Raw genomic sequence first — 72,089 nt, forward strand, 5'->3', positions numbered from 1 at the left:
TCAAGATGGTGAAGAAGGCCAAGAAAGGAGTAGAAATGATTGAAAAGGGTCAGCTAAAAAGTCCAAAGGCTATGTTTCCAGAACTTCTGCTACAGGATGGAGCCTTACCTGCTGTTGATAATGCTTATGCCGCCGTCACTACAGAAGAGTGCGTATTGATGAAAGACACGACCCAGAAGATGAAGAAAGTAGAAATGGACAGTGAAAGATGTAAAGCACCCAGTCTGACAGTTGAAACCGTCCAGGCGGAGAACGCTCTTGTCGCCGAGAAAGAGAAGAAGTTGTCCATTTCTTCTTATAAACAAGCTCTGGAGGTGGTGAAGAACAAAGAGGCCCAAGGCTGGGGAAGGATCATTGACATCGTGGCAAAAGCAGACATGTTTGGAGTCGGTTATCATCCGGATTTAGAGTCGTCTAGACCAGACAGAGGATGTCATCCACTGTACGCCTTCGTCAGTGCAGGAATGTTGGATCCTGGTCATGCCCGTTCAGTGGTTGAAGATGTTGACAGCAACCGCGAACTCGAGTTGTGGATAGAGTCGTGCGTGCCAGGCGATTGGAAGGCCTCCAAAAGCGTCACTGTCACTCATTCTGAAGAGTAGTATTTCTGTGTTTTAATTTTGTTTGCATGAAAGCCATACGTGTTGCCCGACACGTAATGGTCCATTGTAAGGGCCATCTCATGTGTTTCATTATGCAACATTTTGCATCAGTAATGAATGGATGTTTTGTAGTTAAAAGCGGTGTTCCCTGTTTTTCATTTAATTTTGCAAACAAAAAAAAAAGCAAATAAAAATGGCAACGTTTTTTATCCTCTTTCCTTTTGATTTTGTCTCGTTCCAAAGTGATTACTCTCCTGATCTCACCAATAACGATTTGGTTACACCTCTGTATGACTTCGACAATTCGACCTGTCATGCCAGAGAAAAAGGCGAAGAAGATTGTGATTTGTTGGAATTAGCCAGATCATTGAAACAAGAGGAGAAGGTGATTCAACCGCACGAGGAGCGATTCAAGATTGTTACTCCAAGCTCCGCCGAGGTTAGAAAGCAAAAGCTGAGGCCGACAAAGGATGAGAAGGAGAGAAGGTGTGAATAGACTATCAAATGCGAGCAGAGCTAATCAGAAAGATGGATTCCCGGTACATCACAATGAGGTACTGGTTGATTATATGGCTCAGGTCCCAGTGTTTATCTTCATGGATGGCTTCTTGGCCAAGACCAGATTAAATTGTTGCCAGAAGATATGAAGTAAACCAGGTCCATCACGCAAGGGGCACCTTCTTGTTCTAAGTTAATGTCGTTCCGTCACATGAGGCCGGTGCCACGCGTCAGGGGTCTACGGTGACTTTGTTTCATGAGATGATTCATCGTGAAGGCAAATGCCATGTTGATGACATGATGGCAAAGTCCCAAGCAGAACAGGGGCATCCGGTGGACTTGGGGCAAGTTGGTTGATTGGTTGAGATAACTCACACTATTGAGCCCGAGTCAATACACTTAGAGGGTGTTGTTCATCAAGCTACTGAGGCTTGTTGTGAGCGAATCAGAGGAATCAAGGTCGATCCAAAAAAAAAAAAAAAAAAAAAAAAAAAAAAAGAAAGAAGAAATGAAATGCAGGAACTTCTGATTTCGATGCTTCCCAGGGGGATGATTGTTAATCTGGTACTCAGCAGCCCTCGAGGGGTCTACGAGGTGCGTATTGAGTCAGCATGACTAGTCTTGTCGAAAAGAGTATGCAATTTACCTAAGCAAAAAGTTTATCGACTGTGAAACAATACGCTCACTGTTCGAAAAGACTTGATGTACTTTGGCATAGGCTGCTCGCCGACTGAGACAGTATATGCTGATTCATACCACTTTGTGAATGTCCATAATGGATCTGATCAGATATGTGTTTGAGAAGCTAGTAGCAACCCATGGAAGGTTATCAACCAAGGAAGTTTGAGGTCCCTAATGAGGACATCTCGAGGTACTCAAATCGAAAGATTGAGAGTGACCGATCCCGGAGGAGGGGCCTGGCCCTGAATCCGAACGGATTCCGATGTCTGATGGGGAAGTAAAGTGAATGAGGTAGTGCTTCCCGGATCATAGTTGGTCGCACCAACAATGGTGGGTGAACGTAAAGTCTGTATCCTGGATATTGAACCTAGGGATGTGCATCCACCTGGGGCAGTGTCTTCCTCACAGAAATATGAGAAATCAGAGAAGACTAATTGGATAAGGACTCAGAATGACACGTTGAATCCAACTAAGGAAAGAGGGCTGACAGTTACTTGTCATGGGGGCAGTTGTGCTCAGTGAGCGAAGCTTATTGTTGACCGAGAAGTGTGACCTTGGGCGTATCACCTGGAAAAGTTGGTTGAAAAGGATCTTTCCTCCTCAAGACATTTATGGGGCAAAAGGATAAACAATTATGAGTGTCTCATCCGTGGTCAAGAAGGTTTTCTCAGACCAGAACCTTGTTGTCTACGACCACGGATGACGACGATTTTCCATCCACTGTGAGTGCGGACGCAGTTAGAAAATACTTCGTAAAAGAGACCCGCTGGATAAAAAAGAATAAAGGGTCCAGGCAAAAATGGGCATCCCGGCGAACCAAGAAAAAAAAGAGAAAGGTTCGGGCAAAAGTTAGGGATAATAAAAGAAAAGAGCTGTACACCCGGCAAGTTGAAAACCCGCAAGGGCGACTTGGGCAAAAAAGGGTATCCCGGTGGACTGAAACCCGAAAGGGCGGTCCAGGCAAAAGAGGGATTGAAACGAACAACTGCGTCTAGCATGATCATTTGTGCACATGATGACTTGGATAATCTCCGACGGAGACCGATCGGAAGCGTCTTGTTCAGAAGACAGAAGGTGCGGAAAGTCCTGAGGACATATGAGGTGTAACTGAGTTGGAACCCGATGAGATCACAGTTTCACGTTGCCATTAGGATAGATTTTTTCTTTTATGTGCAATCACCTCTTTCCAGGGTTTGCTTCCCGTGTGTTGCTCAATTGTGAGCCATCTTTTATTCCAATCAGATAAAGCGTGTGTTCGGTCAAATAAGTTTTGTTTTTGTGTCATTACTGTTTTGATTACGAAAACATCTGTTCATTTTGATAAGAATATTTGCCTTTTGAAACATAGAGGTCCCTTCTGATGCATGCTTGTGAGATTGAAATCTGGAAATCTTACTTGGAAGTCTGAGTGACCTAAGTGTTGAAATGTCAGGACGCCTGGGGCATACCTGGGGCACGTTTTTATCTGACGATCTCTTGTGCAGGTGATGTTAGACATCTTCATTCACTTGCCAGTTGTAACATGAACCCTTTTGACAAAGAGATCCCCTCAGAGTCCAACCAGGGGCAAGGGATAGTTGAACGGTGAAAAGACAGTGAAGGATTACTACGACGGTCCTGGAAAATTAATCAAGAAGACTCTTCAAAGTCTGATGATTGGAAAGTTTGTATGAGTACCAGGAGTTCGATCCCCGTGGAGTAAGGACGTGATTTGGAATACAAGATGATGGAGCAGAAAAGTCCAGAAGAGTCTGAGAGTTCTTAAAAGTGGAAAGTCGACACTATGGGTGGATGATGGATACTAGTGTTCGACGAGGCGACCGACATCCCTGTCGAACAGGCTGTATCTCCCCAGAGGATTAAGAGTGTGATCTCCCTGGCAGATTCGAGATCGTTGTCTCCTCAGCAAGCCTGAAGGTTGTCACGTCCCCAGCAGGGGCAGGGGCAGGATATTTCTCAGGGTGGAGGACGTCCCCAGCCCAAGTCAGTATTGAAGCTATCAGAATTATTTTCCCCTGCAGAGATGCCTGTGGACAGTGCCTTCTTTCCCCAGCAGATCTAAGGATTGCTTCTCCCCAGCAGGCCTGTGCTTGCAGATTTCCCCAGTTGAGAATCCTCGTTGAGCGCCTGGCAGTTATTTTCCCCGGGAGTCCCCTAGTGGAGTTTATCAGTAGACTGTTTGTGTGTTCCTCAACAATTGGGTTTATGATGCTGTTATCTCCAGTAAGGCCGTGAGTGTTCATCCCAAGCAGGTTTGTGGGAATTCGTCTCCAGTATGATATGACGTGCTATCACCCTCGACAGAGTTGTTACTCTCGCCACTATGGTTGTTCTCTCCACTAGGATTGTTCTCCTCAGCAGAATGGTGTGGTTTTCCTCAGCAAGTTCCCCGAGTGGAGCGGGTCTCATGAAATACATCTCCAGCAGTGATTCTCCTACATATGGATTGGTTGGGTCGTCCCTAGTGAAGTAGCATTTATTTCTCCAGCAGGGTTCATCCTACCAGTGGATTGGACAGGTTTCTGTAGTAGACTGATATCTGTATCCCCAGCGGAGTTGTGACTGTTTTCCAAGTCTGAAGCTGTCTTCCCAGCAGAGGTTGTGTTGATGGTTCTTCCCCAGCAAAAGTTTGTCTTTCCCCAGCAGAATGGAAGCTGACATGGTTATAGGATCCCCAGCACAGTTCCTGGAGTTCCCCGGTGTCGTCTCTGAAGGAGACGTGTGTTTATGCATTCATCATTTAGATAAGCATAGCATATTGCATCATTAGTGCATAGCATTTCTACAATCATGGGGCATTGTGTAAAGCAAGAAAAAACTCATGCATCAGCATTGCAAGCATATCCATTAGTCCTAGGCCGTGGCGACCAGCCGAGATTGGGTTGTTGGAAAGAGTTTAGCATCGCGCCATTGGATCGGCTTCAGAATTGGGTTCATCAACATGGTCGAGAGGTTGGTGTTTTCCGAACAAGTGATTCCTCAGTCGAGTGGGTATCCCCAGCAGTGTTACTCCCCAATTGTTAGTGTCTTGTCAGCTTGGGTCTTTTTTTTTCTTAAGCAAATATGGGTGTGTCTGATCTCTCCATGTAGAGTCTACCCCTTAAGCAGAAAGTGTCAATCTTTTCCTGCCATTTCCCCACTGAGATACATCCTCGTGGATGACGGTTGCTTCCGTTCCCTCCCTAATGGGATGGGTTTTCCCTATTGAGTTCTTTCCTCATTAGGATGAGTCTTGATTCAGTCTGCCTTTTTGGATCGATCCTAAATTGGCTTCTTGTTGACTATCTCTTGTGCTGCCCTGGGCATAAATGAATAGTCGATCACTAACCGGCACTCATTCATTTCATCCTCAGCGGAATTTGTTGGCCTCTACCTACAACCCGGTAGCTGTAAGTCCTACCTTTGTGGTTTTCTGCCCACTAGCTGGTGGTTGTAAAATCCCACTCTCATCCCCTTGATTGAAGTTAACCCTTTGTGCTCATCCTATTGATGACTAGTTACTTTTCCGTGGTTTTCTGCCTACAAACCGGTAGATGTAATCCCCTCTTTGTGGTATTAATGGTCTTATCCCCTTTGGATACTTGCTTTGATCAAGCAGTATTGTCCCCATTGGGTCTTCCCCTTCCTTTTGGATACTTGCTCCGAGTTAGCAGCTTTATCCCCTGTTGATTGGTCATCTTTTGCATACCTAGTCTGGTACCCAGATGCCTTTCTTTTTGGTCGATTATTCATTTAACAACCTACAACCCGGTTATGGATAATCTTCCATGCGAGTGTATTATCTGTGTTTTGACGGCTATAGATAATATGTACTTGTGATTTCCCGGTATTCAGACCGAAGGAGTTTCCGACGATCAGGTCGATGTACTCATGGCACAAGGCCAATTTTCCGGTATTCAGACCGAAGGAGTTTCCGACGATCAGGTCGATGTACTCATGGCACAAGGCCAATTTTCCGGTATTCAGACCGAAGGAGTTTCCGACGATCAGGTCGATGTACTCATGGCACAAGGCCAATTTTCCGGTATTCAGACCGAAGGAGTTTCCGACGATCAGGTCGATGTACTCATGGCACAAGGCCAATTTACCGGTATTCAGACCGAAGAAGTATCCTCCTCTCCGTTGGTTTCGATAAACGTCGAGTTTTTCCCGATCATCCGTTGATGATTCGGTTGTGTCTTCTCTCCCCAGTAGAGTTTCCTCCTCTCCGTTGGTGTCGATAAACGTCGAGTTTTTCCTATTCGTCCTATGACGTCTAGTTGTACCTACCCCCATGTGGATTTACCTCTCCGTTGGTCCTGGTAAACGATGAGTTTTTCCCATTCGTCCGTTGACGTCTGGTTGTGTTTCTCTTATCCCCATTCATCAGTAAATGTCTGGTCGATCTTTTTGGTGTCTGTAAACATCATCTTTCGATGTCTGTAAACGTCGAGTTTTCCCATTCATCTGTAAATGTCTGGTCGATCTTTTTGGTGTCTGTAAACATCATCTTCCGATGTCTGTAAACGTCGAGTTTTCTCCCATTCATCCGTTGATGTCTGGTCGAGTCCCCCCAGTCATTCATTAATGTCTGGTTACCTCTCCGTTGGTTTCGATAAACGTCGAGTTTTTCCTGGTCGTCCCCAGTTGGTTACCTCTCCGTTGGTTTCGATAAACGTCGAGTTTTTCCTGGTCGTCCCCAGTTGGTTCTCCTCTCCGTTGGTGTCGATAAACGTCGAGTTTTTCCTATTCGTCCTATGACGTCTAGTTGTACCTATCCCCATGTGGATTTACCTCTCCGTTGGTCTTGGTAAACGTTGAGTTTTTCCCATTTCGTCCGTTGACGTATGGTTGTATCCCTCCCAGTCTTTCATTAATGTCTGGTTACCTCTCTGTTGGTCTTGATGAACGTCGAGTTTTTCCCAGTCATCCGATGATGTCTAGTTGTACCCCTCTCCATGCAGAGTTACCTCTCCGTTGGTTTCGATAAACGTCGAGTTTTTCCTAGTTATCCGATGATGTCTAGTTGTACCTGTCCCCACGTGGATTTACCTCTCCGTTGGTCTTGGTAAACGTTGAGTTTTTCCCATTTCGTCCGTTGACGTATGGTTGTATCCCTTCCGGTCATTCATTAATGTCTGGTTACCTCTCCGTTGGTCTTGGTAAACGTCGAGTTTTTCCTAGTTGTCCGTTGGCATCTAGTTGTGATTTCTATTCCCATTCGTCATCGTTGTGATGTCTGGGTGTGGCCATACCCTTTGAAAACAAAAACCAAAAATATATACCTAAGCAATAAATATCAAATCCCAGTGGACTTTTCCATTGGTGGATCCCCGTATTGTGCAAATTCTACGGTTCTTGGTATTCAATCCCTGTTCACCCTGAAAGTCTGACAGCCATTGCTCTCATCCATTCGGGTTCCCAGCTGATTGAATAGGGGCAGCTGTAGCACCTCAAATTTGCACCTATCATTATGCATACATTTTCATATTAGGTCATAGCATATCATGGTCCATTGCATAGCATTGCATTGCCTCTTTTGCCTCAAGTGCAAGCCAATCAAGAATTAGGTCAAACTAATCTCCTGATCAGTCAACCAAGCAAGCAAAGGAATTTCTCATTGAACCAAGGCCTTGGGGTTTGTCCAACAAGTTCACTTGGCTTGGAGGTCTATTTGAAGTATGTTGGTCAGAGGTTGAAGGCTTGGAGATCATCAGTTTACACACAGACAGTCAAAAACCCTAAAAAAGTCAACTGTCAGTCAAAGCAATGGATGGTGGTCATTCTTGTGGAATTTGGGCACCATGATCAATAATCAAGAGTTCATACAACTTGGGACATCATTTGAAGTCAAGTCCTCAAGGAATTAGGGTTTGGAAGTCATCAGTCAATGCATAATCAGTCAGAAACCCTAAAAGTCAACTGTTGGTCAACTGTCCATTTAATCAGTGATTGGATGATTGGAATTGGTTTGTGAGAGTTCATTCATGTCCAAATAGTCATCATACATCATGCCAAACACCATCATGGAAGAATTTGAAGCCAGATCAGAAATTTCCCAAAACGGAAACTGGGCCTGTAACTGAAACTTACCAGAAATGGAAAGTCTTGATCCTCAAACCTACATCATGATACAAGCCTCAAATGAATTTTTGCCCAACATGAAAGTTGAAGATCTTGTTCTCCCATTTCCAAAAAGTCCAAGAACTCTCAATTCCCATGTGTGGTTGGCAATTTATGATCGAATCGATTTCAGAAAATCTTGAACTTCAAAGGGCCATATCTCTCAAACCGTTTGGCCAATTTTGGTGGGGTTTTTTTCTACAAGTCACATTTGATCCCCTCTTTCCAAAAATATAAATTTCATGATCCAAAACTTCACCAATCAAAATGGCATATTTTGACCTTTTTCATTTAAATGTAAGTTTGACCAAGAGTTGACTTTTTGATTTAAACATTTTTTCAGCATTTGGCCAATTGGGACAGCTCATAAATGTCATTTAGAGTGTGTTTGCAAAGTCAAAATATGCAGTACATGAAGCCATTGCTTGGTTGCTTGAATTGTAAGAAAAGTACAAGTTTCACTATACCACTCCATGCTTGCATTTGAACCATGCCTTGGTACTTTCAAACAGAGTTTTTAGAGGCTATTGGCTGTCATTTTGAACACATCTTGCAGCCTAAAACTTCAGAAAAGAAGCCATGCCTCATATGCTTGAATTTTGGAATGAAAGGACAAAACCCCATATCCTCCATGCTTCCACATCTTACCTTGTACTGTCCAGCAGACAGTGTGCATCATTTGGGCTGTCATGTTGAAATAGATTGCAGCCACAACACAGCAGAGGCAGCTTCTAAAAAACATAACAGATTGCATACTGCATTCAAAAAAACTCACCTTGTTATTTGCATTGAAGATTTTCTGTCAAAAGAACCAAAAAGCCCCTCTCTTTGCATTTTACCAAATCATTCCAAAACTCACAAAATGAGCTAAGCCTGGCTTTGATACCATCCAAAATGCATTTCCTGCCATCAAAATAAGCCAGTAGCAGCAGCCTCTAATCAACTTCACATTTCTCCAGCTTCACTTTTGATGCAATTACCAAACCAGTCCAAACTTCAAAGAACAAAAACCCTGGCATTTGTTTTTCACTATCCTTTCCTCATTCTGAACTAACTTGCAGCCATCAAACATAACATAGCAACATAACCAATTGCAACTGCACAAGGGCACTCTCTGACTTGGCCATTTTGTTTTGCATTTGAAAAATCCTGTCACCACATCCTGCAAAAGAGGACACTGCTATTGGCATTTGGCTTTGGCTGGCAAAAACACAATAGAACCAAAACATTGCAAAAACTAAAAGCAACTGCTGCAGCAGCCTTGTTCACCATTTCACCCTTTGGAACCTGCATTCCTCACAACATCCTGCAGCAAGAAAACCCTTGCTCTCCCACCACAAAGCAACACCAAGAAACCTGCACAATACCACAGTAAAAAAGGGATTGCCTTGCCATAGAACAGCAGTTTTGGAGGATGAATTTGCTGTCATTAAAGGACAGCAACAGCAGCCAACAGCAGCAAAACCAGCAAAAAAACCCTTGGTCCTCTCATTTTCTCTCAAGCCTCACTTTGGCTATTTTTCTAAAACCAACAAAAAGCCTCACTCACCTTTTGGCATTTTTTCAAAACCCTGTCCAAAATACCACAAAACCTAGCCTGGCCCTGCTTGACACCAGATCTTCCATCATTTCCCTGTCATCACAAAACCAACAAAAACACCCTAAAGACCATACCTTGTACTGTCACATGAAGCAGTCATACAAGCCAAGCCATGGAAACCAACAGAAAATGAATTCCTGCTCACATTCTAAAGATGACTCTGCTGTTGCATTTTGCTAAAGAGGCTGTCAAAGGATTTCTAATACCATCCATCCTGCCTTGCCAACCATAGCATTTTGTTCATCCCAATTTCTCATCATTGCCAAACAGCAGCCAAAGGCCATTGGTCACACCCTCCAAAACCTGATCCTGGCTTTGCACTTCTGGTTTTCCTGTCACAAAAACACAATAGAACCAAACACTACAAAAACAAAAAGCAACTGCAAACAGCAGCCTTGCTCACCATTTCCACCCTCCATTTGCCACTTTGAAACCTAACCAACTTCATACAATCTCTTTACACACACTTCACTTGTTGGCCAAGGCCATTTTGCTGTCCAAACACATAGCTTCAAAATGACCAAAACCCTGCCATGCCACCAACAGTACAAAAACAAAAAATGAAAAGGCCTCACTATCTGTCATGAAGCTAACAGCCACAGCCAAAACACACAGTGGAAAACCATTCTTCACTCATTCCCTCAAACTTCTCCTTTGTGCATTTTCTAAAAAATTGTCCAAACTTCAAAAGAAGACCAAACCTTGCATTGCCTCTCCACCATCCAAGCAGCCTTTTGAACCACTAGGGGCAGCCACAAGCCAGCATAAACCAGGGTGTTCCCAATCTCATTTTCACATTTCATCCAAAAAACCACCAAATAGCCAAAACATGACAGCTCTTGTTCTAAGCACTTGTTGATCAAAAGAGCATTGCAAACACATCTCAAATATCATATAGCAAGTGTCCAAAGCCTCAAAACCTGCAGAAAACATCAAGAACTCAAAATCACTTTTCAACTTGTCACATTGTATCAAATTTGCATTTTCAAAGCCACTTTCACTCTCAGGCCATTCCGAGCTTAGCAAATTAGTTTGTCATGATCCATAGGGTATATTGAAGCTGTCTCAAACCTCCATTGCTCACTGTTTGAAAATCAAAAACATCACCTTTCTCAAAATCAAACAAAAACCAGTTCAGTGGCCATCTTCATTTCCAGCTCGATTCAAGATCAAGTAAAGTGTCAAACAGCTTGCCTTGGACCCTTTGAAGCTATTTGGATACCTGTCAAGCATTGAAAGCATCTCCAGCATCACATTCAACATTGCCCTGTTCAGTTTGGTAAATTTTCGAGCTCCATTATTCTTCAAATTATTACATGTTTTGAATAGGTCTTTCAATGCTGAGTACCATGATGCTTTCCTTTTTGAAAATGATTGCTTGTCCATGAAGATATGATGAGATAAAGTTTGATGTTTGAAAATGTTTCCTGTGATTTCTTGTTGTGTAGTTCAAATTAATGAAAATAGGGTTTGGATTGTTGTTGTATGATGTTTGATGATTACAATGGTATGTTCAATTGACATTTTTGGGGAGAAATTAAGAAATTCGAATTTGGAGATGATGCTGCTACAGTAAACCCCAAAGCCATTTTCCAGTTTTTCTTCTTTCCTCACGTGTACTGTGCCATTCCCCTCCAGCCAATCAAAACATTCCATTTACTGCCCAAAACGACTGTGTTTTGTTAAGTGGATTCAAATATTACAAAAATGCCATTCTTGCTTCATTTATTTCACATTTTTATAACCAACCTTCCAAAATTCATAACTTGCTCATTTTTGATCCAAATTCAATGGGATTTTTTGTGTTGTGTTCATCATGATCTCTACTTTTTTATCATTATTTTTCCAGAATTTTTGGGTGAGTGGTTTTTTAAATGGTGCTAGGGTTTGTGACATGTGACCAAATTTTATACATCTTGCCAAAACATTTGTGAAATGATGATACTTTATCCAATGGCTCCCAAATTTTTTGTGCTTAAACTAGACACATTCATGGTGATTTTGGTATAAAGTTTGTGGATTTATCATTTGTGGTTTGTGAGATATGATTTTTTGAATTAGGGTGTGACAACTTGTGTCACACCATTGATGTCCAACTTCATGATTTTCATTACCATGCTTCCTTACATCCAAATGACCCCAAATTTTGCATGAACTTACTCTTGTATGTCTAGTTGACTTGTGAATTTTCTTGGATTTAATTGAACTATTTTTCCATTTGTTTGAGATTTTCCTTCCCTGCCTAGTCAAATGTTGACTTTGTGTGACACATGTTCCCATTTCATTTGTGAAATTCTCATACTTTATTAGATGGACCTGAAATTTTACATGAGATAACTAGGCATCCTCATCTTTGCCTTGGCTTTAGTCCCATTCATTTATCACACACCATTCTTGACTTATGATTTTTCTAAGTTGATGCATGTTTGGTTGACTTCATTGAGCATGTTCAAAATTGCTTTGACTTTCTGATTTTCATTGACTGCCTTCCACTTGTCCAAATGGGATGAAATTTGACATGCTTACCATGCTTTGTGTTAGGTTTGATCATGATTTATTTGGTGATTTTTGAAAATGTCTAAGTTTGCTTTTGATGCAAGTCTTGCTGTTGACTTCTATGAGCTCCTGTTTGCCATGTTTTGACCTAAATGGTTCATGAAATGATGATAGTGATTGATATGAATGTGAACCCAATTGGCTTTGTTTCCTAATTGTTTGGACATGATTTTGGATACTTACCCCTTGCTGTTTTGACTTTCTCATTCACTTTTGACCCTAGGCTTGCCCTAGTGGTCCTGTTACTCACCTTTGAGCTTGTGTTTTCAGGTTGACCATCAAATGGCCATTGAGACCAATTCTTTTGATTGAGCTTACTTGATTATCATTGACTAACTTGTGTGTTTTGTAGGTGGCTTGGCTCACATGCCTTAAGCCTTGTGCCTTGCACATCCATGTGCCTCTAATTGACTACTGGTGTCTGTTTCTGTTTGTTTTGTTTGAAGTTGCATACTAACATCTGCTTGACTGTTTCAGGTGCTTTTTAGTTGCTTAGTTCCTTGTGAACTTTTTGCTTTGCTTTGCTTGTATAAGCAATTTGCATTGAGGTATGATCTCTCAACTCCATGTAGTCTGGAAGACCTGGCCTGTTACTTGGCCAGGCAACTGTCTGAAGTCCTCCTTAAGAGGCAATGTTTGTGGATGTTTAATTTTGTCCTTGCATAGAGTCAAAGTCCTCCTGAGTGAAGAGGCAATTGGTGGAAGGTAGGGATATGCAATCTATCCCCCACTATTCAGTGTGTCATCTGCTTTGCTCACACCACTGTGTTGATGCATTGCAGATACAAACCCAAGATCTTGTACAATTGTACAGTTGAGTCAGTTTTAAATGTGTAGAAGGGTTCCCACTTTCTGAACCCACACATTCTTGTCAAATGCTCTCCCAGGTCAGGGATAGAAGCAATGAGGCACACCCCTCATCTCCTTTCATCTGCTTCACCTTAGCCCCTCAATGGCAAGGTTAAGAGCAATACTCACCCCATTCCAGAGGTTTGTTTGTTGAGGTTGATATGACCCCTCGACTAAAACCTAACCCTTGTTTGAGCCACTTGCTTGTGTATAGTGTGTGCTATCTGTGCTTGTAGGATTGTTTGACTTGCTTCCTGTGCAAGTTAGGATTGCTTGGCTTGCTTCCTGTGCAAGTTAAGTGTGTGTGTGGCTTGCTTCCTGTGTGAGCCATGCTTAGGATAGGTTGGCCCTTGTGCCATTTAGCTAGAAACCTTAACTTAGGGATGATTTGCATGATAACATCTAGGCTCGAGTTGTAGTCTCCCTAGTTGTGTCTCCCTCTGTTATCTGGTTAGGCTAGTCCTTTATCCCTGCGTAGGGGAACTACATCGCCCTGATCTTCATACCAGATGAAGTATGTAGGCAGGAGATTGAGCTGATCTCTCCGGGCGCCCTTTTTCTTTTTGTGTGTGTTGTTTGACAGTTGCTAGGCTCGAGTGCCTGACTCCCTAGCAACTTGTTGTCTGTTTGTTCGAGTGTGTGCTTGACAGTTATAGGCTCGAGTCCCCGACTCCCTATTAACTTGTTGTGTTGTTGTGTGCTTGGAAGCTGATGTAAGTCCATCGAGTGGCATTTGGGTTCCAGCGTGCGTGTGTTTGGTTCGGATGCTGATGTAAGCCCAGTGATTGGCATTCAGGCTCCATGTTTGCCTTCTTGTGTGTGTTTTGGTTCGGATGCTGATGTAAGTCCAGTGATTGGCATTCAGGCTCCATGTTTGCCTTTGCCTGCGTTTGTTTGTATGCGTGTCAGCCGAGCTACGAATGCTCTGATTCTTCTCTCGTCCGAGAAGATACGTATGCATAGGATGCGATATCCTAGCGAGCATGTGTCGTTTCCCCCAGTCCGAACTACTTCGACTCTGATGTCTATGCCTGATAGACTAAGTAGGCCCAGGATGCGATATCCTGCCGAGTCAGTTTCAGTCAGTTTCTTGTGTCTCTTTTAGCCAGTGTGTGTGTGTTTTTGAGCAGTGTTTAGCAACCAATTTTCCTTTCTAGTGTGCGTGGATCCCGTAGAGTACTACGGATGCGTAGGGGTGCTAATACCTTCCCTTCGCATAACCGACTCCCGAACCCATTCTCTTTGGTCGCGAGACCATGTTCTTTCCCAGGTTTACTCTGAGCGTTTCCTTTCCCTCTTTCGGGATAAATAACGCACGGTGGCGGCTCTGTTGTTCTTGTTTTCCCGCCGGTTTTTCGCGCGATGCGACAAGTGGGATTGAAAAAATATTGAATATGATAAATAATTCTTCTTTACTGACAAGTCCAATATTTCCAGCTTTTCCAAAAAAAAAGGTTCGGGCCGCAACCATATGGAAATACCTGATGGCAGGGTTATGGATTAGAGGGGGTGGGGGGGGGGGGTTTATTCTTTCATAATCAGGCGGATAATCTTCAGTAATGATGCCCCAGAAGAAATCGAGTTCCCATTGCATATCATTATCTACTAGTACTTCAGTGTAGGCTTGGGGTTCATAATGAAAAGCTAAAAGTCTAGATAACTCATCATGTGTGAGTCGGTATTCCTTCCCAAAGAGTCGGAATGTAGAAAAGCCCTGGACTCGGTCTATTCCTATGTTAGGGTTGTATCGATAGGAGCTTAGGAATTCCAATGTTAGGTTCTTATATATTGGGTGTTTGTGCACAGATAAACAGTCCCAACTGAGCTGGTTAAACATGTACTTCACACTATCACATATACCTAAAGCTATTAAGCTAGGGAAGTCGGGGTATCGGGTTGGTGAAATAGTTCTTGTAGCCAAGACTTCATAGCGTCTTCTTTGAGCTTCGTTTCTGAAAATAACTCGCATGTTATCAGTACCTTCCATCTCTAAATGATTAGTAGGAAAAATTAGTCTGAGTTAGGCATGTACGTAATCAATCAAAAGTTAGTCTTGTTAGTAGGAGTAAAATAAATCACCGTTATTCAAAGAAAATAAAAATGCAAAAATATAAAAATAAATGATAATGAAACCGTGGATTGCCTCCCACACATCACTTTGTTTAATGTCGGTAGCTCGACATTTGTGTAAATCAGGCTGTTTGTGTAGCAAATGGTGGTTTGATTAAGTCATGGCGATAATAATAGGTAGGTATATCATTGTTGGTGTAATGTTTCAGTCTTTGTTCGTTAACCATGATCAGGTTAGTTGATTGACTTTTAATCTTAACTGCACCAGATGGCATGACTTTTGTGACTTCGAACGGTCTGGTCCATCTGGAACGTAATTTACCAGGAAATAGGCGTAATCTAGAGTTGAATAAAAGTACTATGTCACCTACACGAAATTATTTCCTTGCGATACGCTTGTCATGCCATGCTTTGGTTCGCTCTTTGTAGATTATAACATTTTCATAGGTATCGCGTCAGAGTTCCTCTAATTCCTGGATATCTAACAGTCGTTTGTTTCCAACTTCTAAATAGTCCATGTTTAGAGCTTTAATGACCCATAGGTTTTATGTTCTAGTTCGAAGGGTAAGTGACATGATTTCCTATAAACTAAATTGAAGGGTGTTGTTCCTATAACGGTTTTATAGGCATTCCTATAAGCCCCCAGTGTGTCTTGAAGTCTAGAGTACCTATCTTTCCTGGAAAGTGAGACATTTTTTTCTAGAATTTGTTTTATTTCTCGGTTTGATACTTCTAATTCTTCATTCGTTTGTGGATGATAGGGTGTAACTCCTCTATGTCTCATGCCATATTTGTTCAAGAGTTTTTCAAAAATTCTTGAAATAAAATGAGATCCACCGTCGCTTATAACTAGGCGAGGTGTTCCAAACCTAGGGAATATGTAGTTTTTAAACATCCTAATTACCACTAATGTGTCATTGGTAGGTGAGGCGATGGCCTTAATCCATTTTGACACGTAGTCGACAACAACAAGTATGTAGTTGTTTCCTATAGATGAAGGGAATGTACCCATAAAATTGGTACCCCAGACGTCAAAGATTTCTACTTCCTGAATATTCTTTAGGGGAATCTCGTCGCACCTTGATATGTTTCCAGTGTGTTGGCATTGGTTGCATTTAATTATGAAGGTATTCACATCACGCCATAAAGTTGGCCAGTAAAGGCCTGCTTGGAGGATTTTAGCGCAGATTTTGGATGTACTGGCATGTCTGTCATAAGGAGCAAAGTGGCAATGAGTTATGATAGTTGGTGCCTCCTCTTCAGGAACACAACGATAAAAAATATCATCTGCTCCTTTCTTGAAGAGAAGGGATTTGTCCTAGTAGAAATGTTTCACGTAATGGAAACACATTTTCCTCTGTTGGTTCGTCATCCCCTGAGGTAGTATATTAGCCGCGAGGAAATTTACGAAGTTAGCATACCAAGGTACACTGGTTACTACACGGGCAGATTCAATGTTTAACACTACCTTATCTAAGGCTACATCGTGACTTATCCAATTATCGACTGATGTGATCAACCTATCATATGTAAAGTCATCATTGATAGGGATATGACCGGGTTTCAGGTACTCTAATCTGGAGAGATGGTCAGCTACCATGTTCTCGGTCCCTTTCTTATTGTGAATCTCTAAATTAAATTCTTGTAATAAAAGGATCCAGCGAAGAAAACTAGGTTTTACGTCCTTTTTGCTCAATAAGTATCATATGGCAGCATGATCTGTATATATGATGATTTTAGCTCTAACTAAGTAGGATAGAAATTTGTCTATTGCAAATACCAAAGCTAGGAGTTCCTTCTCTATTGTTGCGTAATTTAGTTGGGTTGCATCTAAGGTTCTTCTAGCATATTAGATCACATGTAATCTCTTATCCTTTCGTTGTTCTAAGACAGCGCCTACAGCGAAATCGCAAGCATCGCACATAGTCTCGAAAGGTTGGTTCCAATCGGGGGGTTGCATAATAGGTGCAATGATTAGTGCTTTTTTTTAAGAATATTAAACTCTTCTAGACATTTTTTGTCAAAGGTGAATTCGACGTCTTTCATTAGGAGGCCGATTAAAGGTTTAGTTATCTTGAAGAAATCTTTAATGGAGCGCTGGTAAAAACCGACAGGTCCAAGAAACTTTGAATTTCTTTAATTGTTTTGTGTGGTTGGAGGTTATCTATTATCTCTACCGACCTCAATTCCCCTTTTTGATACTATGTGTCCTATGACTATTTCTTTTGTCACCATGAAATGACATTTCTCCCAGTTTAGCACTAGATTAACTTGTACGCATGTTTCTAGGATTCTCTCTAAGTTATCCAGGTAGTTTTCAAACTGGATCCGCATACCGAGAAGTCATCCAAGAAAAATTCCATGATTTCATCTAGGAAGTCTGTGAATATGGACATCATGCATCGTTGGAAGGTTGCAGGAGCGTTACAGAGTCCGATTGGCATTCACCGATAAGCGAAAGAGCCATATGGGCATGTGAAGGTTGTTTTTTCTTGGTCATTTGGGTGGATGGGGATTTGGAAAAATCTGGAATATCTGTCTAAGTAACATAAGTAAGAGTGCCTAGCTGAACGTTATAGCATTTGGTCAATAAACGAAAGGGGAAAATGATCCTTTCGAGTTACTTTGTTTAGCCTTCTATAATCTATGCACATGCGTCATCCGCTTTCTACGCGTTTTGCTATCGATTCTCCTTTCTCATTTTGTACGACTGTGACACCTACTTTCTTTGGTACTACATGCATAAGACTAACCAATGTACTATCGGAGATTTGGTAGATAATTCCAGCATCTAGAAGTTTTAATACTTCTCTCTTGACTACATCACTCATTATAGGATTTATCCTTCTTTGGTGTTCCCTAGAAGGTTTAGAATCTTCCTCTAGCATAATCTAGTGCACGCACACAGAGGGACTTATTCCTTTTAAGTCAGAGATGCTATAACCTACATTTGCAGGGTATCTTCTTAAGACCTCTAAGAGTTGATCGATTTCGCCTCTATTAAGGTTGACATTTACTATAACTGGTCTATTGAGTTCTTCATCAAGATACTCGTATCTCAAGTTCTTAGGCAATTGGTTAAGCTCTATTGTGGGTTTCTTAATGCTTGGCATATGATCAGGGGTAAGTGCTAAGAATTCGTTAAGGCTATCGTCTATGTAAGATGTAACTGACCTAAATCCATCATCTTCCATTATGGGCGTCAAAGGTAGTTTTATTGTTTCGATATGGTCCTCCTTATCTAATTCTCTTATGCATTCACCAATGATATCAACTTCACAACAAGAGTCGTCCATGGCGGGTGCTTTTAGAAATTTGGATAGGATAAACTCTACCTTCTCATCACCTACTTCGAAATTCATTTTTCCTCTTTTTACATCTATCATGGCTCCAACAGTTGATAAGAATGGTCTGTCTAGAAGGATATGGATTTCTTCGTCCTCCTTAATATCCATTACGACAAAGTCAGTAGGGATATAGAGTTATCCGATTATAACTGGGATATCTTCTAATATACCTATTGGGTATTTAACCAATCGATCAGCCAGTTGAAGGGACATCCTAGTTGGTTGCATGTCTCCTAGGTCTAGTCTTTCATAAACTACTAAAGGCATCAAACTTACGCTTGATCCTAAATCCAATAATGCTTTGTCTATAACATGTCTTCCTAAAACACACGGTATCTAAAACCTTCCAGGATCTTTCTGTTTCTTGGCTAATTTGTTTTTGGCAATTGCATTGCATTCTAAGGGTTTGAGATCTTCGAGCTTGCACTTGTTTGTTAAGATGTCTCTTAGGAATTTGGCATATGATGGTATTTGGGTGGTTGCTTCGGTGAAGGGTATCTCGATGTGAAGTTTCTTGATTAGTTTTACGAATTTCTTGTATTGGGTGTCTTGTTTACTCTGTTTAAGTGTTTGCGAATATGGAATCGGTGGTATGTAGGGTGGCGGTGGTACATATGTTTGATTTTCTTGGTTATCATCCAATGCCTCCTTATCATTAATATCGTTCTTTCTTTGTTTTTCTGGTTCTATGGGTTCCTCTTTTCGTTTTTCCGATGTAGTCACAACATTTTCTTTTGGTGGTTATGAAATTTTAGGCCCATCTTATAGAGTTCCGCTTTGCAGCGAAATGGCGTTAGCATGGCCTTTAGGGTTAGGTTGAGGTTGTCAAGGGAATAATCCTCTTGGTGTAGCCTGAGTAGATTATTGTTGTGCTACTTGAGAGATTTGGGTTTCCATCATCTTGTTGTGGGTTACCACATAATCAACCTTGGTTCCTAATTGAAAAATTAGTTCATTAATATGGATGTTTTGATTCATGAATTCTTTATTCTGCCGAGTTTGAGTCGTGATAAAATCTTCCATGATCTTCTCATGGTTTGACTTCTGAGGTGTAGTTTGTATTGATTGTATGGGTCTTTGGACTTGGAAACTTGCTGGTCTTTAAGGAGTAGAATTTTGGAGAGAAGGAGAGTTATTGTTCTTGTAAGAGAAGTTTGGGTGATTCCTCCATCTAGGGTTATAAGTGTTCGAATAGGGGTTTCCTTGGGCATAATTGGTCTGGTCTGGGTTTGTTTCAGCTAGTAGACTGCACTCGGCAGTCACATGTCCTGGTGTTCCACAAATTTCACATCCGGGTTGCACTACAGTTACGGTATCTGTAGGATTTATGACTAAGCTTTCAACTTTCTGGGTTAGGGCATCCATTTTGGCCTTCATATGGTCAAGGATGCTAACCTCATATATACCTCATTTAGTCTCTTTCTTCTCTAATTGTGCATGCTCTGTACCCTATTGGTAATGGTTTTGATCCATGTCCTCAATGAGTGTGAATGCCTCGGGATATGGTTTGTTCATTAGTGTACCACCAACGACAATGTCGATAGTCATCTTGGTGTTGTAGAGAAGTCCATTGTAGAAGGTATGGATGATTATCCATTGTTCTAATCCATGATGTGGACAAGATCTTAATAGCTCCTTGTAACTTTCCCAGGCGTCAAAGAGGGACTCACCATCCTGTTGAGTAAATATGGTAATTTGGTCACGTAGGACGGTGGTCTTACTAGGTGGAAAGTATCTAGCAAGGAATACTTTCTTTAGGTCATTCCAAGTAGTGTGGAATTCGCTGGAAGGGAATCTAGCCATGATCGTGCTCTGTCTCTGAGGGAGAAAGGGAGTAAACATAGACGTATCGCCTCAGGAGCATCGTTATTGCATTTTAGTTTGTCGACTAGTTGAATGAAGACATTTAGGTGTTGGTCTGGGTTCTCTGTTGGGAGAACATCAAACTGGTAATGTTGCACGATTTGCAACAAAGCAAGCTTCAATTCAAAATTGTTAGATGTAATAGTTAGGTTGACAATACTTGAATAAGGCTTTTCGTTAGAGGGTAGGGTAAACTCTTTGAGTGTCCTACGGTTTTGGTCTTTCTCCATTGCTCTTTTTATTCGTTGAAGAAAAAGTCGAGCTCTTACGTACTTTTCTGGTTCAGCTATTGGATCTTCTAAAGTTATGGTATTGTGAGTTCTTCGCATTGACCGACGAGGGTTGCCTTAATCTAGACGATGTAATAACAGGTTGAGAAATTTGACGGTATTGGTCCCCGACAATGGCGTCAAAAACTTGTTCGCGAGATTATGAGTCTATCGGATTAACTAACTACAAGTGTACAGTCTATCACGTATTTTTAAAAGATATTTATACCATAGAGACCTAACTGTCAATCTATAATTTCTAGTTGCTACAGTGTTTATCTAAGGTGAATCAATTAAGAAAAGGAGAGATGAAATAAATAACTTTAATAAATTCAGACAAATAATACTGGGATGTGGCTCTCATTAAACAACAATACTTTAAATTTCTTCTAAATAGGATCGTTGTACGGGGCAAAATTGTTTAGTTTGAAAATAATGTAATTGAACAGGAATTGTCTCTTTCGCGTATTCAGAACCAGATTTTACTCTCTAATTTATATCGTCCACTATCACGTGTGACCGACGCTTTTTGCGTTAAAGTAGTAAATCCTATTTTAAGAAATCAGACTCTTTACACAGTTGAAAACTAATTTTGATTGGAAAATATAACTTAAAAGGGTTCCAAGCTTTCGCTCTGGTAACTGGATCCTAAACCTATAAACGCATCCGCAAATAGTTTCAAAACTTCCTTCTAGAAATATTAGACTTTCCTAGTTAATTAACAAAATGCTTTGGCGATATTCATTAATAAAAAACAAACCAATCTTATCCTTTAATGTCAGACGACTTTCGATCTTACTTGATGTTTTCACGGCTCTACTTTCGTAGTGACCAATTAAATTGAGTTCATAAAAATTGTATTAAAACCAAAATAGCCCACAATTGAAATCCTAAAGAAACAACAATTAGAGTACCGTCAAGTGACGGTCCTCACATCTCAACATCACTAAATTAGCTGGACATGCTTATGAAAAACATGAAAACATAAGTTTGAAACTTAGAAGTAGACATTGCGGAAAGGTAATTTAAAAGAATACGGTGCGATAAATAAGACTTGGAAATAAATGAAGTAGTGCGAGGTGAGGAAAATAAATTGCTGAAGACTTGTAAAGAAATATAAATAGCGACAATATTAAAATGTAGGAAAATAAAATGCTCCAAACTTCGTACAAACTCAATGCTCTGTGGTGCTATAATCCCTCGATGTGACGTGTTATAACTTTGATCGGTAATTCTAGTGCTCAAGATTGTGCTAAGATTTGATACCTTGGAAAATGAAGCTTATCGCCTATTTATAAAGTTCCAAAGTCCAAAGTATCAAGTGGGAAGCTTCTTCATTTATGGGAGAAAATTTAGGAGTGCATGGGGTGAGTGGGAGACCAAGCAAATCCATTTTCTAACCGTCGGGCCTTCACAAAGGATGGCGAATGCCATATCAAGGTGGTGAACGCCACCTTCGCAATGTGTGGAAGAGTGGGTCAATCTACTAGTTGGTGAGTGGAACACGTCATTTGTCATACGGCATTCTCCATGGCGAACGCCATGTAGGCCGCCTTGTGTGCAATTTCCCATTTTTTCTTTGTTTTGCATCTGAATTGCTTCGTTTCTTTGCACATGGCTCCTATATGGTCAAATACCTGAAATGCAGATAAAATATCCATATAACACTGGAAATCGAGGTAAAACGATAATAAAACAAGTACAAAACGAGTCAAAATAACAGTGTAATTTGGTGTTATCAATCTTCTGGAGCATCCTGCACCATGTATGAATGTGACACCCTGAAGAACCATTTGATGTACCCTTCGATATAGCTCCGATCGCTCTCAGCTATGGTATCCCGTGCCTCCTCCGGTACTAGATGACTCTCATAATCATCAAACATGTCCTTTATCTATCTACGTGTCAAGGCATGAGGAGCAGAGACAACAAAGTGTATGAGAATGGTCTGAGTGTAGCCGAAGTGTCGTATGACGCGCTCGAGAAGATGAGGAGAAATGAGACGTGATCCGCATGCCAACCATCCAGAGTATAGCATTATCCCGTCAAATGGTCGTGTCCCACAGTAATCAACATAGTTGTTGAATTGCATGTCCTTAATAACCAAATGGTCAAGATAAACTTTGTAAGGCTCGGTTGCCTAGTTCCCTCGAAGTGGGATAAAAGCAGTAGAATTCAGCATATCCTCAGTGTAATCAAGCACACTCGCTCAACCAGAGATGCATGAAGTGTTGGAGGATCTAACCCTGAAATGAAACGTTTGGAACATACGAATCACCAGTAATGGCTTTGCAAAGACGAAATGAAAATGACAAAGAAACATTCAAAGATCAATAATTATTATCGTCAGTTGTGAGACACTATCTGTGACCTGCTTCGTCATCCATATACAGCCCTCTCTCAACTTCGAATAATGGTAGACCGAACAAGCCGCCCCCAGTTGTACTCATGGATCTGCTAGAAGTCCACAAAGTAAGGTAGGTAGACGACGTCCATATAGGTGGAACTCTTGTCCATAAAAATCACGATGCCAACCAAATAAATCATGTATGCTCTCAATGCATGCGATATGTGGAACACCACCTACTCATCATCACCATCATCCTATTATTCACTCAAGAGCGCATCCTCATATACCTTCTTCAGGTATACAAATCTAGCATGAGCACCCCTGGTCTTATCCAACTCATCCATTGCCTCCCCTAAATCAGACCCCAAATACTCTACCATAATCTCAAGTGCCTCGTCTTTGGTCATCCTCCCATGATATAGGAATCTCCCCTGATCGGAATATGTAGCAAACATGATACATTGTTAAGTGTGATAGACATCTCACCATGCAGGAGATGAAAGAACGAGGTCTCCGAGTGCCATATCTCCACGAACGCATTAAGCATCCCTTGGATGACTGTAGTATAATAGGTAATGCATAAGTCCTTCAGACAAGATAAGGACAAAACTGACTAAAACCATTCCTCATTCGACTGAGGCAATACAACAATCTTCCTCATGTGGTTAAGAAACTTTTGCGGACCACACTCCTAAAATTTGTCAAAAATAATCAATGTCAGAAATTTGTCAATTAAAATTAACTTAAAAAAATAATGAATCCAACTAATGTTACCTCTTTGTCCCAAATATGTCTGGTAGTATGGTCTGGATAGAGAGGCAGTAATGACAAATCAACTGGGTCTCCTCCAAATTCCTCTAGCTTAGCATGCACATCAGCCTCACCCTCTGGAGGTGGTACTAGATCAGTAGCATCAACAGTAGGATATGGGAGTGGATCAATAGTATCTATAGTAATAGATGGCACTGGTGAAACTTGACGCCTGCGGGAGGATGAATGGAGTGATGCGTCAGATGGTGAATCTCGTCTCCTACGAGAAGAAGAAGATGGAGTGGCATGAGGAGAAACATGAGCCTCAGAAGTAGATGGCTCTTCTTGACTGGAGGGATCATGAGCCTCCGGAACTTGCTGGCTCTTCTTCCGCCGCACGGATGCGTGCTGAGCAACCCTCACATACCTTAATCTATCTTGTATATCAGCCATTATGCCTGTAAGTTAATGTAAGGCAGACCATTGGTGCAGGAAAATAACACAAGTAAGAAAATCAAAAAATAAAAAGACTGAGAAAATTCTAGAGATGCATCTCCGGTTACTGGGAAATTAAAATGCTGAAAAATCCAGAGATGCATCTCCGAAATTTTCTGCAACTCAGAAGTTGCGTCAATGATGTCAATGTACCCCGTGCAATGTCAAAAAAACTTGTTTTGATCATCATTTTCAGCCAACAAGCATCTAATGCAATGTGTCTAAACCATCTTAAATGCCATTTCTACTAATTTCTAACTCTAATAATTGATTTTTACTCATTTACACTAAAACTAAAAAAATTATCAAAATTTCAAAAAAAATTATAAGAAATTGATGTTTCAGATGTTGTTTCCGATGTTAGAGATGATGATTGAAGCTCCTTTAAGCCTTAATGGTTGAGTTTTGAGTTGGTGCAAAGAAATATTTGAGAGAGTTTGAAGAATGGTTTTGAAGAAAATGAGAAATGAGAAAGGAGAAGGGTCTGATACGATTTAACGTCCAAAATATTCCGGAGATGTATTTCTAGAATTTGTTAACGTTAACTGACCTTTGGATGCATCTCGAGATGCATATCTAAAATCTAGTGACATTTATGTATTTTGCATGATACGGTGCGTAAGAAGCATATAAAATGAATTAAGAGATCCCCTATTAAAAGACCCATAAACTATTAAAAGCTCATCTCAATAATGTTAAAATAAAATAAAAAATTATATAAGTTTTACTTCTAACTTAATAACTAAACTATTTATTTAACTATAAATTTACTCTGTCATAATACCCAAAGGATACTAGTTGAGATATTTGGGTTAGTCAACTTATGTTAGTTTTAAAAATTAGTCTTTAGTTAAAGTTATTGATAACATATAAATCGACTAAATATAATAATGTGCCTTCAAATATTGTACTATGGAAAAGTTTTTCAAAATTATTATATTTTCCAAAAAATTTAGTGTTTTTTACTTGCAAATTCTTTTTATATAATAATGTCAATTTTATGATGGCATAAAGCCTCACAAATTAGTTAACCGGATTTTGTAACATCATAACCAAATCAAATTCGTTTGATTAAAAGAAGTACATCAGACCCATCATCGCACCTGTCATAACTCTAGAAATACTAAAAGGATACTAGTCGAGATATATATAGCCCATGTGTGTGGGATTTATTGATATCATTGATACTAGTATCTTATTGAAAGTATTTATTACAACATAAAAACATCAGCCATAACTCCTTAGCATCATGTATATGTTTTAAGAGGAAAGCAATTTAGCTGCTAGACCATCTCTTGCAAGTGGAACACATACGAGATTTTGTGCCCTTGGAACTGAGAGACCAGCTCTCTCTTTCATGCTAACCTTAGCATCATCTCCTTTCAATATTTTCCCATCAGGACCTGGCACTTGTAGATCAAAGCATTGGATAATAGATGCAAGCAGTGTTGCCATTCCAGCAGTAGCCAAATTCACTCCTGGACACATCCTCCTTCCTGACCCAAACGGTAAAAGTTGGAAATGCTGACCCCTCAGATCAACTGAACCTGCTTCACCTTCACCAGCATTTTCTAAGAACCTCTCTGGACGGAATTCTAATGGTCTCTTCCAGTATTTTGGGTCTCTTCCCACTGCCCATACATTAAAAAGTACCAATGCTCCCTCAGGGATCACATATCCGTTGATCTCGCATTCTTCAGTACATTTTCTCTTTACCACAGGTAGCGGTGGGTGCATACGGAATACCTCCTTCACCATGGCTCTTATGTAAGGAAGATTCTGAACATCTGACTCGTCCACAAGTCTATCTTTTCCTATAACAGAATCAATCTCCTCTCGAGCTTTCTTCAACACCCTCGGATTGTTGATCAGCTCTGCCAACGTCCATTCTGTTGCCACAGCTGTGGAGTCTGTCCCAGCAGAGAAGAAATCCTGCATATCATAGAGAGAGAAAGACAATCTTTTATTATTATCTATAATATAATAATAACAAAGCAACTAGATGAAAAAGAAACTCACCACAACAAGACCCTTGATTTGTTCCTTTGTAATTTTGATCTCCATTGTCTCATCTTGAGCAAATTCAAGCAAAGTATCAAGAAAAACTACACTTTGCTCACTTTCTTGGATTTCTCCATTTTTCTCTTTTCTTTTATTCACAATCTCTTGTCTTTTCTTGATAACTTTTTCAATGATAGGATCATATTTGTTGAAAATGGCTTCAGTTCTCTTCTCATAGTTCCCAAACTTAAACATCTTCAAAGGCCAAATGAAGTCGGTGAGACTGTATTCCCCAAAGATCTTAAGAACATCACGAGCAATATCTCTAACCTCTTCAGCCTCACCCAACATCATTGTAGAGATTGTGTTGTTTGTCCACTTGAGAAGTTCCCCAGTGATATTAAGTGGCTCTTGAGTTTCAGCGCTATTGGCAATAACCTTAAGAACCTTGTGGATTTCTTTAGTCCTCAAGGGTCTCAACTTGTTGATGGTGGTGGCGTTAAGGAGATCATTCATGATGAGCTTTCTAATGAACTTCCAGTAAGGTCCAAATGGAACCATTGCAACGGAGTTATCGTAGGTTAACCGTCTGATAGCAGAGGTTTGGAACCTTGTATTGAAAGAAGTCGCTTCATGAGTTTGAAGGAAGAGTTTGAAGAGATCAGGAGTGGAAACAACAACAGTAGGCATGGAGCCAAAGTAAAGAGAGTACAAAGGGCCATAACGTTCTCCAAGACGGATGAGAGAATGATGAAGAAGAGGATTATCCAAAAGATGAAGATGACCAATAAAAGGAAGACGAGGTTTAGGACATGGTGGATTAGGAAGATGGCGAAGTGCCTTTGATTTAGCAGTGGGTGTTGGACGCAAGTGTATAAATAGAGCAATCACCAATAAAGCAACTGCAAGTTCAACCAACATGGTTGCAGGTTTTGTTTAATATAATATAACAAACTCTTAGAACAGGAGTGATGTTTGTGAGATGAGGCTATGGGATTTGTGTTGTGTTTGCCTGAGAAATACCTCTGCAGTACTCCCTTTTTATAGACAAACACTCCATGGATTCTTGTAAGATTCTACTCTCGTGTTTACGTTTAGCACCCAATTTCTATCTCTGCGGGTCCTACAATGCCAACTCAATGATATCATTCTTAATTTCGAGGTATAACTTTTTCTTTCTGAAACAATTTTTTTATCTTCCAAAGTTGAAAATTATTACCATTTGCGTTACTATTTATTTTTAGGTCTAAGTATGCATATTATCACCTACTACTGCCTTGCTGACAAATCAGGCTCAGCTCCTTAAATAAATTGCTTAATCAGTTATATATATATATATATATATATATATATATATATATATATATATATATTGATTGCAAACTTGTACCTTTATCCCTTAGAAAACATGAGAATAATCGTACTTTGAAAGCGTCATCAATGATCCCGAGAATTTTGAAGATACTCGCCACTTCTAGAAATTTCCTTAAGTATAAATGTGAATCTTCGTTGGAAGCTACTGAATATGAGTCAATAGCTTGTAGCCACTTAAAACATCATAGACTTGAATTCGAATTTTGTCACTATGATCTATGGTCTTATAATTCCTGTATTCATGGCATTGGGATCAAACACAACATAATCCCATATGTTTCTTGCTTTATGATTGGCAATGCCAATAATGTCATTTCTACCATGACTCCTTCTTGTTCCTGTTGTAATTCCTTAAATGTATCTTTAAAGTATCCTTCAAATTTACTAAACACATGAGTAAGATGAGGGTTTTTTTGGTAAATGACTGGTAGCTTGAAATCTCCTCAGTAACCTGAGTGATCTTTCAGGCTCAGGATCTCCTCTTTATACTGGAGTAAGCAACACGTGCTTGTAGTGTACACACATTTATTGTGTCACCAAAAGAAAGAAAACGTCAAAAGCTCTAATATACTTTTCAAAAGTTTTTTAGAAAACTAAAGTGTTATTAATCCAGTCCCTAGCAACAAAGACAAAAAACTTGTTATGAAAATTATTGATATGTGCAACTATACACACTTAAATAGTAGCAAGTGATGTAAAAATACGAGTATCGATCCCATAATGATGGTAATAACTTAAATTGATTCTCACAATAAAATCTTATGAATATTCATTTGCAAAAAGTAACAATAATAATGGTTAGTCACATATCCAGGTTTAAATACAATAAGTGATAAGTAATACTGAAGAAATTAAATCAAAAGTGAGAGACAAGTTGGAAAATGATCCATCTAATGAAGTTCATTTTTTATGTGTGTTCTGATGAGATATGTCGTGACAGATGACACAGAAAGTATAATATATTTTATGACAACGATTTCACCTCAAGTAATTAAAAACCGAGGTATAATGCTTGTATGCGCCATGCTTTTTTTCTTTATAAAAAATATTTTATTCTATCGGTTTTAGTATAAATTGAGGGGTAAAATAATTCAAGTTACATGCTTCGAATCCCATTGCCTGTTTTTTTTTGTTTTTTTTATTTAAAAGTGACATTTTTTTTAGTTTTTATTTATAATTAATAAATAAATTATTCCATCGGTTTCTCTAATAACCGAGGGGGTATGCCACCCAGATTTAACTATAAAAAGATTCTTTCATTAAGTTTTACCCTAAACTTAACTAATATATACAGCCACTCCATACTCGTAACCATAATTACATGGGATGGATTGCAAGACATACAAATTCTTTGGTTATGTGCTATTGTTTCTTCTAACACACACCTTTAGCAAATCATTTTTTTATTTTCTTGCAATCTATCTCACATAATGATGTTGTTGTTGTTATTATTGGTGGTGATGGTGGTGATGTTTCCACCTCTTTCCAGTATTGATGGTAAAATGAAGCATTGCTATATTTTGAAATAACTCCCTAATGTTTTCAATCAAAGAATACATTATGTAATATATTGCTTTCTTCGGTTGACAATATTGAGAAATTTATTCTTAATCATACTGCAATTTGTCTTTAATATAGTCTTTTGTTTAATTACTACAACACACAAAGAAATTGGTGAATGGTAAAAAATTGATAAAGAAAACAATACATGTTTCTTTCAATATTTTTCCATTCACCATTATTTTGCAATAGATGTAATCTACTATCTTGGTTGATTTAGAAACAGGGGGAAAAGTCCATATTTTAGTTTTTTTATATTTAAAAATAAACAATATTTTCCCTCGATTTTAGTTTAAAACTGAGGGAAAAAGTAATTCAATTTTGTATGAATATATCTTTGTCGTCCATTTATAAAATAACAACGCTCAAGATATTGTCAACATATCAATTCACAAGAAATCCTCTACATCCAATAAGAATGAGGGCACCACCACTAGTATCTAGGATGCTACGTTGTGAAAACCATACATTGATAATGAAAGAATTTTTCATGAAAAAATTGAAAATTAAATAAGCTTGCAAAAGTTCTTTGTGATGGATTGGAAGAGCAGAAAAAAAAGATTGGTTTAAGGTTAGTTTTATTACATAATCTTTTATCATGTAACTGAAAGTTTATTTTATTTATCTATTCATTTCTTTATATCAGAAGCAAATGCATGCAATATCCAACATTTGATCTTCTATAAGATTCAATGAAACGAGATTCCAACATTTGATCTTCACCTAAGATTTTGATGGCGATGAACCAGATCCATAATATGTCATACATTTATACTTGTAGATAGAAAAAAAAACAATGTAAAATAAGAAACTTTATATATTAATAAAATAAGAAACACACACACGCGAACGCACACACACAAATATATCCTCAGTCATACTAATAATCAATAGGTAAAGTAACGACTTTAAAAGAAATGAATAAATAGTTGTTGGAGATCGAATCCACTACAGGTTCAAACTTTTTCCTCGGTGGAGTTTCAACCGGGAGGTAAAGTATGAAGTTTTTATGACGCCCTTCGTTACTTCGCCTTTGTAACCAAGGCAATACCTCATGTCCCACCGAGGTTTAACATGTTTTTCCTAGTAGTGTCTAGTGGTGTATGTCTACAACATCAAAGCATATGCATTAAGTCAAGAGAAAAACTCTCGAGGTCTCACAATAACATTAAAAGATGTCTATTTTTAACTCTTGATTTCCCCTATGGTTGTTATCCTTTATCTCCAAAGTAATTAATCTAGTGAATATGTCTATCATACTATTTTTAACCATATTTACTTATGAAGTCCATTAATTAATAAATCTCTCAACCCTTAACCAACATTTACCTATTTCTAAGGTGATCAAGCAAAGAAACAGATGTATAACATTATTTCACATAGTAAAATGCATCACTTCAAACAACACTATTTTAATATAAAATACTACTTTTCATTAAACTTCATATTGCTCAACATAAAGAGGTTTAGATCATGATGAGCAAAAGAAATACAACAACACAAGTTCTTACATTCAACCATTCTAAAAACAAATGAAGAGAAAATATAAACCTAAGTTTGACACTTTACACATGAAAATCTTTCAATCAATAGAAGGCAAGTTTTTTCATGCCCAAATGCTCAACACTTCTTCAATGAAGAGAAAATGAAAGGAATTCTTCATTAATGACTCAAACTTATTCTTCTTTAATAAGATTTTTTTCCTGAGTGATTTCTCAAGTCTTTTCAACTTCTCAATCTCTCCCCATTTCGTCCAAGAGGTTGATTTTATACCTTATAAATTTTAGGGTTTTTCTTGTCATTAAATCATGGGCCTTGTGAATTGATGCGTGCTTTTCGCAAGTATACGAACGCGTCAGAGTAATATAAAAGATTGTCAAATCCACAGAGACCAGGTGTCAATCTATCGTTATCTATTATTATGGTGTTTATCTACGGTAATCAAAATAGGGGTTTTTAGAGTGTGCAATAAAAAGTAAAGTGTTTAATAAAGTTCAATTAATAAAGACAGACTCGAATGTAATTCACATAATCAATTAATAATCCAAGTACTTGCTGATAGAACTACTTATGGGCAGTGTTTCCTACTTTGAAAAGAACCAATTTAACAGGAACTGTCGCTTTCGCGTATTCAGAACCGAGTTGTACTCCCTAATCAAACCCTCTTATTGTCACTTATAAAAAGGCGCGCATTGCGTTAGAGTAGTAAACCTATTTTTAAGAAATATAGTATCTTGACTAAGTTGGAAAGTATTTTAACCTGGATTTCTTAACCAAAAGAGGTTCTCACGAACCAGACTCTAAACTTATAAACGCGCCCGAAAATAGTTTTAAAATCACTTTTCTTCTTAAGTTAAAAACTCCTAATGAACTAAACAAAGCGCTTTCGCTGTTTTTGAAATAGTTAAAAACAATTAAGTTTAAAAGGACGTTGGACGGCTTTCGATCTTACCCAACGGAAATTAAGTGCGGGAAAACTTAAGTTGAAAGTCAAAATAGTCCTTAAGTGTTTCTACGAACAATTGTACGGATTATCGGTTCAATTACGATCCTTACATTCTAACCTTTATAAGTTTAGTTAGACATGGTAAAGTAAAGGTGCATTTAATTTAAATAAAAGTAGTGCGAGTGTGGAAAGTAAATAAAAGTAGTGTGAGTGCGGAAAGTAAATAAAAGTAGTGCGAGTGTGAGAAATAAATAAAAGTAAAGCGAGTGCGGGAAATAAATAAAAGTAGTGCGAGTGCGGGAAATAAACAAAGTAAAGCGAATGCGAGAAATAAATGAAGTAAAGCGAGTGCGAGAAATAAATAAAGTAAAGCGAGTGCGAGAAATAAATAAAGTAAAGCGAGTGCGAGAAATGAATAAAGTAAAGCGAGTGCGAGAAATAAATAAAGTAAAGTGCGAGTGCGGGAAAATAAAATAGATAAAGGTAAAGTACTAAAAACCTGCTCCAATCGGAGGGTTGAATAAAATGCAAAGCGGAAATGAAAATGGCGGCAGGATTAACTTCCTTCCAAAGTGCTCCAAACTCGATTACAGACTCGATTACACAATTGTGGTAACACCCCAATGCGAAGCGATTACCACTTTAAAATACTGAATATATGCCTAAGTGAAACAAAGTTTGCTCTGAGTTTGCCTCTGCTCTAAGTTTGGATCTTCCTCTACTCTAAGTTTGGGTGATTAAACAAGTGAATTCGAGTTTCTATTTATAAGCAAGTAAGGATGCCCTTCAGTTTGAATTTGGGAGGGAAAACTTTTCCTCTTGTGGCGCCCGCCACAAGTCCATGGCGCCCGCCATAAGGCCAATATGAGGAACCTTAGTGGAAGTAGTGGGGAACGTGGCAGTTGAGGGAAGTTGAGCTAGGACACGTCATGGCAGGGTCTATGGCGCCAGCCACAGTGGGAGCCACAAGTGCAAAATGCTGAATTTTAGGGTTTTTAGCTCGTTTTCACTCCTTTCCTTGATCGGAGCTTCGATTAAAGTAAAAACCTGAAAACAAAGAGAAACATAGTAATAACATAACAAAATGATAATATAACAACTAAAATGCATGCGAAATCGGAGTCGAAAATACGGTGAATTTCAGTGTCATCATGAATATTCATTGTTTTGGCCCATTAAATTTAACATATTCCTTCTCCTTCCTTCGAATCAACTTCAGGTAGTACAGCTCCAACATGCAGGGGAAAACACGTCCCATGGAAGGTGTGTTGTGCAGACAAACAATCAACGCTCTCAATTATGTGTGCAACAACTTTTACATAATTTTATCTTATAGCGTTTGATCTTATCCATTCAGTTTTCTAACTCACTTGCATTTCATCTTTCACATTGTTTCCATGTTTTCCCTAATTCCATAGAATTTCATTCCTTATAACCTCTTTGGGATCTAAGACCTGCTGGAAATTGAGTTTGAAGTGATACTCCACTTATGTCATGGGAAAACTTATCATAAAGCAGTCTTACACAAGTGACAAACACATAAAACTCACAAAAGAGAGCACATGTTGTTCTCTTCACAAAATGAACTAAAACAACAAAATCTACTTGAATTAACCTAAGAAAGTTTACTAATTAATAATAAAGTCAAGTGTTAAAGGCTTAAATCTCTCATATATAGTGAGTTATTAGGTATCATGCTAGTGGAGCCTGCTGATGCGAACAAATATAGTTGGGTGGAATCCGAGGTATTGGGAACCCCTTTTGGGTAGGCTCCAAACACATCGTCATTCTGATTGATTGGTTCTCCCCGTGGAATCAGGAAAAAGCAAATGCAACAGCTTCAAGGAATGTTCCATTCCTTTCTATGAATGTTTGTTCACCCGAATAAACATGCAGTTTCCCTTATCTGATTTTAAAGTGAAGGTGTTTAGGTTTTTTAAGGTTACCCCCTCGCGACTCCATCTAAGTGCTTTGGCATATATAAAGGTGTTTCAATTTTGGGTTGAGTCTCGGTCTTGGAAACCTTTCTCTCAGCGGTTATTCCATCTTTTCTTCATAATACACACCTCTATGTATATTATATATAATTAAAGGCTCGTCGTACCATGTCAAAAAGTTCCTCAATTATCTTTTTCTATCGAGAGATAGGGTGATTTCCGGGGGTTCCCTATGTTTGTGAAGCCATGTACTTTTTAAGCCCAATCTTTGTTTCTGTTATGTTTCTATTGGATCTTCACGTTCGTTCACAGACACGTTTTGAAAATATTAAACTCGGGTTTATTTTAAACGTGAACCTCGTATGTATGTCGTCCATATGGATTCTCTCACTCCTGATGAAATTACGATGAAGAAGGATCTGGATACCTTTTATTGGAATCTCAGCTATGAGGAGGGGTTTGTCCCTAATTTGGTGAAACCTTCTCTACATCAGAAAAAACCTATTGATACCCGTGTAGTCGTAGGTGCGACCAGTAGTTTGGAGAGGAAAGAGATTTTTGGTGATGATAGAGTCATCCTCTTGCGTGTTTTGTTTTAACATGGGTGTTTGATATCTACATATAAAATGGATTAAAAAATGAATTCTTTGAGGAAGGTATATGTTATTTCCAAGGTGTGGGAGGCTCAGAGTATCAATGTCGCTCATTCGACACCGGATATAACTTTTCGTCCCGTCGATTCTAGCATTCCCACTACTATCTCAGATCACTCTTGGCCCATGTCATCCTTCTTCTGGGGATACTGTTATGATTTTTAAGGATCGGGTTTGGTCCCCTCTTACTAATACCAAAAGTAACCAAGATCACGATCAAATTCCTCCCTTGTCGAAAGATTTAGCTAAAGTGACCCGACTATCATGGGGTGCCACTTATGGGTCATCCACTTCTCTTTTTAAGTTACCGACTATTCTTTCTTCCTGAATTACCTGCACTCCTCATGAGGTAATTGCTTCAATGTCTGAAGATGATTTTGCATACTTTCAAAAACTTTATGAAGTAGAGAAGATGAAGCTTTTCTATGAAGTGTCGTTTTACACTTACCAGGCTGCTTCTCTATTCTCCCTAGTTACTGTTGGTCGGAGAGATGTTTTGGCCATGGGAAATCCTACCAAAGGAAGGGATACTTGGAAAGGGAAGTTTGGAGCGACTGAATAAGATAGGTTTAAGCTTTAAGAGGAAATGTCATCCCTTCAAAAGAAATCTAGCCATGTTGAGTATCTTCAAGAGGGGGAGAAAGTCCATGGACCTTCATCCTCTTTACCTACAAAGGTTATTGAGCTTGGATCCTATCTAGAGGCAGAGAAAATGTTTCAAAAGAAAGCTGCCATTGTTGTGCTGGATATGAAATCCCATGTTTATAAGGCCTTAAGAGCCCTCTAGCAAGATAAGGAATCACGGGCTTAGGACTGTGAGGCCTATGAGCGGCATGTGGTTGAACTAGGGAAGGAGGTTGATGAGTCCTTCTAGAAAACACTTAAGAGGGTGTACGAGTCTTTTGACCAAGCAGTCGACAAAGTCAAAGCTCTTCACTCAGACGTATTTGTTTCCTGCTTGCTACTTGACTCACACAAGATTGTTTGGGACGAGGACTTGGTGGAGGATGTCGGTGCAGCGTCTCGGGGTGGAGAGACTTAATTTATTTTTAAATTATATTATAAACACGGTGTTGTGCCATTATTTTTCCTTTCTACCTGCACGAACAATGATATTTATTTATTTACCTTTTTCATTTTGACATTTACTTTGTGCATGATGTCATTTATTTAATATTCTTGGTGGTCTTCTCGCTTTATTATTTGGGATGTTCTTGACTCGGTTTCCCAACTTCAAACTAACTTATAGTTACTGCCTTTGCCGTGTTTGAGTTTGATTGTTTCAATAAGTAAGGACTTGCACCATTAGTATTATCCTCCGTGTGTCCTTCTTGAGCAGGATTTTACAGGATCCTTGAAGTTTATTTTCGCCTATCTCTCTAGTTAGATTTGGTGTATTTCTTGAAGTTGGTGATCTTGATTGACGTGAGTTGGAGAAACTATCAATCTTAGTCATTACTCGTCTTGGTCAAAGAGAGTTGGTGCAAGTCTTCAGCGTCACTAGAAACCAAGTCTTCAGCGTCACTAGAAACCAAGCGCGTTCCTCCAAGTGTGATCTAGCTTAATAAACATAGTATATGCCATATTATTAAGGATTACAATAATATTCGTATGTATAACATTTATTTTAGGAAAGATATTTATTTATCAATCTTTGAAAAACCTAGAAGCATACTTATCTTATGAACCTAGGCCATTAGCATGTTTCCTTGGATAATTTACCTTAAGAAGTTTGCATTCCGCCATCTAGTGGTTGATTTTATCCTTGAAATTATAAGATTTATGGCACACCCCTAGTGTTTTGCCCATATTTTCTCTATGGACCTTATCCACCATCCTCTGGCATGTTGCATATGCATTCTCCAATCCAAAGGGCGTCCCATTGTATTGGTGATTGGCTTTTCTAATCATGAATTTCATTTCCTTCCTAAAAGGTATGAACCTGGGTATCTTGTTGTACATGGAGTAAACGCCTATGAATGGTAATGGCTTGTGCCCAATCAATTTGAATACTAATTTATTTATGTTAGGTTTTATATGGTATGCTCAGTTAAGGTCAATATGATTGACACATATTAAGTTCCACTTATCATAAATTTCTTAACTAGTGCGGAGTTAGAGAGATATATCATGTACATTACTTCAAAAAAGAAATTGGTTTCTAACAGTATTTCGATTGTGCTAGCTGCACTATGTGCCTTCTCTAGCGACTACCTTCTTCTTCGCCGTGTACATTTGTTCATCTGGTTGGATGGTAAGAGTCGATTCAGCTGATCTCACTCCATTGTAGCTATTCAAAAGGACCCATAAGGCTTCCTTTATCCGTATATTAAATCCAGTGTGTAAGGGGTACGATTTCATGTTCATTCTGGTATATATTCGAATCTTGTCAACTTGTAGTGTAGAGTGAGCTTCTTAGATTGATATGGGATATCACTATGATAAATTAAGCTCTTGAATTCGATGTAGATACATATTTCTCTAAGTATTTTGAATTCACAGTGGATGCCCATCTCAATTGGATATTGCTATGATATATCAAGATCTTATATATGTAAGATAATCTCGAATTGGCTATACATGATTGGGCCCTTACGTAAGGCCTTTGGGTGGCCCATAACAGGTGCAATCTCTTCAAATCTTGGAGTTACGGCCTCTTTTCAAGCAGAAAGTTATAAGTATCATTCTAGATATAGAGCATGCTTATTATATAGGATGGAATCAACTATATCTTATAAGTGATTCTCTTCTTGTCATATGACAATTCACTAATACTACAATTGTCCTTTGGAAGCTTCTATCCATGTTCATTCATTTATGCATGTTCAATTTGATTAAAAACATTTAATTTAGAAAAAAATATTAGTAACATGATTTAAATCAACATTTTAAATATTTGGAGGAACTCAAATCATGCCATTTAAAAATTAATAAACAAATCATGTGCAATTCAAATCATAAAAAATGTGATTTGAATCATATGCACATAGAATTTTCCCAAGTTAGTGATTTTTTTAGTGTGATTTATTTCCTTAATCATCTAGAAAACTTGAAACACAAGAAATCAACTCAAATTCAATTACACAAATATAAACTTTTGAAGAAAACTTATAAACATAAATTTTTGTATTCACGTTGCATCTAACTAACTCAATGGACATATGTCCTCATCAATGCAAGAACTGAATATCCTAAAATACTTTGATACCAAATTCCAACCCCTTGCACCCTACATCAAGCAAATCAAATGGAAATGTCCAAAACCTCGTTGTGTTAAATGTAACACAAATGAGGTGTTTCGAGATAATAAAGTGGAATTGTGATACAAATCAAGTGAGAGTGTGATTTAAATCAATAAGACCAACAATCAAAATGAACAAGTTAAATATGAAGGTGATTCTAATGAACAGAAAAGGTTTTCGAACAAATATGACCCAATGCTCCAATAAAATTTTGATAAAATTGTGGTTTGAATCACTGTGAACCGTGATTCGAAACAAGTTTACCAAAAATGTAAAAACTTGTCTATATTTCACTTGTGTTTTGAATCAGGTAAATGAGTGATTCAGATCACTTCGGTAAAATGCATAAAAATTTCATTTTTAATGCAAGGTTTTAAAACATTATGTAAAAATATTTTGAAAGACTGGAAAAAAAAATACTATTGATGGACACTAATTACATCATATTCTAATGTTAATCCTCATTAGTACAAAAAACACATTTTATAAAAACGACTTACTACTGCCACATAACCAACCGAAGTAATATATGTTCATTAGGCGCCTTTAACTTTTTTTATATCATATATAACCACTATCAAAATAAGCCGGCGTTGTGATATGTGAAAAAGTGACACGTTTCGAATCCCAACACCTAGAATTTTATATTTTTTTCGTTAGAAAATGACGTGTTCCCTTAACTTCTATGTTTAAATAAAAAAAATAAACATCTTTTTACCATGGTCTAGTTTAACAATTATGATGAAATATCAGGACAATTCACCATGGTTCATTTTAACAATTGTGGTTAAATATTTTACCTATATAAGCTAACTTAACACTTCATAACAAATTGGGCTCAAAGTGAAACCCTAACTTCTCTTGTCTTATCTCAATCTCTCAAAACTCCACAATAACTTTACAAAACTCAAACATAACATCTTTAACTAGTATGAATCAAGAAAATATGTCACGAAACAAGTAGCTAGCTCATATATGTGTTTTCATTTTCCATGAATCATTTCAAGGAATGGTACCTACATGAAACATTTCATGAGTTATACATAGGGTTTATTATTTTATTTTATTTTTTTGTTCAAAATATTTGTCTAATTTGTCTTGTTTTTCTTGTTCAATATATACGTGAAACATTTGTCTTCGTTCAACATTGGATTTATTGTTGTTAAGATGAGTTTATTGGTTTTATATTGTTGTTTTTATTGAGATAAGTAAAGTGTTTAAGTTATGGTTGAGGTATGTTGTTTTGTTAAAGTTAGTTATTATTTATGTTAAGGTATGCTTTGTTTGTTTTATTGTAGATGTTTTTTTTATTAGGTATGTTGATGTTTTTGTTGAGGTATGATGTTGTTTTGTTAAGGTAAGTTTATGTGTTTGTTGAAAAATGTTATTTTGTTTTATTTAATATGTTCTTTTTAACGTATGTTGATGTTTTAGTGGAGGTATGTTGGTGTTTTTGTTAAGGTAAATTGTTGTATTTTATTGAGATATGTTGTTGAATTTTGTTGAGCCATGTTACTTATTTTATTTTAGATGTTTTTATTGTAGATATGTTGAAGTTTTTGTTGAGGTGTGTTGGTAATGTTGTTTTATGAGGTATGTTATTAAATATTATTGTTTGTGTTATTGTAGATTTGTTTGAATATGTATGTTATTGCTTATGTTATGACTTGTTCGTTGCAGCTCTCATTTCATTCGATCAACATGTCCTAGACGAAGAATTTATTTTATCGTATGTGGTTTGAGTGTTTTATCAACCCCTCATTGAATATATAACTTTTCGAATTGAATTACGAAATAATAACATAAAAAATTAAGTTATGTTATAAAACAACAACTTACATTGATCAATGTTTTACGTGCTTCAGCCCATTATTTGCATCTCGCTCTTTGACGGTTTGAATTTAGTTTAATACTTCTATCTCTTTAATCAACACTTCCTTTTTTACTAGTTGATTTTGCAAAGTTACTAATACTTTTATGAATGAACTTGCAGTGAAGGAAGTGTTGGTGGAAGAATTATAAGCATTAAATCAATTCTAACGGTTAAAGCGTGAGATGTTGATAATGGATTGTAGAAAGTTTGAAAAACATTGATTAATGTAAGAAAAATTTCTAATATAACTTAATTTTTTATATTATTAATTTATAAGTCGGATTGGAAAATTATATGTTTATTGAGCGGCTGGAAATAAGCATTACAAATAAGTTATAATAAACTTAAGTGAACATATCACCACGATTGGAAGGTTTAATCATGGTGGATAGTTGTACGCTAAGTCTTTGATTGTGGTTGGAACGTTCAACCGTGGTGAAATGTCTAAAAATCTCTCTAAATGCTGGCTCTATGTATCGAACACATGACATCGACCTTTTACTATGGTTAGTTTCTATAACCGTAATGATATGTTATGTGCTACTGTGTTTTTACCACAACTATCAGCCCGTAATAGTATGTTGATAATGCGTCTTTAATTTTTTTAAATATTTATATCACATATAACCACTACCAAAATAAATAGACGCTGTGATATGTGAAAAAGTGACACACTTCGAATCCCAACACCTACAATTATATTTTTTTTATTAAAAAAATGGTGTGTTCCCTTAACTTCTATTTTCAAATAAAAATTAAATATTTTTCACCATGGTCTAGTTTAACAACTGTGGTGAAATATCATGATAATTCATCACATTTCATTTTAACAACTGTGGTTAAATATATTACCTATATAAACTAACGTAACACTTCATAACAAATTGTGCTCAAAGTGAAATCCTAACTTCTCTCGCCTTATTCCAATATCTCAAAACTCCACCATAACTTTACAAAACTAAAACATAACATCTCTAATTAGTATGAACAAAATAAATGTGTCACGAAAAAAGTAGCTAGCTCATATCTTTGTCTTCATTTTTCAAGAATCATTTCAAGGAATGCTACCTACATGAAATATTTCATGAGTTATACATACGGTTTATTATTTTTCTTGTTCAAAGTATACATGAAACATTTGCCTTCGTTCAACATTGGATTTATTATTGTTAAGATGAGTTTATTGGTTTTATATTGTTGTTTTTGTTGAGATAAGTAAAGTGTTAAAGTTATTGTTGAGGTATGTTGTTTTGTTAAAGTTAGTTGTTATTTATGTTAAGGTATGTTTTGTTTGTTTTATTGTAGATGTTTTTTATTAGGTATGCTGAGGTATGATGTTGTTTTGTTAAGGTAAGTTTATGTGTTTGTTGAAAAATGTTGTTTTGTTTTATTTTAGATGTTCTTTTTAAAGTATGTTGATGTTTTAGTTGAGGTATGTTGGTGTTTCTGTTAAAGTAAATTTTTGTATTTTATTGAGGTATGTTGTTTGTTTTATTTTAGATGTTTTTATTATAGATATGTTGAAGTTTTTGTTGAGGTGTGTTGATAATGTTGTTGTTGAGGTATGTTGATAAAAGTTATTGTTTGTGTTATTGTATTATGTGTTTGAATATGTATGTTATTGTTTATGTTATGACTTGTTCATTGCAGCTCTCATTTCGTTCGACCAACATGTCCTAGACGATGAGTTTATTTTATTGTATGTGATTTTGAGTGTTTTATCAACCCCTCATTGAATATATAACTTTTCGAATTAAATTACGAAATAATAACATGAAAAATTAAGTTATGTTATAAAATAATAACTTACATTGATCAATGTTTTACGAGCTTAAGCTTATTATCTGTATCTCTCTCTTTGACGGTTCGAATTTGGTTCAATACTTCCAACTCTTCAATCAACACTTCCTTTTTTATTAGTTGATTTTGCAAAGTTACTAATACTTTTAAGAATGAACTAGCAGTGAAGGAAGTGTTGATGGAAGAATTATAAGCATTCAACCAATTATAACGGTTAAAGAGCGAGATGCAGATAGTGGATCGTAGAAAGTTCGAAAAACATTGATTAGTGTAACTTTTTTTTCTAATATAACTTAATCTTTCATAATATAAATTTCTAAGTCAAATTAGAAAATTATATGTTTACTGAGCGGTTGGAAATAAGTATTACAGATAACTTAATCATGGTGAATAGTATTACGCTAAGTCTTTCATTGTGGTTGGAACGTTCAACCGTGGTGAAACGTGTAAAAATTTCTCTAGTGATATGTTACATGCTACTGCATTTTTACCACGACTATCAATTCGTGGTAGTAAAGAGGACTCATACAACCAAACCCTTCGTTATCACGAGCTATCGATTGTGATAAAATCTTTTACCAACCAAAATAAAATAGTCTTTTTGTAGTAGTGCCTGAATAATTGACATTATTCAAACCGTCTAAGTTTAAATGATTGAAAACCTATACTAAACATGCATCTGCAGATGTGTAAACTACCCCTAAATCATAGCAATTATTCTCTCGATTAAGATATACTTTTAACCATCATACGTTGAATATTCATTTATTGTGAACCTTTTTCAAAATCAAAATCAATATGATTTAGGAGGGATTCTTACATAGTCACAAATACAAATATAAATCAATTGGATGCATACATTCAAAACTACACATTATTTAATAATGCTAATAATAATAAATAAATTTTGATATTTTTTTTCTTTTTTCCTTTTCTTTTCTTCCTTTTATGAGTGTGTGCTTAAACAAATTTAATTTGTGATTGTTACCGTAGAAACCTTGAACAAACTTTCAATCGCTATTTTATAGTGACCAAATAGAGAAACACAAAAATGACTTTTACTCTTATTTTCTTTCTCAAATGCTCTTCTTATCAAATTATTCACACTTTTAAACACAATATAACACGTGCAATACTCAACCATTAAGATATTAGCCAAGAATGCCAAAACCATAAGTTTTTGGGATGCCTCTTTTCCTTTTCTATTTAAAAATTTATTATAATTTTTCTAATATAAATTGAATATCTTTTATACATAACTACTAAAATTAATTCCTCGAAATAAATAGAATTAATCGAATAAATTCTCTCTCAAAAATTAAAATATTTATGATAGTTTAGTATTGCCGTAATTAAATTGTGTTTAAAAAGTGTGAATAATTTGATAACTTTAACTCCTTACATAAAACTTGAAAAGAAATTTAAGACGGACTTTTCTTACAAATTAGTCTATGAACATACTATGATACTATTCAGCCAAGCGAGGTTCAACTCAACTGATATAAGTGTTTCACCACACAAAACACATAATTGTGAAACGGGTCAAAATAGGCTATTTAGCCGCCATTACTTTCTATGATACAAGTCAGTCTAGGAACATGGTGGCTGGACTGATAACTAAGACTGTAGTACTGGAAGTAAGTAGCACCGATCTTGGCAGTATTCAAAAAAAGAGAATGTTGTCAAGACAAAATGCACTATCTAAGATATTATTTTTTATTTTAAAAATAATGAGTATCTTATTGATATTTAAAATGATAATATTTTGAAATAGAGAATATGACTTACATAATTATCTAATAAAAATTCATCATTAACTATAATATAAAATTATTTTAAAAATATCGTGTGATTTGATGCAATATTCAATTGTTGATGGTATACAATTATTTTATATATAATTTTCTCTAATTAAATAATTGTATTGATATTGTATCTTTAATTCATCAAATTTTAAAAATTATATCTAGCAATATAAATTATTTTTAAATAATTATATATATATATATATATATATATATATATATATATATATATATATATATATATATATATATATATTAATTAATTTTTTTTTAATATTTTAAAAATGGATCAATCATAAAAAAGTTAATGAATGTGAATTACTGATTTATTGATCGAATTACAAAATCTATGACGAACCATATTAATAAAAATTATATCTAACAATATAAATTATTTTTATATATATATATATATATATATATATATATATATATATATATATATATATATATATATATATATATATATATATATATATATAATCACATGTTAGTAAGTAATATTTATTTATTTATTTATTAATATAAATAATTTATTTAAATTTATAAACAATAATTTAAAAGAACATGTTAGTATTTTTTTAAATTTAATAGAAAAAATATAGTTAATAATTTGTGTGAACTCCGACTCGAAAATTTACCCCTCTATTAATTGTTACGTTATTTTACCATTTTGTTAATTAAAAAAGTAGGTATACGTATGCATTAATTTTTTTTTATAAGCTAAACTTGCATTCCCCGGAAGCAATAGGGATATTCCAACCCAGTGAAACAAACACACACCAGCAACAACTATGAGATACAAATCTCCTACAAAAAGTCTAGAGGGTATTTATAGCAATCATAAAAATTACATTTGAATTTAAATTTGGAACCTAATGTCAACCACCACCAAGAAAATAGGATGATTCTATCAACCATTACATTAGAGTTTCCTATAGCATCGTTATAAATAATTTGGTTCATCATCCACCAAATGCACCAACACGACGCAAACCAAATCACACATACAGAAGAATATGAGTATTTACCTAGCAAACTTGCCACCAAATCCCTAAAATGATCACCACAATTATCCACAAACAACCCAGGGATCCCAACCCACTTCAGAATCTTCTTCCACACAAGTAGAACCCGCAGGCAAGAAACAAATAGATGGTTAATATCTTCATCAAAACGAAAGCAAAAAAGACATACCTTGTCACGTATATTGTTAATGAAATTTCTAATGGCAAGATTTGAATGTATAGGCAACCTATCGAGTAATAATCTCCACCCAAATATCTTTACCTTCAATGGGATCGACGTCTGCCATAATAACGACAATGCTAATTTGAGATCATTTTCCAACTCCATCAACCCAGCAACTTGAATCAACCTATCATAGCAAGATTCGACAGTGAAAGATTTATCTGAACCATAAGGCCAAATGAAGGAACCTATACATCCAATGGTTGGACAAACATCTCCCAGTAACATCATCAGTTCAGACCATCCCAAAGCCAAAGAACTGCTCAATTCAGCAATGTTAAATCCTAAGTCCCAATTCCATACCAACCCCAACCAACTCCCATATCCCTCACCACCACAAACTTTCTCTCAGAAACTTCAAATAAACCGAGAAAGAGACTCTTCAAGGGATTGTTCACAATCCATCTAGCATACCAGAATGGAGTATGATCACTGTCCCCAAGCCTGCAAGTTAATGATTTAGTAAAACCACTAGCTTCCAAAGAGTCACCATAGTCCATCAAGTCTCTCTACCATAGTTATTCATGACACAAAGTTCTTGACACATCATTGGATAATATTCTTCTAATGATGTTCCCATATCTAACTTCCAGGATCCCACGCCAAATGACTTCACCATCTTTTATGAATCTCCATAACCATTTAGAGATCAAGGCTCTATTAAACATACCAACATTGTTAACTCTGGTCCTACCAAATTCCTTTGGTTTGCGGACTGAGTTCCAACTTATCCAGGCCATTCTACTTCTATCCAACGAACGTGACCATAAAAACCTTCTTTGAATTAATACAATTTCAGGGATAACTTTAACATGAGCTTTATAGAAGGATAAATGGCGGATAAGAAGGTTCACCTGAACAGAGTTAATGAGTGTATCCCTTCCTCCAATTGAAAGAACTCTTCCATTCCAAGTTGAAAGACGAGACTTACGACAAGAGATAACAGGCTTCCATAATTCTATACGTATATGGTTACCACCAACTTTGAGGCCAAGAAATTTGAAAGGTAGAACTTCCTTTTTTTCAAGCCAGGAACTGGGAAACAACCAACAAAAATGATTCCTCCACTTCAACACCATAAAACCTACTCTTCTAAGAGTTGATTTTCAAACTAGAAACCATTTCGAATCCTCTCAGAATCGCTTTGAGACCCCAAAGATTTGACCATGATCCATCACACACAATAATGGTGTCATCATCAAATTGAATTAAATTGAATGAGACCTCATCACTAAAACTAAAACCTCTGAAAATGCCCAACCCTTTTGCCTTTCTTACCAATGAAGCTAGCCATTCGACAACCAATGAAAACAAGAAATGGGACAAGGGATCACCTTGTCTCAGACCCCTTGAAACCTTAAAATCTTGAGTTGTGCCACCATTTACCAACACATACATATAGCTGGCAAAAACCCCACCATTCATCCATTGCAGCTATTTATCACCAAACCTCATTGCCAATAGAATCTTCACAAGAAAGTTCCAATCTACACAATCATAGGCCTTAGCAAAATCAATTTTGAACAATAGAGAACTCCTTTTATTCCTCTTACCAAAGTCAATTATTTCATTTACTAGCACAACCCTATCCAATAGTTGTCTTTCTGGTATAAAGGATGTCTGAGTCTTGAATATGAGCATTCCTATAATCTTCTTCAATCGAGCAACCAACCATTTCGAAATAACTTTATAAATACAACCTATTAGACAAATAGGTTTAAAGTCATCCAGGCCTTGAGGGTTCAAAGACTTAGTGACCAATGCAATAAATGAGGAAATCATTGCTTTAGGAAGATTTACAAAGCTGTGAAACTCCTTTATGCATTCAACTACGTCGCTTCTAACCACCACTCCCTAAAACTAGATATGAGACTAATGAAATTCTTTCTCCAAATAGTTAGAATACCACCAGATTGGCCACAAGCATTTACAACAGACCACTCACAATCCACATTCCCTCGTATGTTATGAACTAACTTATCTTCCATACTCGGATTCTTCAATTCCGTAAATAAAACAAATGTTTGCTTAGTAGGATCTGCCTAATCCTGCTCCTTTTCATGGAACTTCCGCTCCCTTGAATATTGAAAGTAACCATATTCATAGAATCATAATAGCTACCTCCATTGAATCTTCAAACGCTTTTCTATCTCTAGCCTTCATATCTATGACAATTCCTTCAAATAACCCATCGTCCTCCTCACCCTCAATTCCCAACTCTTTAATTGTTTGCCACACCTTAGCAGGAACATCCTCTATGGATCTTCTGAAGCGAGAGTTGCCCTGGTTGAGATCAGAGTCATTGATTGACTCACAACAGAAGATAGAGCCTCCACAATATCTCGAACACACAGATATAAAAATAAAATAAAATAAATATAAAAATAAATGTATCAAATTAACTAATATAAAAAATAAAATAAATTCTCTTTAGTAGTTACAGATATATATATAATTAGTCAGAATCTGTAACTAATAGTTATATCATTTTTTATATTCAAAACTCATATTTAAAAGAACTTTTTGAGTGAGATTAACGTTCGTAAAGACAAAAAAATTTAAAAACAATAAGGAAAGGTATTGACACTCTAATTTTGAGATGATTGAATAAGATAAGTTTTTTGAAGTTTAGGAAAACATGTTTTGAAGGATTAAGAGTCGAAGAATATGAAAACAAACAAATTTGAATATAACTACTTTTGAAACTTATTTAGGAAGTTTAGAGTACTTAAGTTAGTTTTTTTAATTAAGGACATTGTTGAAATGTAATTTTGTTTTGAAGAGGTAGTTAGTTATTAGATTAATTGATTAAAGATGGATAGAGTTCATTACATAACTTGCACAACAACTTATTTGTATATCAAGTTTGTTAAGAGTTCTTGTACTTAAAAAGATCATTTGTTTATTTTAGTGCATTCTTACTTGTTTTTTAATGGAAAATAGATATATTAATAGTGGAAGAAGATGGAGTTATAACCAACAATACAAAGCACAAGAAGTACCCGAAAATAAGAAAAAACAAGATACACGATAAAAATAAAAAGCCTCAAAACACGAGGGTACAACCATAAACCATAAATAAATCACTACTACTATAGAACCACCCCGTTGCTCATGAGCTAGAGGTCAAACCAACCAGAACCATCATCGATAAATCAGATCCCAACAAATGAGAAGGAGGAGGTCCACCACCACACTAATAATTAGAGTAAACACTCGATTTTGTATAGGCTTAGATAGAGGATATGGTTCCAAAGTCAATATGTGAAAGTGAAAGAGTTCTCCCCTAACCTAACCAAAATCCAAAACCAAGCCCAAAAAACACTCTTACTTGTTAATTGCAATAACTTGGTGTATAAGTATCTCAACTCTTCCTTAAGGCATTAGTCTCAAATTGCTCCATTTAATGGTATGACACAGCATGGTTCTGTTTCATTCATTAATCTTTGATCATGATTAGTGGAAAACTTGAATACTACCTCAAATTAATTTCCTACAAATATTCCAATATTCAAAGGGAAGAACCATGATCGATGATGTGCGCAACTGAAGGTGATCTTAAAACTTCAAGATGTTCTTGAAATTGTGAATGATGAACATATAACTTTAGAAGATAATGCAACAAAGGAGCAAAGAACACTGCATTGTAAGCATAGAAGCAAAGATGAAAAATGATTGTTATTGACTCATCAATGAGTGGATCCAAATATCTTTGAGAAGATAATGAAGAAGAAACAAAAAAGGGTGTTTAGGACACACTCAAGAAATATTATGGTGGTGATGACAAGCCCAATAAGGCTAAGCACCAAGCATTAATATACTATTATAAAATGCTTAAAATGAATGAATAAGAATCAACGATTGAGTTTCTTAATAAATTGGTGGTAGTGAATAATCTAATTAATGCATATGGTGAAATTGTGAGTGAGTTGGTGAAGGTTGAGAAGGCTTTGAGAACCTTCACTCGAATTTTTAATAATATTGTCCATGCAATAGTGTCGCTACCGGGGTTTAAACGCGATAACGAAAACCGGGGAGTTTTGGACTAAAGTCAAAAGAGTCGCCACCGAATTTTATTTGTGTGCCTCTATTGGAAAGGCGATGGGAAATAGTCGATAAAACCCAACGGTCATTCAACACCAACCGCCCCTCATCTTACCATAGCCAAGGAGCCCAAACCTCACAAAACCAAAACCTCCAACAACCCTATCTCTACCAAACGCCCCAACAATCTTTCCAACCTTTCCTCGATGCATCATTCAGACTCATGTCTCCCTTCAATCGTCCCGGTCGCCTATCAATGAGTTAAACACAATCGAACTACTCTGGCATGGGCCATGAACTCAGCTATGGCGGTACACCTTCGATGCATACTGAAGACTATGGCGATTTGTCTGACTATCTCAACAAGTCATCTCCTATAGTTGGTAGTGATGCTTCTAGCCCCTCAAATGCTCAAACACTAGTGATGAATCATCAACGCGGGTTAGAGCGACGAGTTAGGGGATGTGGGATCGGAGGTCGGTTAGGTGATCTCAGTCATCACCATTAGACTTTTTTGTTTAAAGGGGGATTTTTTATTAATATCAATTGATCATATTTCAAAATTATGTATCACGTAGACCATTTAACAAAAAAAATTGCATTTTACACTGAGGTGTCAATCCAATTGACACCTCCTCTCAACTGATACACATGAGCACCAATTGGATTGGCTGCACTATGTACCCTAGCCAATCCAATTGACACCTCCATTCAATTTTTAAGAGGAGTTGTCAATTGAATTGGTGCCTCCTCCTAAAAGTGAGATAATTTGGAAAAAAATTAAAAACAAAATTATTTTGAAATTTTTCTTAAAAAACAGGAATATTTTTAAAAAAAAAATCATATTTTGTTCATTTTTGTCAACTTTTATTTTTTAAATAAATAATAATAATATTAATCACTATTTATTTATTTTAATAAATAGAGATATGCAAGCTAAAACCAAAAAAAAAAAAAGGTGTGCACGTTCGCGTTCATCGCAATAAATGCTTAGATCTCTCACGCTTGAAAAGAGAAAACATTTATTTTAAGATTAATTATTTTGTTCTAAGTCTTGAAGTAAGACATTCTTTTCTCTTTTAAATGTTACTGTACAAAATTCAAACACTCGTTCCATTGTAAATAGCAAAGTATAACAATCATTGTAATACACGTGGCAAAATTGAACATTCGGGTCCTTAATCATGCATACAAAATCCATGTGGACATTATGTGTGTGTTAATTTCTACATTAAAAGGGAAATGGAACTAGGATAGAAACTTGACGTTAAGTTTTGGTAGCAACTCTACTGGGATGTTACAAAGTGATAACATTGCTTGTTTTTTTTATTATTTATATTACTTTGATATTACTTATTTATCAAATTAGTTTTTATTTATTGAAAAGTGTTTTGGGTTAAAAAAAGTTATTTAAAAAAAAACAAAAATAAATACTTTAAAAGTACTAAAGAACAATATAAAAAAAACAAAAAACAAAATAAAAAATAAAATAAAAACATCAATTTTATAATTAGTTGATCTTGTTAAGTCTTTTTTTTTTCATTTGCACTTGAGAATACATAGATATAAAATTTTAAGACCACGACGAATACATTAATAAAAAAAAATACTTTCTTTTTGTAAACAATTTTTTTGCCAATATTTTAATAAATAGAATAAATAACTACAAATATTTCTTAAGCAAATCGTTAATCCTAAAATTATAGGAGGTTCCTATTAAGAATAACGGAAGCTAATATTTTTTCCTCGTATAACTGACTCCCGAACTCATATTTGGTTGCGGTGATAATCTTATCCTTTTTTCTCTTAAGATTTTATTGTAATTTCTTTTTCTTAAAAATAAATAAAATTTGGTGGCGGCTCTGTTAGTCATCCACAAGCGTGCGATGCATTTATAATGTTGTATTTTTTGAGGTATGATACAATCATAAGAGACGAGAAAAAATATTAATAAAATCAAATAATATCTAGATTATAGATATATTTTCTCAAATGAAACATGCTATAGGATATTATCATATTCAATACATGGAAGGAAGTTTTATGTGAAAAAGTTGTTTTTTTACATGGAAATAGAAATTTTAGTTGACTATAAAGATTATGAGAAAATTGGAAATGTTTTGATAAAGCCAAGTTTTACATAATCCATGTTTAAAACTTGATTAGAGGCAAACGAAATCTTTGAAGAGTAAAGCTTTCTAAATTATGGGAAATTTGATCCAACATTTGTTTATGTTAACCAAAGTAGGTATTGGAAACCATGGAAGAAATGATAAACTATTAGTTCACTTATTTAGGTTCCACAATGTACATGAGATTTATATTATCTAAGTATGATGTTAATTGTAAATAAAGGTACCATAATTCACAATGAAATTAAGAAGGTTGATAGGTTTCAACATAAAACTTTCAGAGAGGCATATTTTTCTATGAGATTTCTAAAAAATGATAAGAGTTTATTAAAGCAATCAAAAAGGTACATATATGGGATTTTGGTTTTCTTTAGAAGTGATTTGACATTATATTTTTATTTGCATCAATAAATAGACTTGAGCATGTTCGGCGTAGTACGTGGCATTATTTAGTAGATGGTATTCCGTATAAGCCACGTAGTTTGGCTCAAAATCTAAGTATTTTCATTTATATAGTCTTTTGGATGTTCAAATTGGTTCATTAACAAAACTATATATCTTCATGCTATTCTAATATTTAGTAACTAATTTTAAGTTTTTTTTTACTCTCTGACGTGTCATTAATCCTATTAAACTTTACATCCCAATAAATAATGAAGGTTATTTAACTTTGATAATATCAAATATACTCCATCCATTTTTTTCTCTTTAGATGAAGAAATAGATATATATTCTCAAATCATACATGGTGTTCAATCTCAACAAAGAGGTGTCTTTTCCTATATGGCTACGACGAAATATGTAAAACATTCATGAGAACTTTAATCTTGACCTTAAAATGAACAAGCTGTTAGGATGTATGGGTTCTTTGTATTTATACAATGATATTAAATTTTCCTTTAGTTGAGTTATTAGGAAAGATAAAGATTTATTTATATGTTGATTGATTCTGAGCACTTATTATCTCTTCAATGTGTAACATTGGATATAATAAAGCTTTAAATCTGTCAATCTTTTATATCTCAAACTTAAACTGAGTTAAAGAAATTAGTAAGACAAGGAACATCTATTAAAGGGAAATGAATAGTAGTGAAGGTTCATGTAGATGAAATAGTTCACATTATAACCTCTAAGGATGATTTGCAACTGGTCTTAAGTTGATGTTGTTGAAAGAGCAATTTGATTCAGGTGATTGGTGTGTTGATGGTGATTTCAATGCGGTTAGAAAAGAAATTGAAAGAAAATATATTAGTAATCAATTCAATGGGGTGTAAATGGAGGATTTTAATGCCTTTATTCAGAGTATGGAGTTAATGGATTTGCCTTTGATAGGAAATAAATTGAAGTGGTTTAAACTACAGGGGAGTGCTTGTAGTAGATTGTATAGGTTTTTTGTATATGATGGTTTGTTAGAGCTTTGGAAGATTGAGAGGCGGGTGTTGGGTGATAGAAATCTCTCCGATCATTGTTCTACTTGATTGCAGGATAATCATAGCAATTGGGGTCCTAAATCTTTCAAATTGTTTAAATATTGGTTTGACCATGAGGGGTTCATACCATCTATGGAGGATGCGTGGAATTTAGTTCAGATTGATGGGAAGGCCGACTATGTTTCTAAAGAGAAATTGAAATTTCTCAAATCTAAGTTGAAAATTTGGAACAATGAGAATTTTGGGATTGTTGATTTGAATGTGGACAAGGTGGTTAGTGCTCTTAACTCTCTTGATTTGTTTGTCTCTAATGTTTTTGGTGGTGTGAATTAAGATATTGTTATGTCTATAAATATTTCCACTAAGGATGCGTGGGCTTCAATGTTATTCAGAGAGAGTATATTGAGACAAAAATCTAGATGCAAGTGGATCTTGTAAGGGATGTGAATTCTAACTTCTTTCATAATATCATGAAAGGAAGGTTTAGAAGGAACAATCTTCATGGGCTGAATTTGGACAGAGGCATACTTGAGGAGGTTGTGGATGTCAAATTAGAAGTGTTAAATTATTTCAAGAAGTATTTTTCGGAACCGATTCCGTTTAGACCGGTTATGGATGGGGTGTTCTTCAACTTCCTTTCAGATACAAATAAAGCTTTCCTTGATTCTCCCTTTTTGTTGGAAGCTATTAGAGAAGTGGTTTGGTAGACTAATTGTGACAAAAGCCCGAGGCCAAATGGTTTTCCTCTTGGTTTCTTTTAAAAGTGTTCGAATTTTCTGAAAGATGATGTGGTGGATTTTGTTTAGGAATTTTTACATGCATGGAAAACTTCCTAAAGATGTCACCGCTTCTTTTATTGCTCTTGTTCCTAAAGCAGATAATCTGCATAGCATTGAAGAGTTTAGGCTAATTTGTTTGGTGAGTTCTTTATATCGTGTTATTTCTAAATTTTTAGCTGCCAAGTTGAAAGTTGTAGTCGGTAAGTTAGTTGCTTATTCTCAAACGAATTTTATAGAAGAGAGAAAAATGTTTGATGGTGTTTTGGTTTTTAATGAGGTGTTAGATTTTTACAAAAGAATGAAAAGGAAGTGCTGAGTGGTAAAAGTTGACTTTGAGAAGGCTTACGATTGTGTGTCGTGGGGCTTTCTCTGTTATGTCTTTTGAGGATGGATTTTGGGCAGAGATAATTGTCTTGGATGGATGCTACAGTTTTCTATAGCTCTATGTCTATTTTGGTGAATGGTAGCCCTATGGAGGATTTCATGGCTTTAAGAGGTCTTAGGCAAGGGGATCCTCTTTCTCCTTTCCTCTTTCTTTTGGTGGTGGAGGGTTTGATTGGTTTGATAGGAAGTGCTTCAAATTCTGGAAGTTTCATTGGGTTTCATTTTAATGAGCATATTCATTTTGAGATGTTGCAATTTTCAGATGAGACAATTTTCATTTGTGATTATTGTCTAATTTATGGTGCATCAAGTCAATGTTAAGAAGTTTTGAGCTTGTGTCGGGATTACGTATCAATTTGAACAAAAACAAGCTTTATGGAGTTCATTTGGATGATATATTATTGGAGGCGAAGACAGATTTTTTGGCTTGTGAGATAGGAAATTTACCTTTCTTGTTGGAGGCAGTTTGTTGGGATTAGCTTTCCATTTTATCGATGGATATTCTTGATTTTGTTAAGTATGTTTGTAACGTTAATCCTAGAGATTATTTTGGTGTGTAGTTGTTTGTTGGTGGGGGTTATTTTTCTTCTCCTTTTGTTATTATCCTCTTGTTTTGGGTTAGCATCCTTTGTGATTTGTTAATACAATTTTCTTATAAAAAAAGATAGCATTTTTTAGTCTAGTTTATTTTAGATTAAATTAGATTGGATTTTTTTCTTCTGTAAAACTATTTTCAAACACCGCTAGCAAAATACATTACAAATTACATAATGTCTTCCCTTTGATCAAATACAATACTAATCACATCAATTATTTATTTTTGGATTTTTCTATTAATAATCAATTGAGTTTAGATTTTTCAAAACTTATCAGTAATTTTATGCCACTGTTTCTCAATAACACTAATTTCATTTTTTTAGGATTAACTAATGTAATGTAACTAATTATATATAAATTACATTTTGTTTCTTTCTATTATGGCACCAACTAATTTAAATATTTAATCCTATTGAATTGTAATTTCTTGTGTCAAAGTAGGTTGCTCGACAGAAGTAAGGAAGTGTCGAACCACCTAGTGTGTTGAGTTTTGTTAGTGTCGAAGTGTCGAAGCATGTTGCTTCACACATGATTTCGACTTATACCTATTTTAGTAGTGTTAACTATTTTGGGCGTTTATAGTTTTGGGCCTTGGCTTGAGGTCCAAGTGAACCTAAATATATAAATAGAGGGAGTAAACCTTATTTTTGTAATAGAAGTGAATAAAGCATCAGTATTTTGCAGTTGTAAAGTGAATAAGAAGTTTTCCACGGTTTGTGGGTAGAGAGAAACTCTGCAGAATTATATTACGCTTCTCCTTCATCGTTCTATACACTCTCTCTTTCTCCACTGTTCCTTTCTTTTCATTGCTATTGTATGGGTAATAACAATCCTGTTCATCAAGATTGATTGAAATTATCCATAGGTTTTGGGGGATTTCCAACATCTGGTATTAAGAGCTCCGGTTAATCGATTTGTGAGAAGAAAATCACCATGGCAACGAATCATACAAACAGACCTATTCCAGCAAATCTTCTGATTCTCAAGAACAACAATTATGAGAATTGGCGCAAGCAGATAAATGTTGTATTTTATTATCAAGATCTTTGGGATCTTGTGAAGGAAGGAGTAGCAACACTTGCAGAAGTCGCGACAGGTCAAGAAAAGGCTGCACATAAAGAATTGAAGAAGAAAGATTATAAAGCTATCTTTATAATCCATCAATGTGTTGATGCAGATAGCTTTGAAAAGGTTAGTGATGCAGAGTCAGTGAAAAAAGCATGGGAAACTCACAAAAGAACATATGAATTGCTTCAGATGGAAGACAATGAAAGCATAACTGATTTCTTCACCAAGGTTACGAAATTGGTGAATCAAATCAAGGTATGCGGAGAAGTATTGACATCAAGATCTGTTATTGGAAAGATCTTAAGGTCGTTGGCTCAAAAGTTCGACCATGTGGTAGTAGCCATAGAAGAGTTGAAAGATTTGTCAAAAATGACAAAGGAAGAGCTTCAAGGGACACTTGAATCTCATGAACAAAGAATGGATGAAAGAGCTGAAGGAAAGTCGAATAGTGATATGGCTTTGCAGGCTCAATCAGCAAAATAAAGGAAAGGAAAAGGTAGCTGGAATGGAAATAAAGGCAAATTAGGTTACAACAATTTGACTGGTCGAAATCAGCAATAAGGAAACTGGTCGAATCAGAGAAAACCCTAGAACCAAGGCAACCAAAGAGGTGGTGCTGCAGGTAGATGAAGAGGTGGTGGTCAAAATCCAGACAAGAGTCACACTCAGTGTTACAATTGTCAAAGGTATGGTCACTATTCTAGTGATTGTTCATAAAAGAAGAAGAATCAAGAAACTTATGCAAAGCTGGAAAAACATGAAGAAGAAGAGACGTTGTTGATGGTTACAATAAGAGAAGAAGAGAGATTCAAGACTAGTGGTACTTGGACTCAGGATGCTCATCACACATGTCTGGAAGAAAAGATTGGTTTGTCAACATAAAGCCCTCAATGAAGAACATGGTGAAATTTGCAAATGACCACACTCTAGCAGCTGAAGGTGTTGGTGATGTTCTGATTATGAGGAAAGATGGTAAGAGGTTAGTAATTTCAAATGTGTTGTACATACCAAGCATGAAGAGTAATTTGCTCAGCATAAGGCAGTTAGTCGAAAAGAACTACAAGGTGTCAATTGAAGACAAGATGATGAGAGTTCTCGACTAAAATGGAAGGTTGATCTTGAAGGCTCCAATGTCTCAGAATAGAACCTTCAAGATTGAACTAAATGTGGTGGAGCATAAGTACCTTGCAACAGAAACCAGCAAAGATGAATGAATATGGCATTACAGACTTGGCCATCTCAATTTCAAAGACATCAGAGATTTGAAGAGAAGAAATATGGTTTCAGGATTACTAGAAATCAACATTCCAAACGAAGTCTCTGAAGAATGTGTGCAAGCGAAGCAGTATAAGAACAACTTTAGTAAGGATGCGGGAAGCAGGTCGAAGGCAATTCTTGAAGTCATATACTCTGATGTATGTGGTCCTCTCCAGGTGGATTCGATTGGAGGTAACAAATACTTTGTTACATTCATATATGATTTCAATCAAAAACGGTGGTCTTACCTGATCCAGAAGAAAAGTGAAGTGATCGAGGTATTTGCCAAGTTTAAATCTATGGTCGAAAGACAGAGCGGTCGAAAGATCAAGATTTTGAGGACTGATGGTGGTGGAGAATATGTATCGAAAGACTTCGACGCATTATGTGTGAAAGAAGGGATTGTGCATGAGGTGGTTCCACCCTACACTCCACAGCAGAATGGAGTCGTAGAAAGGAAGAATATAACCATCATAAATATGGTTAGAAGTATGTTAAAAGGCAAGCATCTACCCAAAGAATTATGGGGAGAAGTTGTGTCGACTGCGACATATATCCTGAAGAAATGTCCGACGAAGAAGCTAGAAGAAATCACGCCAGAAGAATGTTGGTATGGTGTCAAGACTAGCTTGAGTCATATGAGGGTGTTTGGATCTATAGCACATAGACATGTGCCAGATCAGTTGAGAAGAAAACTTGACGACAAGTCTAGTCAGATGATCCTAATAGGATATTATTCGACTGAAGGATACAAGTCGCTCGACCCAAAGAATAAGCAAGTAGTGATCAACATAGACGTGATCATAGATGAGCTTAAGGAGTGGGATTGGACTGAGAATGTCAAGAAAGATTCAGTGAGAATCTTTTATGATGAACCAGCTAGTGAAGTCGAAAGAGAAGTTCGACAGAAGTCAGAGGTGAAGCAGGCCCAAGCAGACCTCATAGAACAAGACACATGCATGTAAAGTTACAAGAATGTGTGATTACATCATATGATGTGGTCGATGAAGAAGGTGAGCTGGTATACTATGCTTTCTACGCAGATAGAGAACTAGACCAATAGATTCACACTGGATATCTTTATCATAGAGAGATATCTTTATCATAGAGAAAAGGGTATTAATTTGTATGGTCATGTTCTGTTGAGTGGAATAAAGTTAAAATAGAAATTATCTTTTGGAGAGATGGCTGAGTGGTTGATAGTTCCGGTCTTGAAAACCGGTATAGTTCGAAACAAAGAACTATCGAGGGTTCGAATCCCCCTCTCTCCTTTTTCTTGGCGAATGGATTTTTTTTATTGATTTTGGTTGGCTCAGTTTTTTCGGGCTCGGCTATATCACCACTTAGCCAATCCCGAAAAAAGATTAGATATAAATGAATTGAAAAACAAAACCTTTTTTCAATATGATGTCAAACCTGTCAATGCAACTGAGGCATTGAAAGATTCAAAGTGGATAAAAGCAATGGCTAAAGAGCTGAAGTTAATCGAAGTCAACAACACTTGGTCAATTGTCGAATTGCCCTAAGACAAGAAGGCAATCGATGTGAAGTGGGTATACAAAGTGAAGTGGAATCCCAAAGGAGAAGTGACTAGACAAAAGATGAGACTTGTGGCAAAAGGATTTCTTCAGAAAGAAGGAATCGACTTCGTTGAAGTTTTTGCACCTGTTGCTAGGATCGAAATAATCAGGTTGGTTGTTGGTCTAGAAAACATGAACAACTGGTAGATGTGTCAGATGGATGTAAAATGTGCATTCCTTAATGCCCCCTTAGAAGAAGAAGTTTATGTTGCACAACCAGCTGGGTTTGTGAAACATGGCGAAGAAAGAAATTGTACAAGATGCATAAAGCCATGTACGGACTTAAACAAGCTCCAAGAGCTTGGAACAAGAAGATAGATGACTTTCTAAGGGAGAAGGAATTTGTAAAGTGCAAATTTGAACATGGAGTATATGTAAGAAGAAGCAAGAGTGAATTGCTTATATTATGCCTCTATGTCGATGACCTGTTGATAACATGTAGCTGCAAGAAGGAGGCCGAAGACTTCAAAGGAGATCTCAACAAGGAATTCAAAATGTCATATTTGGGTGACATTTCATATTTCCTTGCATCTAATGTTACAAGAGTGGTAGAGGTTTGATGATGCATCAAAGAAGGTATGCAGGTGAAATTCTCAAGATATTTGAGATGCAAGATTGCAACCTAACTTCGACTCCAGTTGAGCCCAGATTGCAACTGTCGAAAGATTCAGATGAAGATGATATCGACCCAACCCAATACAGAAGACTTATTGGGTCACTTCGATACCTCTGTCACACAAGACCCGACTTAGCATACAATGTAGGTATGGTGAGTAGGTTCATGCAGAAGGCAAAGGTATGACATCTAGCAGCAGTGAAGAGGATACTAAGGTATCTGAAAGGAACTCTCGACTATGACATTTTGTTTCCTACAACTGATGAAGGAAAAGAATGCAAATTAGTGGGATACACCGACTCAAGTTGGTGTAGTGATGCTGAGGATCGAAAATCCACAACTGGCTTTGTGTTTATGCTAGGTGGTGCACCAGTTGCTTGGATTTCGAGAAAAGAGCCAGTAGTGGCATTATCATCGTGCGAAGCATAATACATAGTTGCTTTTCTTTGTGCATGTCAAGCAACGTGGATGGTGAATCTGGTCGAAGAGATAACAACGAAGAGTCATGCAATTACCATGAAGATCAACAACATGCCAGCTATCAATTTGGCGAAGAATCTAATAGCACATGGTCGAAGCAAGAACATCGAAATGAGGTTCCATTATCTTCGAGAGCAGGTAGCAGATGGGAAGATAAATGTGGAACACTGCAGAACTGAGAATCAGATTGCAGACATCATGACGAAGGGAGTGCAGGTCGAAGTATTCAAAAGACTAAGAGCTATTATTAATGCATGTATATTGTTATTAGTACGAAGAATTGCTCAATTTAAATTTAAGATTTCAATCCCAATTATTTCAAAATTGATAAGGAAGATGAAGTTTCCCAATCGGTTGAAATTAACAAATCTAATAATCTAGGATGAAGCTCTAATGGACCATAAGTTTTGCTATGAAGCGGTTGAATTTTTTTTGAAAGATATTATGAGTGAAATAAAGAATACTTCGAAGATAATATTTGGAGGAAAGGTGGTTGTGTTTGGTGGTGATTTCATACAAATTATCCATGTTATACCAAGAGGTAGTATATGTGATATTATTCATGCAATAATAAACGTTTCTTGCAATTGGGATCATTGTAAAGTCTTATGGCTTACAAAGAATATGCAGCTACAAAGTGGTTAAACTACATCATCAACCGAGAAAATCCAAAAATTTCAGAATGGATACAAATATCGGTGACGAAAAACTATTTGAGCCAAATGATAAATACGCTGAAATTACAATTTCTAAAGATTTTCTAATATTTGAGTTTAATGACCAAATTGAGGTCATTGTTACAAGTACATATCCTGATTTGATTAACAACTATAAAGATTCTCATTATATTCAAAGTAGCGCGATCTTGGCTTCCACGATTGAGTTTGTAGATGATATTGAAATTCTGGTATCAGATGTGAGATGTCGAAGGTAATGTCACAACACTAATATCTGAACAATACAAACAGGATAAAAGATAAAGAACAGTAAAGCAAGAGACACAAGCAATTGTTAACCCAGTTCGGTGCAAACTCACCTATGTCTTGGGGCTACCAAGCCAGGAAGGAAATCCACTAAAATAGAATGAGTTCAAAGACTCTCAGTAAACAACACAAGTTATAGTCTTTTTCACCTAATCTCTACCCGTGTGACTTCTACCTAAGAACTCTTAGATATGAGATCCCACTCGTTCCCCCTCAATCACACCAGTGATATAAACAAGAATTACAATGAAAAGAAGACACTCTTCAAAGACACACACTTGATCTTACTTAACAGCTTCAATCAAGTAGACACACAGTCATGCTTAAAAGCTTTGAGTGACAAATTACAACTCAAAAATCAGACCAATTCAATCATCTATGGATGAATTGAATGGCTTACAATTCACACGACCACACAGGACTAAAACCCTTATTCTCTCTCAATATTTTGTTCGTTATTTCTTGTGTCTCAAATCAGGTTTTCCATGTCCTTTTTATATAAGCATTTGGCTGGGCTTGGACATCATTAAACCCAAAAACTATTTTCCATTCAAATCTTCTCATAACAGCTGATTAGATCTCTTTGGAAAATAAGTAAATCTGGTTGTAATTAATGATTGAATGTGCGTGTAAATCATATCTTCAATCATACATAGATTTGCATTAAAAACGCAATCACACAATACATAACATTCAAACTGAATATTCTGTATACAAATGTCATGACATCGGGTCTGACATCCTGGAAGAATCCTGCATAATCACATTTTAAACATCCAGCAGGTACATGATATTTTATGTTAAGACAACACATGTGACATCTTGTGAACACTCTAGGTTTTACCAAAATTGTTGCCAACACAAGAACCAACAAACTTCCCCTTTGGCAAATTTTGGCTAAAACATATATCAGTCCATTTGTTCACAAGAGTAAACGCATATCAGTAGTTAAGCAGCAGCAGAAGCAATAAACACACAATTACTAGCTATAGTAGCAACTAGTAATAAACACACATTAAACACATGGGTGCTTCTTCTCCCCCTAAGTCTGTTCAACACAGACATCTCCTTCAACAACAACTGCACCTGTAACATTCAGAACCTCCTTCTGACATCTCCTCCAACATCACCTGTACAACACATAACATTATTCTGTTCAACATCAGATGTCACCTATTTAGTCTAGCTAGCTACTTCAGCACATATTAACTGCAGCTCTCCACATCTCCACACATTAACTGCAGCTCTCCACATATTAACTTCTCCCCCTTTTTAGTCAAAATAGACCAAAGTGACCAATTAGACAAAATAAATGTCAATCAGTCCAGCAGAGAATGTCACAAAGGATGTTATAACATATAAAATGTTAAAACATAAATGTCAGGTGGTACATAACCATAATTATACACAGCTGCATTAGCTGAGATAATCAGAAATCCAGAGAACTCATAAAGAGTCCAAAAATTACATCATGACAGCAGAAAGGACTGCCAAAAAAACTACAAACATCAAACAGAAAACATCAAAACATCCAAGCATCCAATCATCCAGAACACACATTAACAGGGGGACCATCATCACCATAACTCAATCTGAGGAGCTAGCATCTTCTTCACCTTCAGATCCAGAACTGCCACTAGAATTGTCTTGAGAATCAGACCTCTCACTTGAGGTATGGGCATCTGTCTCCTTGGCTTCACCAACATTATCCATCTCTTCTTGCTCCAAGCTACTAATTAGAACCCCTAAAGCTTCTTTCCTAGCCTTAGCCACCCTAATCCCAGTTTCAAACTCCTTACATGTTTCTTTCAATTCAGCAATTAGGCCACCTTTAGAGGCTGGCTTCTTCCTTGCAGATGTCATGACAATGTCATTGACATGACTGTCCTCAAATAACTTGTAATGAATTGACAATGGAGGCTTCCTTCTACTGGGGATATCACTTGTGTTTAAAATACCAGGTTGCTGGCTTAAAATTATTCCACAAATGATTGAGGGAAAGGCAATTGGCAGCTTCACTGCATTAGTGAAAGCATGTCTAACAATTTGTTCAAACATGAACCTTCCATAATCAAAGTTGAGCCTGGTTCCAATAGCATAGATTATCCTTCCAAGAACATTAGAGATTGTTGAGATATGGTTTGTTGGTACCCAGTTGGCTGAACCTATCTTATGCAAGATATCATATTTTACAGTTAATTTGCCAGCAAAGAGATGCTTTTTGCTTGGCCATTCCTTTACTTGTCCAACAGTGATTGTCCTACAGACTTCATTGTCTGTGGCCTCTAATTCAACAGCTCCTTCTGTTCCTCTTCCTAGGAACTTATTAATTACAGCAGAGGAGAACCTTACACACCTTCCTCTAACAAACACTTTGCAAAACTCTTTGTTGTTCTTGTCAGCAATATCCTCCGAAATGTTCACCACAAACTCCTTCACAAGACCTTCAAAATATTAGGGTAATGTACTAACTGTTTTCATCAAACCAGCAGACTTGATCAATTCCATAACCTCCTTCACTTCCACAACCTCCTTCCCTAGCTCCCTTTCCACATCAACTCTCCTTTGTATCACAAATTTCCACTTGGCTACACCATCTTCTAGATGGAAGGAAATGTTATCCAAATGCACAGCAACAACCTTGGCAGGAGATTTTCTAACAGTTTGCTTTTTGGCAGGAGAGATGTCTGGGACATCGTCTTCGACATCTTCTTCAGAATCAGAACTTTCTATGACCTTTCTCTTCTTGACTTCCACTTTACTCCATGATTTTGAAGGACCTACAGCAACAACCTTCTTACTAGTTCTGGCTGTCATCATCTCAGCCACAGACCTCCCTTTCCTGGTCTTCATTCTCTTTGCAACACTTGGCTCCAAATGATGAAGCAAGGTGTCATCTTCCTTATCTGAGCTTTATTCTTCCAAATCAATCACTTTCTCAGCAGTGTCATGCTTCTTAGACTGAGAAGCATCTATAGGTTTCTTGCTATGCATGGTTTTTCCTAAAGAACACAGTCCTTCTGCAGCAATATGTTTCTCAGACCTAGATGAATCATCATCTTTCTCAGTTTGAGGTTCCACCTCAGGTGAGGGGTCCCTTCTAGACAGAGGAGTCGAAACTCCCTTGACTGAGTGTCCTTCATTTAGGATCCTTGTGACCAGATTCCTAATGACACGATCAGTATAATGCATGTCATCCTTAGGAGGAGGGTTGTCAGAATTGTTACCTTGAGTGTTTCCTGTAGTGGAAGAAGGTCCAGGGGCGTCGCCTGGGATTACTGAAAGAGGAATAACTTCCAAAACGTCTTCATCCAGAAAATCCATGGAGGGAGTTCTTGCTTTGTGAGTGGGTTTTGAACCAGAAGATGACGGATGTTGTGACATTTTGTTGAACTTGTGAAAATATTTTTGTTGCCCTAGCAGAGATGGTCGATACAGTTTGATGAAGATGGAAGTGGTTGTGCTGAGGTTGAGTGTGAAAATGGTATAAATGGTAGTTCCAATATTTGGTAATGATTTTCCATAAATGAGGCACTTTCTTTTAAGTGGGCAGACAATATTTTTATTACCTTTTCCATTCCACATTAATTGCTATAAATTCTCATGGATACAAATCCCCAATTTCCCTCTTAAACATTCAAATTGATTAGCATCCAAAGCCTTTGTAAATATGTCAGCTAATTGCATTTCAGTAGTAACATGCTCCAGGGCTATGATTTTCTCTTCCACTAATTCTCTAATAAAGTGATGACGAATATCAATGTGCTTTGTCCTGCTGTGCTGAATAGGATTCTTGGAAATATTTATAGCACTCAGGTTGTCACAGTACAATGTCATGACATCTTGTGTGACATTGTATTCAGTCAACATTTGTTTCATCCAAACCAGTTGTGAACAACTACTCCCATCTGCTATGTATTCAGCTTCAGCAGTGGATAGGGACACACAATTTTGTTTATTGCTAAACCATGATATCAAGTTGTTACCCAAGAAGAAACATCCACCTGATGTGCTTTTCCTATCATCAGCACTTCCAGCCCAGTCATCATCATACTAACCAGTCAGCATAGATCCAGATCCATGAGTATATAACATCCCATAGTCACTGGTGCCATTGACATATTTCAGTATTCTCTTTACTTGGTTTATGTGACTGACTTTTGGTTCAACTTGATATCTAGCACAAACACCTACAGCAAAGGCAATGTCAGGTCTACTTGCTGTGAGATATAGCAAACTTCATATCATGCTTCTGTACAAACTTTGATCTACACTAACACCATTTTCATCTTTGGAGACTTTCAAATGTGTAGGAGCAGGTGTCCTTTTATGACTTGCATTCTCCATGCCAAACTTCTTAACAATGTTCTTGGCATATCTGCTTTGAGATAGAAAGATAGAACCTTCCATCTACTTGACTTGTAGCCCAAGGAAATAGGTCAGCTCTCCAACAAGGCTCATCTCAAACTCAGACTGCATTTGTCTAACAAAGTGTTCGACCATCTGATCTGACATCCCACCAAACACAATATCATCCATATATATTTGAGCCACCACGAGTTTTCCTCCTTCATTCTTAACAAATAGGGTTTTGTCAATACCTCCCTTCCTGTATCCATTGTTAGTGAGGAACACTGTGAGTCTCTCATACCAAGCCCTAGGAGCTTGTTTCAAACCATATAGGGCTTTCTTCAATCTGTACACATGCTTTGGAAGATTTGGATCTGTGAATCCTTTAGGTTGTTCAACATATACTTCCTCATTTAAGTAGTCATTCAAGAAGGCACTTTTTACATCCATTTGGAACAGTTTGAACTTCAGAATACATGCCACTCCAAGCAAAAGTCTAATGGACTCAAGGCGAGCTACAAGAGCAAATGTTTCATCAAAATCCACTCCTTCAACTTGAGTATATCCTTGTGCTACTAATCTTGCTTTGTTTTTAGTAACCACCCCTTGTTCATCATATTTATTCTTATACACCCACTTTTTACCTATGACATTTATTCCTTCAGGTCTAGGAACCAATTCCCATACTTCATTCCTCTTGAATTGACCTAACTCCTCCTGCATGGCATTGATCCATAACTCATCAGTCAAGGCTTCCTTGACATTCCTAGGCTCAATCTTGGACACAAAGCAGCCATGTGAGATCACTTCCCTTAATCTAGTTATGACCCCTTTATTTGGATATCCTATAATGAGATCTTTGGGATGATCCTTCTGAATTCTGATGGAGGGTCCCTTGTTGATTTTGTCATCTTCAGGTTCAGCTTGAGGAGGTTCACTTTCCTTATTTTTGTCTGAGAAATCAGCTGGGGGATCATTCAGAGATGTCTCAACATCGTCTGTGACATCAGTCTGTTGATCATGACCACAACATTGATAGATTCCATCATTACTTTTGTTCTGGAATTAAAGACTCCGTATGCTCTGCTGTTTGTTAAGTAGCCCAGAAATATTCCTTCATCACTTTTGGGATCCATCTTCCTTCTTTGCTCACGATCAGCCAAGATATAACATTTACTCCCAAACACATGGAAGTATTTGACTATAGGTCTTCTCCCTTTCCAGACTTCATATAAGGTAGTAGGAGTCCCTTTCTTCAAGGTTACTCTGTTGTGAACATAGTAGGTTGTGTTCATAGCTTTAGCCCAAAAGTGGTAGGGCAATTTCTTAGCATGAATCATAACTCTGGCTGATTCTTGAAGGGTTCTATTTTTCCTTTCCACCATACCATTTTGCTGAGGAGTAATGGGAGATGAGAACTCATGATGAATTCCTTCTGAAGAACAAAATTCAGCAAATTTGCTGTTCTCAAATTCCTTCCCATGATCACTTCTAATTTTGATAACTTGACTTTCCTTTTCTCTTTGAAGTTTGAGACAAAAATCTTTAAAGACTTCAAACACCTCAGATTTTTCTCTTATAAAATTCATCCAGGTGTATCTAGAGAAGTCATCCACCACTACATACGCATACTTCTTCCCACTAAGGCTTTCCACCTGCATGGGTCCCATCAAATCTATATGGAGGAGTTCCAAAACTTTGGAAGTGGCGTCATGTCTGAGCTTCTGGTGTGACATCCTTGCCTGTTTTCCAATCTGACATTCCCAACAGACTTTTCCTTCATCAATCTTCAAGTTGGGAATTCCTCTAACAGCTTCAACAAATATAATCCTCTTCATACCTTTAAGATGCAGATGGCCCAATCTTTGATTCCATATCTTCACTTCTTCTTCTTTGGATAAAGTACACATTGAAGAATAACCAGTTTCTTTTGAGAACCCCACATGTAAAAGTTATCTTTAGACCTGACTCCTTTCATGATCACTTCACTTTCTTTGTTAGTAATCAGACATTCAGTTTTAGTGAAGTTAACATTTAGACCTTGGTCACACAGTTGACTAATGCTTATTAAATTTGCAGTCAATCCCTTAACAAGTAGGACATTGTCAAGGTCAGGAAATCCAGGGCAGTCAAGCTTACCAATCCCCTTGATTTCACCCTTTACTCCATCACCAAAGGTTACATAGATGGTGGCATGAGGATGAAGGCTAGTTAGCAGGTTTTTGTTTCCAGTCATCTGTCTGGAGCACCCACTGTCGAAATACCAATCTTCTTTGGCTGAAACTCTGAAGGAAGTGTGAGCTATCAGACTTGTAACATCAGTCCTAGGAACCCATTGCTTTTTGTTGACAGGTCTGTGATGTTTGGGTCTAGTTTGATGATGGGCAGGACTAGGACAGCCATACAACTTATAGCAGAATGGTTTTATGTGGCCAAATTTTCCACAGTAATGGCATCTCCATCTTTGATGTTTCCCTTTCTGTTGTCTTCCTTTATGATGTTGTGACATATGATGTGACATCTCTGGTTTGCTCCCAGTGTGACTGCACTTAGGTTTGGACTTTGGTTTGCTACCAGAGTGGCTGCACTCAGGTTTAGATTCATTGAACCTAATGCCAGACTTGTCTCTTGTTATTTGTCCAGTCTGAAGAATTTTGTCTAAGGTGTCAGATCTATTATTTAGCATTCTTACATACTTGGTCATCTCATCCAGTTTAGAATTCAAGAATACATTTTCAGTCTTCAACTTGGAGATGGTTTCCACATGTTCTGCCTTCTTATTCTCCAGCTATGCTATCACTTTCTTCTGGCTTTCAACTTGTTGACACACTTCTGCACTTCTGTGACACAACTTTCTGTAGGCAGTGGCCAACTCTTCAAAGGTTACTTCATCATCACTTGAGTCTTCATCAGAACCCCATCTTCCAATCAAGGCAGTCACAAGATTTGTAGACTCTTCTGTTTCACTTTCATCAGACTAAGTGGCAGCAAGACTCCTCTTCTGTTTCTTGAGGTAGGTTCTACATTCAGTTCTAATGTGTCCATACCCATCACATTCATGGCACTGAACTCCTTTTCCCTCTATGGGGTTTTCATCTGACCTTGTTCTTCTTCCAGCATTGTTGGATTTACTGATGTCAGATGAGATGTTCTTGACATTAGCCTTAGATCTTACATCCATCTTTTTCAGAAGTCTGTTGAACTGTCTTCCCAACATTGCTACATCATTTTCCAGATCTTCATCAATATCTTGACCATCTTCCTCCTCTTCCTCCTTAGTGCTTGACATGAAGGCTATGCTTTTGGCTTTCTTTTCAGATCCATCACACATTCCTATCTCAAATGTTTGGAGGGATCCAATTAGCTCATCAACTCTCATATTGGAGATGTCTTGAGACTCTTCTATGGCTGTCACCTTCATAGCAAATCTCTTAGGGAGTGACCTGAGTATTTTCCTTACTAATTTTTCATCTGACATCTTCTCTCCAAGGGCTCCTGAGGCATTAGCAATTTCAAGGATATTCATATGAAATTCATGAATATTTTCATCTTCTTTCATCCTTAAATTTTCAAACTTGGTAGTGAGCAGCTGCAGTCTAGACATCTTCACTCTAGAGGTGCCTTCATGAGTGATTTTGAGAATGTCCCAAGCATCTTTAGCCACCTCACAATTGTTTACCAATCTGAAGATATTCTTGTCTACTCCATTGAATATAGCATTCAATGCTTTAGAATTTCCAAGGGCTAGATCCTCCTCCTCCTTGGTCCATTGTTCTTCAGGCTTCTTATCAGTTGTAGCTTCTCCGTCCTTAGTAACTACTGGATGTTCCCAGCCTATTAACACAGCCTTCCAAGCCTTATTATCCAGAGATTTTAGGAAGGCTACCATTCGAGGTTTCCAGTAGTCATAGTTGGATCCATCCAAAATAGGTGGCTTGTGAACAGATCCTCCATCTCTCTCCATAGTACCAAAAAGTATCGTCCCTAGATCTCACCCAGAACCAGAGCAGGATGTCTGCTCTGATACCAATTGAAATGCTGGTATCAAATATGAGATGTCGAAGGTAATGTCACGACACTAATATCTGAATAATACAAATAGGATAAAAGATAAAGAACAGTAAAGCCTCAGTTCGGTGCAAACTCACCTACGTCTGGGGGATACCAAGCCAGGAAGGAAATCCACTAAAATAGAATCATTTCAAAGACTCTCAGTAAACAACACAAGTTACAGTCTTTTTCACCTAATCTCTACCAGTGTGACTTCTACCTAAGAACTCTTAGATATGAGATCCCACTCACTCCCCCTCAATCACACCAGTGATATAAACAAGAATTACAATGAAAAGAAGACACTCTTCAAAGACACACACTTGATCTTACTTAACAGCTTCAATCAAGTAGACACACACTCATACTTAAAAGCTTTGAGTGACAAATTACAACTCAAAAATCAGACCAATTCAATCATCTATGGATGAATTGAATGGCTTACAATTCACACGACCACACAAGACTAAAACCCTTATTCTCTCTCAATATTTCGTTCGTTATTTCTTGTGTCTCAAATTAGGTTTTCCATGTCCTTTTTATAGAAGCATTTGGCTGGGCTTAAACATCATAAAACCCTAAAACTATTTTCCATTCAAATCTTCTCATGACAGTTGATTAGATCTCTTTGGAAAATAAGTAAATCTGGTTGTAATTAATGATTGAATGTGCGTGTAAATCATATCTTCAATCATACATAGATTTGCATTAACGCAATCACACAATACATAACATTCAGACTGAATGTTCTGTATACAGATGTCATGACATTGGGTCTGACATCCTGGAAGAATCCTGCATAATCACATTTTAAACATCCAACATGTACATGATATCTTATGTTAAGACAACACATGTGACATCTTGTGAACACTCTAGGTTTTACCAAAATTGCTGCCAACACAAGAACCAACAAATATTAATGATTATGTTATAAAACTTATATATGGTACTTCTTCGCAATCTCTCTAACTACATTACTATCACTTTTATTGGAAAAACCTATACAAATTTGTTAATACATTTATATTGTTATATAGGAGATGGGAAAGAATATCTAAGTTCTAATTCAATTGACAAATCTGAAGCAAATGAATTTGATGCTTTTGAACAATTGACCCATGAATTCTTGAGTTTTTTGAAAATTTCCATCTTGTCCAATAATTCAATCAAGTTGGAAATATACACAACTATTATATTGTTATGAAATTTGAATCTCTCGTAAGTTATTTAATGGTACATGATTGATCAATTAACAGAAACTAAAATCATTTTAGATAAATATATTAAGAATATCATTTATATTTCAAGGATTATATGTCTCGTTCCGAATCACCGTGGTCATACAAGTTTGTAAGAAATCAATTTCTTATAACAAATCTAATTTTAAAACTACTCTAATTTCAAAACTATATAATTAATTCTAAACCTAATATGACACGTCTAAATTTATATAAATAAAATAAAATAAGTCAAAATATTTAACTTTTGTCTAAATAGAATGATGTCCCAGCCATTAAAACATTAACCAATCACACAGGAATCAAATCCTATAATCACCAAAAAGCTTATGATATTGAGATGTCATTCTTCTTTTTTATTTTGAAATGATTATTATATATAAATATGTGTTTATAAATAGAGTTTTACATGATTGAATTAAGCTCAATCAATTTTCTTTTTAAAAATAACTTTTTATTATAAATTAAATACTATCTACGTAAAACTGTTGAGATGAGATTAATATTTCAAACTAAAAGACAAATGCCTTTATGATAGTTAGTTAATGATCACTTTTAGGAGATGTGTATTCAAAAAATGTGTACTCACCAGCCAATTTATGGGATGAGATTGAGTAACTTTGAGATTTGATAACATTGTAACTTTAACTGTTATCCCTCTCTACAACACACATTCTAGAAATGTGATTTAGTGACTTTGAAGCACAAGGTAACTCTGTTCCTATCTCCCTCAAAAGTCACTTTCACTCTCATCTTTTTCTTTATTTTATTTTTCAAATTTTCTTGCATAAAATGGCCTAAAGTCACTTAAAAAATATGCATGCTAATGTCACTGAATCCATACTGATCATATTCTCTCTCAAAAGATAATATATTTTAATCAATTCAATAGACCAAAATTACAAACTATGATACTATATATTCAGCCAAGGAGTGATGTTTAACTCTATTATTGGAAGTGATACAAGTCAGCCTAGGAACATGGTAGCTGGAGTTACTAATCTTGACTAGTACTATTAACTAAGAAAACTGTAGAACTAGGAAATTGCGTCGAACTTGCAGTTTTCAAAACGAAAATTCTACTATAAAATTCTATTAAGTAGCTGTCAAGACAAAATACACTATTTCTCATTGGAATTAAAGTGAGAGAAGAATACACAAATTTTTACTAACTTGTATAACTAAATTTAATGATAAATTTTAAATTATTTAATAAATATTATTTATTATATTTAGTAAAATAAATCAATTGAATGGTATCTCTTGTGTTTTTACTACTCTCTCTCTCTCTCTCTCTCTCTATATATATATATATATATATATATATATATATATATATATATATATATATATTGCTTTAGAAAGTTAAAAGAAAAAAAAAATAAAAAATATTTCTTTTCAATTTTAAATAAAGAATATTATATTAATATTTAAAATGATAATATTATGAAACAAAAAGAATGTGCAAAAGAAATATATTTTATGAACAAATCTAATTTATGAGTTATTCAATTTAACTAATTTTAACAAAGTGACCGTAACATGTATCATAAAATTACATGTTAATCAAATATAAACTTTTTTTATTGAAATTGTATCTTTAATTCATCAAAAGTTAAAAGTTATATCTAGGAGTAATTTTTTAATAAAGAAAAGTTAATATATATTTTAAAATCAAATGTTAGTATTAATCTCTATCAATAATATTTATTTATATTTATCCATTAATATAAATAATTTATTGACATTTATAAATCAACTATTTGAAAAAAAACATGTTAGTATTAATATAATAAATTTTAATAGTAAAATCACAGGTCATAACCAAATATGAAAATTTTTGTGGTATTTCACGATTTCATAAATTAATACATCTACATTAATCTTATAATATTATAGTAGTATAGGAAATTTCTTTGCATATTTTGATTCTCAAAATAGATAATATAAAAATAAAATAGATTTTCTTTCATATATATATATATATATAAAAGTTAGAATGTATAACTAATAATTATACCTTTGCTTATATTCAAAATTTAAATATTTAAAAAGAAGTGTTTGAATGAAATTTATATATATATATATATATATATATATATATATATATATATATATATATATATATATATATATATATATATATATATATATATATATATATATATATATATATATATATATATATATATATATATATATATATATACCGGATGGAAATTATTCAACTAAAAAGAGAGGGATTATAAAGAGAAGAATCAACGGTCACACCGAGGACTATTTCCTTGTCAAGTTTTGGAGCAATAGCGTAGAGCTTGCCCAACTAGTCCATGGGTTTTTTCTGTTTCTGTCCCTGCCAATAATCAAGGAGTTTTTTAATACATTTTGTATGTTTCTTATGCATCACACAAAATTTCATAGATGTCCTCAGTTTTCGGAGGTGCATTTTCAGACATACTAAAATGTTAGTTAACATTAATATATTTTAGAGATACATCTTCGGAATATTTTGGAGGTTAAATCGCGTCAGATTCTTCTTATTCCTCATTTTACATTACTCAAACCTCAACTCAACTTCACTCTCAAATTTTTTCTCTTCACCAAGTCAAATTTCATTCAAAAAAGCTCAAGGGAGCTCAAGGGAACATCAATCTTCATCTATAACATCATTCATCTTCATAAAAAATATCAACTTCTTGTAAGTTTTTTGAGTTTTTGATAAATGTTTGAATTTTGGTGTAAATGAGTAGAAATCAATTATTAGGGTTAGAAATGAGTGGAAATCACATTTAAGATAATTTATCCATAATTTATTAGTTGTTTGTTGGCTGAAATTGATGATCAAACCATTTTTTTAGTTTCATTGCGGTACATTACGCCATTGACACGACCTCTAAGTTGCAAAAAATTCTGGAGATGCATCTCCATAATTTTCAACGGTTAATTTCCCAGTACTCGGAGATGAATCTCCGTAATTTTTCAGTGATTTAGTTTCCCAGAAACCGGAGATGCATCTCCGAAAATTTCTCTGTCTTTTTTTTCTTTCTTACTTCTGTTGTTTGCCTGCACTAATGGTTTGCCTTACTTAAACTTACATGCATAATGGCTGATAGACATGATAGAT

At 36.3% G+C, this 72,089-nt stretch overlaps 3 protein-coding genes and 1 non-coding gene across 4 annotated transcripts; 2 read left to right on the forward strand and 2 right to left on the reverse strand.

Moving 5' to 3' along the window:
• The first annotated feature begins 19,908 nt into the window (after positions 1–19,908).
• LOC127108811 (small nucleolar RNA R71) lies at positions 19,909–20,015 on the forward strand. The gene has a single exon (XR_007796322.1). It is a non-coding gene; the product is annotated as a small nucleolar RNA R71 (small nucleolar RNA).
• A 1,371-nt stretch (positions 20,016–21,386) lies between these two features.
• LOC127105495 (uncharacterized) lies at positions 21,387–24,615 on the reverse strand. The gene is made up of 2 exons (XM_051042686.1): positions 23,562–24,615; positions 21,387–23,478 (listed from the first exon to the last, which is right to left on the reverse strand). The coding sequence occupies exons 1-2, from the start codon at positions 23,988–23,990 to the stop codon at positions 23,401–23,403; spliced, it is 507 nt and encodes a 168-aa protein (XP_050898643.1). The 5' UTR covers positions 23,991–24,615; the 3' UTR covers positions 21,387–23,400.
• A 463-nt stretch (positions 24,616–25,078) lies between these two features.
• On the reverse strand, positions 25,079–27,059 carry LOC127108024 (2-hydroxyisoflavanone synthase). Its single transcript, XM_051045387.1, has 2 exons — positions 26,052–27,059; positions 25,079–25,964 (listed from the first exon to the last, which is right to left on the reverse strand). Exons 1-2 carry the CDS (start codon positions 26,952–26,954, stop codon positions 25,293–25,295), a joined length of 1,575 nt encoding a protein of 524 aa, XP_050901344.1. The 5' UTR covers positions 26,955–27,059; the 3' UTR covers positions 25,079–25,292.
• Positions 27,060–52,050: 24,991 nt separating this feature from the next.
• LOC127102918 (uncharacterized) lies at positions 52,051–52,675 on the forward strand. Its single transcript, XM_051040234.1, has 2 exons — positions 52,051–52,283; positions 52,387–52,675. Exons 1-2 carry the CDS (start codon positions 52,051–52,053, stop codon positions 52,673–52,675), a joined length of 522 nt encoding a protein of 173 aa, XP_050896191.1.
• The last annotated feature ends 19,414 nt before the right edge of the window (positions 52,676–72,089 follow it).

This window comes from Lathyrus oleraceus, chromosome 7 (assembly GCF_024323335.1).
Source record: "Lathyrus oleraceus cultivar Zhongwan6 chromosome 7, CAAS_Psat_ZW6_1.0, whole genome shotgun sequence".
NCBI classification, from domain to species: Eukaryota; Viridiplantae; Streptophyta; class Magnoliopsida; order Fabales; family Fabaceae; genus Lathyrus; species Lathyrus oleraceus.

What these genes read in the sequence shown, in the direction of transcription:
- LOC127105495 (XM_051042686.1), bottom strand. Translation starts at nt 23,990, where the DNA reads ATGGCTGATATACAAGATAGATTAAGGTATGTGAGGGTTGCTCAGCAC. An exon ending in GACATATTTGGGACAAAGAG is followed by an intron (nt 23,479 to 23,561) that starts GTAACATTAGTT and finishes GACAAATTTTAG; the next exon opens with GAGTGTGGTCCGCAAAAGTT.
- LOC127102918 (XM_051040234.1), top strand. Translation starts at nt 52,051, where the DNA reads ATGAAAGGAAGGTTTAGAAGGAACAATCTTCATGGGCTGAATTTGGAC. An exon ending in GCTATTAGAGAAGTGGTTTG is followed by an intron (nt 52,284 to 52,386) that starts GTAGACTAATTG and finishes GATTTTGTTTAG; the next exon opens with GAATTTTTACATGCATGGAA.
- LOC127108024 (XM_051045387.1), bottom strand. Translation starts at nt 26,954, where the DNA reads ATGTTGGTTGAACTTGCAGTTGCTTTATTGGTGATTGCTCTATTTATA. An exon ending in AAATCAAGGGTCTTGTTGTG is followed by an intron (nt 25,965 to 26,051) that starts GTGAGTTTCTTT and finishes TATGATATGCAG; the next exon opens with GATTTCTTCTCTGCTGGGAC.